Raw genomic sequence first — 72,089 nt, 5'->3', positions numbered from 1 at the left:
GAGTGCCCGATAAAAGACACTCGGCAAAGAGGGCTTTGCCGATCAATTTTTTTGCCATGTGTTCTTTACCGAGTGCTGCACTCGGCAAAGGCTTTGCCGAGTGCAATTTGGTCTTTGCCGAGTGCCTCAGGCACTCGGCAGAGAACCTGAATCCAGTAGTGTGTATCAATAATTTACCCCAAATGCTATGCTTGTGGTATGGTGGTGGAATTTTTTTTCCTATAAATGAAGTTTCTATTAATTTTGTTTTCAATATCCCTACACCAAATTGATCCACAATCCTGAAAGAATCCTTGACCTTTGTGTATCAAGATTCACACAGCCGCCTACAAAACATTTAGAGAACATAGGTACTCTAACAAGATATCAATCTGTAAACTAGCTAGATATATACGCTAACGGTGCAGAGAGTGCGGACGGCCTGACCGAGGCCGAAATCAAGGTCCCCGCCTTGACAACCTCCCCACCCGCCGCCGCCAACACAGCCATCCGCCACCCAGGTGTGGGCGCCCCCACCCACCCCTCCCTCCTCCTCCCCCTCCCCCTCCCCCTCCGGTGTCACGACCTCTTCCTCCTACCCCGCGGGATCCGGCGCGGTGGCACCTTTGCGACCCTCCCCGCACCCGCTGCCACCACCGAACCCGACCACGCCGCCGCCATCATTGGGCCCCGCCGCCACTTCCTCCGCCACCTACACCGTGAGATCCACATGCGGTGGCACCTACACGGCCCTCCCCGCCCACACCGACGCTGTCGACATTGACGGGCCCCACCAACGCGGCCACTGAGCCCAACCTCCAATACTACAGAAGACTTAACCGAGGCGGGCAAAAACGATTAACCGAGGCAGGCATCCCATCCGCCTCCGCGAAAAGGTCATGGTTAATCTGGCCTTAACGGAGGTGGTTAGTCACCTACCTCGGTTAATCAAATAAAAAAACAAAAAAATGACGAACCCAAACGCGAGCGCATTTAGGGCCTAGCGTCGAGCCCATCTGCTGCTGCCCTCATCGTGCCTGCACTGCCGCCAAGGCGTGGCCCCTGCCGCCGCGCACATGGAGCCCCGATCCGTCGGGGATCCACCACCATGGAGCTCAATCCATCGCAGATCTACCGCCATGGACCCAGATCCGCGACAGCGCCATGGGGCAGGGCGCCGCCACGCTAGATCCGCTACTTGCGGTGAGGAAGGGCGCCGGATCCACGGGGGAAGGAGCGACGGGGTGCGGTGCGACACCGCCGAGCGCCGGATCGGAGGAGGCTCGCCGCGCTCGGGGGTGAGGAGGGGTCGCGCTTGCTCAGGGGTGAGGAAGGGCACTGAATTTGAGGAGGCTCGCCGCGCGCGCCGCTGTTGCCGCCCCGCTCACGTGCGCCGCCGTTGCAGCTCCGTCCGCGCGCGCCGTCTCTACCCGCGCGTGCCGCTGCCTTTGCTGCCCCACTCGCCGGCCGCCGCCTCCATCCTGAGAGAGAGAGAGGTGTGAGAGAGAGGCTCGCCGGCCGCTCGCCCTAAGTGTTGAGAAAGAGAGAGGTGTGAGAGAGAGTTGGGCTGAGTGAGTGAAGACTCCCAAACCCTAAGTGTTGCTTATATACTGGCACATAAGTAACGGGCCTCCTAAGCCAGCTGGACTTTGGGCCTTTTTTGGAGGCGGGCCTCTTAAGAGTTCCTCCTCCAAAAATAGCCTTATTTTTTGGAGGTGGGCCTCTTATAAGGCCCGCCTCGGTTAATAGATTTTAGGAGACAGTTATTTTTAACTGCCTCCATAAATAGATTTTGCGAGGTGGTTAATTGTGACCACCTTGGTTAATAAAAACGACTGCCTCCGTTAATCCCAGGCATTAACTAAGGTGGTTCAAAAGTCTGCCTGCCTCCGAGCCCCTTTGCCAAACACCTCGGTTAATTTTTTTGTAGTAGTGCTCGTGGGAACCGGCGTAGGAGCTTTGTCAGTGGGCCCCTCCCTGTCCCCACCACCGCCGACGCCGGGCTCCACACTCTCCACCGCCCATCCCCGCCGCCAACAACACAGGGCCCCACTGCTGCAGTCACCACCAACGTCGAGCCTGCCCTAGTGGTACCCGGCACTAGAGCACCTTCGCAGATCCCCTCCCCTCCCCATCCCCGCCGCCAACGATGCTGGGATCTACACTCTCACCGACCTGGCTCCATTCTGCCCACCTTCGAGAGAGCGCACAAAGCGCCGTCGGTGGGTGGACAACTGGCGAGGAGTCTGACGATGACCACCCAATAACCTACCTAGATGTTGTCCATCGACCGGCGAAGCCAGTAATTGCGTCCCTGCCGCACGCCCAAATTCATTCAATCGTGGTTCTGGGCCATGGCAGGCTGGACGCTGGACAATAGGTACATGGGCAAAGACGGCGGCAACCCCAGCTAGTGTGCGGCATACCTGCTCGGCCAGTGGATGACCGCATCCCATCCCACCAACATCTCGGCCATCACGGAAGGGTCTCCACTCCGAACGTTGATGGATGGCAGGAGATCCTCCCATGGCCAGAGACGTGTCCTACGACCACCTTGGTTGAGCCTCGCCCAGAGCAACTCCCGCAAGCCTGAAGGATCCCCCTGGAGCTTCGTGACAGATGTTTCAACAACATCTCCTACTCGCACCGAGTAATGACTTGTCAGTTGCCACGGCGTTGCCTGCACTGCCACAGCTTCTGCCACCTTGCCAGGGATTGCAAGTGGCCTAGGTCTTTGCTACGACGAAGAAGGCAAAGAGTGGTGACATATCACGACACACTGCTCATGGTGACAAGCCACCGCCACCAAGCACACGGATCATGGCGGCCCACTGAGATCGATTTTTACTGTGCAGGGGCTGTGGGGGGCGCTGGTAGAATACGGCGACGACATTGGCGGTGCCGGAGTAAGCCGGTGAGGGACACCAACATGGACATGCCTGCCGACTTCACCGACAACGCTACTACCTCTACTGCCGCACATTACCTCCATGCGCTAGATCCGCTGGTGCTGGAGATGTGCGTGAGTGCGGGGCATCACAAGTGGGATGACCCAATGCTGGAGGAGTTGGCCGCTTTGCTCGTAGTGAGTCGACCAGCAGGGGCACCAATGCCTGGGTGCCTGCCCGCTACGGTGACTGCCCCTCCAGCCACGCTGCCGTGGGGGGACAGCCCAACGTCGTGGAGGCCGTGGCGTGCCCAGACTACAGTAACATCCCCTAGGTGTGGGTGTGGCCACCCCTACCCGGCCACCGCAAGGGGGATAGCCCCACGTCGTGGATGCTGAGGCACGCCCGCAAACCCCACCTGCGGACACGACCACCCCTCCCGGGCAAGCTGAATGTGGGAGCTCGGTCACCAAGCAGAAGCTAAAGCATTTCACCGACAAGATTTTGCGTAAGGCGCCACCGCCGCTGCTGCCATCGCTGACGCTGCCTCAGCTGGCTGTGGAGGCACCAAAGTTGCCAACCCGTAGTAGGAGGATCGTCGCTGAGGCGCTTTCATGCGTCCCGACTTCTAAGTAGGGAGAGGTGCTAGTGATGAGGTAGATGAGATTCTAAGTGGGGAGAGGTGCTGGTGATGAAGCGGATGGGATTCATCGACGGACAGACGAGGCATTCCACGATAGCCCAGAACGCCTACTACAGTATCTTCATCAACTACCTCAACCCCTTGCATGCTGAGGCAATGCGACGGCTCTTCTCAGACCCACAAGAAGAGTGACCGAGGCGCCGCACAAGCCAGCACGTTTGATCACATATGTTGGCTAGGTAGTAAGATTAGCGAGTAATAGCCCACCATAATCTCCTTATACTAGGAGGGTAGAACCGATTGTATTACAGTAACCCCATAGTGCGTCATGCTCGTGACGCGTCGTTGTAACTTTAACTATTTCTTAATCTTAATACAAAGATGCGCAAATCTTTTGTGTATTCGAGAAAATATGCTAAGGGTGACAGATCGCCCGAGTGCTCCATTGTCACTACTTATTGTTTAGTTAGTTTATTTGCTATCGAAGACACATAGCATGCTCTAGTATGACTACTTAGTTTTGTTAGTTTTTTTTTTTGTCAAAACATCTTGCCCTCTATTTGGCCATTGATATCCGCGCGTACTTGCTCTGTGCCAAGTGATTCCGTTAAAGTTTGATACTAATTTTGCTCGGATTAGTTGTCTGTATTAGTATATATCCAGATTTGTGTAGTGTAATTTTGCTCTTATTTGGTTGTATACATAGGATCATATGCAGACTTGTAGAGAATACTCAAAGCTGGTTCAAACTTCAAAGCAGCATTAGCTAGTACACTAGATTTGGTCGTATAATATAATACAGATTTGCACAAGATGATGGACACAAAATAAAATAACCGCAGGAGGCGTCGCGTGAACAAAAGAAAGAGAAAGAAAAAGAAAGGAGAAAAGGAGAGGAGAAAACAAAGAAAAAAAATAAGGATGTTATGAACCTTTCACATTCGTATCTACCGTGAGGACTTTTTTTTCATATATGAAGCAGAATTGTAGCAAACTGACCCTAGACACTCGAGAGAATGTTCATAAAGATAAGATAGGGTGTGTGCCTTTATGGTGATAATTGTGTTTAAAAAATAAATATATTAATTTTATTGATATCATGTCTGGGGATGACCCAACAGGTAATAAAGGACACCGCCTCGGATGCTGCACAGCACAGCTGTGTTGGCTTCTTATTAGCTAACGTGTTGGACATGCAAAAAGGATAATCCAACCGATCTAATAAAGAACAATATCTCTATGGATATCACGGTAGATAATAATAGTATATACGGATTATTATATGTAGCTTTAATAATTCTTTGTTGTTTATTATCCTTTTTCTTTCTTTAGACGATCAATTTCATATAGAGCGCCCTCACTACTCGAAACGCGAATTTCTCCGTCCATATAGCCTCCACCGACAGAAAAATATGTATTATTTTGTCGGTTGGGCGATAACCAACAGGAAAATTGTAAAGTCGACAGAAAAAATACGTGTGTTACACACCGACAGGAAAATTAGTTTATTTCTGTCGGTAAGATATTTTTTTCGGGTTTTAATTACACAGAGAAATTGCAGCAAAAACATAAACCCTGTCGCGGTCACGAAAACTCGAAACAGCAGGAAACCCCCTCCGGCGTGCTGACTCCTCCTTCGTGGCCCACACAACAGCAAGAAAACAGGCCGATAAAAAGAAAAAAACATCCCTCCACCTTAACCCTATCCCCAATTCCCGCACGCAGTCACGCACAAGCCCCAGCGTCGCTCGCCTCCCTTGCTCTGCGTCTGCGCCACCCTCCCCCGACCTCACTCTCACCCGATGCTCATAGCATCCTCCCCCGACGAGCACGACGCGGTGGCGCCTCCTCCGGTCTCCAGTCCTCCCATTCGAGGTGAGCGCCTCCTCCGGTTCTCAGTTGCATCAGTTTTGCTTGAAGTCCTCTGACCTTTTTGAAAAGGGGAAATTGTTTGGCAAACATCCAAAGTGATGATCGTTTGCTAGCGGACACCCAGTTTTGAGTAGTTTGCCAGAAGACACTCTGGTTCGTTGAAATTAGGCCACATGACACCGCGGCCCGGTTTCAGCTGGTTGAGGGGAAAGAAAATTTTGTTTTGGACATCCGGTGCCCCTGAGCCACACTTGGGTCTGCCCCCAACCTGGTCTGGTTGGACCCCAACAGAGGGGATGGCTGTGCGAGAGGGGAAGACAACGCGGGAGGCTACTGCTGGAGGGGAAGGCGCCGCCGGCCTTGCGCTGCACGTCCTGACGGCGCACGGCAGCCTGGAAGACGGCGAGGAAATCGCGGCCGTGGACGTCGAGGATTGTGTTGCGGTCCTTGAAGGGCCACTCGAGCGCGAGGATTTGCTTCCCCGTGGTGGCCTCCTCGGCGGCCACGGGGTCCTTGGGCGGCGGCGGGGGTGGGTGGAGGTGGGGCTCCTACGGCTGGAAGGCGGAGGGGAGTAGTGGGTCGGCGGAGGGAAGCGAGTTGTGGCCGAAACGGAGGAAGTCGAGGAAGGTCTTGCGGTCGGGGAGGGAGATGGGCGGGATGCATCGGAGGCACGTGGCCTAGATGAAGTCGGTGTGCTTGAGGTTGTGGTGCTGCACGAGGAAGACGGCGGCAGAGAGCAGGTAGGGGCGGCCTGTGACTGCTTGGAGGCGAAGGCAGTGGGGGTGGAAGCCGGGAAGGTGTAGTCAGAGCCAAAGTGGATCTCATCGCCAGAGAAGATGATCTTGTCCAGCTAGTTGCGTGTACGGGCTCCGCCAGCCATGGCTCCTCCAACCGTGGCTCCGCCGGGCGCAATGGAGGCGGTGGGTCAGCCTTGCCCATAGCTCCTCCGACCGGGCGCGATGAAGGCGACGGGGCGGCCTCACCCGCAGGCATTCCAGCAAGGCGCCGTGGAGGCAGCCTGGCCTCGCCCACCAGCATGCGCGGCCCGCTGGAGGCAGCGGGGAGCCCTTGCCTAGAGTCACGCCGACCAGCTCACGTCATGGAGGAGGCAGAGGACGAACTGGCCACGGGCGTCGCGAGTGCGAGGTCACCAATGGCGTGCAACAGCGTCATGGGCGGCCGGTGCGAGACCTGCTCCAGGATGACGCTGAGGCTGCCCTTGCGCCCATGTCTGGCGGAGCCACGGCTGGCGGAGCCTGCGTCTTCCCCTCCGGCAGCGGCCTCCCGCGCTGCCTTCCCCTCCCACGCCGCCATCCCCTTCGTTGGGGTCCAACCAGACCAGGTTGGGGCCGACCCAAGTGTGGCTCAGGAGCACCGGATGTCCAAAACGAAATTTTCTTTCCCCTCAACCAGCTGAAACCGGGCCGCGGTGTCCTGTGGCCTAATTTCAACGAACCAGAGTGTATTCTGGCAAACTGCTCAAAACTGGGTGTCCGTCAGCAAACGACCATCACTTTGATGTCCGCCAGACAATTTCCCCTTTTGAAAAATGAAATGTGCAGATTTTCCTATCCTCATTTTTTGCTTTTTGGTGCTCCGGCAATTGTTGGTGACATCACCCCTTCTGGTGTCCAAGGAAGAGAAGAGTCGCAGGGAGAAAGGAGCATTGGACCATATCTGCGAGTTGCTTAGTGAAGGTTCAAGAGGTGAATACCAAAACTTGCAATTGTAATACATTAACATTTTGTGCTGCAGGTATCTTAGGCTGTTACCACGAATGGTCTTTTCATGATAAGTAGTTATATGAAATGAATGCGATGCTATTGCAAACTGGCAACAGCTTTCTAAACTACAAAATAGTTTAGACTTAGTGGTTCCAGTATGTGTGCATAGTGCCATAGTTCCTAGTAGGAAAAAAGAATAATATGGGGATGTCAAGACATACTTAGTGGTTCCCGTATGTGTGCATATAGTGCCATAGTTCCTAGGAAAAAGAATAATATGGGGATGTCAACGATTTTTGTGAATAGATACTCACCTGCTATTATTAATTATTTCTTAGAATAGATACTCAAAGAATTACTTTTTTTCCTTGACTGAAGGGCTTGCTATATAGAAATTCAGTGGGCATCTTGTGTTCTCATTTTTTGATATACATAAAGAGAAACTGTTCTTTATACTCACTACAAAATGACACACCCTTTTGCAACGCAAATATGCGTTGCTAAAAGTCCATATATGTGTTGGTAGGGTCTATACCAATGCATCTAATATGCGTTGCTTAAAGTGGCGTTGCAAGGATCTATTGCAACACTTATTTGTTGGTAACACATACTAATAACCGATGCAAAGTTGCAATGCATAATGATGGGTTATGACAACACTTATATGTGTTTGTACAAACCATCGGCGAACTACTTCTATGGTTTGTTGCAACATATTGATTTACTTTGTTGCAACACTTATATGTGTTGCAAGGAATAAAAAACATTAAATCATTAATATCATAAATATATAATTTTTAGACAAATATAGGGATGATACTAGTACAATTTAATGAAAAATTCAAGACCATCTGACACAGAAAATAAGCACACTCAACCATTTAGTATGAAGAATTTATTTCATTACAAAGAGTGTCATGACACAATTTTTGTTCATAGTACAAGTTCCTATGGGAGTCAAAAATAAAACATAAAGGATCCCTCTTAGAATGCCAACCCTCCATTCTCCTTCCTTCAGTTTAATCTAGCATTTCACTGATGTGATCATCCATTTATCTTCTTGACCTACAGATAAATGTTGTATTACTCGAATATGACATCACAAATTTAAGATGGAGCTAAAATCTGGTGACTACACACTAATATAAAATCAAACTTTATGATGCCCATATAAAAATTTAGATAGGTCCTACCTCGTTAAATTGGCATGTCATCTCACCATATTAGTCCAAAGTGATGTGACTAGACAATCTGCAACAATACTAATGGTCCAGGTGCCAGGTAACTAATAAGATGTAATAGATCAAGCAAACACCTCTGGCAGGCGTCTGGAATTAATCTTGTTTAATCTGACAACATAAGTATGCGACTGCATATTTGAATTTGCTAACTGAAGTTGAGTCAATGTGATTACTACAATTGTGGCCAGAGATTAGTCATGTTTTTTGTATCTTGTATTTTTTTATGCCTAGATACAGCCAAAAAGAATACCTGATAAAAGATGTCAGACTCTATAGATATAAAATCTGTAGCAAGCTAAGTGATTGGAATTAATCCTGTCAATCAGAAACAAAATTTAAGAAATGTTTTGTTTTTGCGAAAGAAATTTAAGAAATATTGAAATACATGCTAAAGGAAGTTAAAATAGTTACATATGTACCTGCGACTTTGCAGTTGATATCCATGATTGCTTGCCAAAAGAGAAAAGAACATAAACTAAGCACCTACGTTTGTGAAATTAAAGTTCAACGCTTTAATGTCAAGTACAGCACAAAAGGAAATCCAGTCCACGACAATAGACTGTAGATGTTTATTCATTAAGTGTTGTAAGCATAGGGCCATATATAATCGGTTTCGATCATATGTCGAAGATAAACAATACTGAAACATTGAAGTTCACTTGGGATAATTCAAATTTTCTGTAACCAGGCCTACCCCTTTGTCAACTGTAAGTAAAATATTTTAGATACCCAGAGATATTTTGTCTTTGGAATTAAAGCAAAATTTAGAAATAATATTAAAGTAGACATCAGGTTCACAAAAAAAAATGAAGTTAGAATCAAACAATGCTAAAAATACAGACAACAAAACGTATATACCTGAAGCGGTAGCCTTACCCTGCCAGACCTTAGTTTCTTAATAATGATTTGTTTTTTTGCGGGGCTTAATAATGATTTGTTCTTCTGTCTCTTCATAGCTCGTACCTATATATCACACATTTATAGTATAAAATTCAGAAGATTTTCCTTTGTTTGCAAGTTCTAAAAAATAACTAAAACTCATAATAGTAATCACCATGATATATCAGAAACTGAATAAAAAATCAAGTACAAAAGATTATGGGAGAAGGAAAAAATATCGAATTGAGATAAATAACCTACCAAACGATCGGCCGCATCTCTCTAGAGTACCACTATACCATGCAGTGCTTCTCTAATCTGCTGCTGCTCATGCGACACCAGCCGTGATTATATGAGGCTGTTACAACAATTACCAGTTTACCACAATGCATGAACCGATTAATTAACTGGGCAAGTATTGAAACCGCAATTAGTGATTTGAGGGAGTACTCTTCGATGGGAAGATCATCGCACAGAGGGCACCATCATTAACTAGATCCTTCTGATCCAACCAGAAGTGTGTCACACGATGGATCTAGCATAATGCAGTAAGGCCTGGTTTAGTTTCCAAAAATTTTCATCCCAAATTATCACATCGAATCTTGCGGCACATGCATAGAGTATTAAATATAGACGAAAAAAAATTAATTACACAGTTTGGATGAAAATCGCGAGACCAATGTTTTAAGACTAATTAGTCCATGATTAGCCATAAGTGCTACAGTAAGGCTCCGTTTGGCAGGGCTTCTCCACCGGCTTCAGGAGCCGTTTGGAGCCGTTTTCTACCAAACGGGGTAAAGTAAAATAGCTTCACTTCTAAATCCTCTAAAAACATGCTCTCACAGTGATTTGGGGTGGGATGGAGTCAAAAAAAAAAGTGGCTTCTCCCGGCTCCTCCTCCAGGCCCCTAAAAACATGTTCTCACAGGGAAGCCATTTAGCCAAACGATTTACCAAAACCGCTTCAGCTCCACCGGTGGAACTGTTCGTGGAGCTGAAGCCAAAAAAACGGCTTCACTAGTGAAGTGAAGCCCTGCCAAACGGGGCCTAACTATCATGCGCTAATGACGGATTAATTAGGCTTAATAAATTCGTCTCGCAGTTTTTAGGCGAGCTATGCAATTAGTTTTTTTATTAGTATCCGAAAACCCCCTCCGACATCCCCGAAACATTCGATGTGACATCCAAAAATTTTCATTTCGCGAACTAAACATAGCCTAAGACACAAAGCCTCGAGGGGATCAGATCAGGACCTGTGTATTTGCAGAAGATCACATCGGGGCCAGTGTATTTGCAGATATGGTGGAGGCGGAGTGGATTGCCCTGCTGCTAGCCTGGGGGCCTGGGCAAATTGTTGCCGCCGTATCTCCCAATCACGGCCTGCCGACTGCCATGTAGATCAGGTCCGCTGCTGCGCGTATGTCCCATGACGGGGGTCGCGCCTAGCGCCACGCCTTATGGGCGGCTGTGTGCCCGAGTGGCTGCCGCTGCTTCGCACGACTCGAACGGCGGCGCCGGCAAGGAGAGGGGCAAACAACGCTGAGACCTGAGAGTCCCGAATAAAGGCTAGGAATAGGAATACGAACTGCCGCGGTGTGGAGCCGAGGATTAAGGAAGACATAATATAATTGCCGCTTGCTCGTGGGGCGGCGTTGGAAGTGGAGGTGGGAACACCTACAACGCATGGTGCTACCGTTAGAAGAGATATGTTGCAATACGGGGGTTGTGTTGTAGTGATGTCGATGTTTTACCACCGATAGCCTGCTACGGGGGTATTCGGGCAGTTTGTTCGGGCTTTAGCGTATGCAGAACTCGACGGTAAACGCAAGAGACAGTCGATTTATCCTGGTTCGGGCCCTCGATCGTGAAGTAATAGCCCTACGTCCAGTTCGGCGTTAGCCTTTGCGTTGGATTGATCGTCAAGTCTTGCGTTCTAGGAACTCCGTCCTCCTTTATATAGTCAGGAGGCCAGAGTCCTAGTCGGTTTACAATGAGGTTCCTAGTAGGATTACAGAATAATACTACTACTAAGATTACAGGGAAAGAAGTCCTAGTTAGACTAGATCTTCTCCCTTCCTTGTGGGGTATCCTATGGGTCCCGTATCGACAAGCCCCGAGCACTTCATGGTTGAGCTCTGAAAGCCTCATCTTGTTCCTTCAGGTCTTGCCGAGTAGGAACAAGCGTCGTCCTGAGTAGCTTTCCTGAGTGAAACCAGTGTAGCGCTTCTTGGGATCTTCGAGTGGTATGTGCTTTTTTGAAGAAAAAGTACATCCGTCTGGGTGTAGCCCCCGAGCCTCTTGCTATTTGGAACAAGGAGCTGGAGGGTCTTGTCTTGAAATTGTTCTGATTCTTCGTCGAAGGGCTCCCGAGCATATACCCTGGGTTATTTATAAAAAAGAACTCGAGTATAGCTCGGTCCGGGTTCTTTTTGTCGTGAGTCCTTGAAGTGGTTTATCTTGAAAAAGTCTTCTTGGTGATGTAAAGTCTTCTTGGTGATGTGCGTTTTTTTAAAGGAAAAAGGGCACTCACTGAGTGTAGCCCCCGAGCCTCTTGCTATTTGGAACAAAAAGTTGGAGGGTCTTGAATCTTATGTTGTTTGAAAACTGCTGTCTTGAAGAAGTCTTCTTGGTGACGTGCGCTTTTTCAAAGAAAAAAAGTGCACTCACTGAGTGTAGCCCTCGAGCCTCTTGCTATTTGGAACAAAGAGTTGGAGGGTCTTGAATCTGAGTTGTTCAAAGAACTGAAAACCTCTCCTGTTGCAGCCCCGAGTATATATCCGGGTTCTTTTATACAGAAAGAACTCGGATGCAGGGTCTTGGTATATTCTCTGGTAGTCTACTGTTGTCAGATGTAGTTGTATGGTGGTGGTTGAGTGTAAATGCTGTTTGTTCATGGGTTGTACAGTGTTGGTATATCCTTTCGAATATGCTCGTCCTTGAGTACTGTTCCTTCACGCCTGAGTCCTCTTTCATTGAATTATGTCTTTTCACTGTGTCCTTTGTTAGGTTTGTTCCGTTGGTGCTCTCGGTCCATGTGCACCGCTTCTTTGGTCTATAAATACCCTCCTAGGTGTGCTGTTTTGATTCATCGAGCATTTTGTTGCGTGGTCTGAGATCTCCAGTAGTCATGAATATGATAGTTTCTAAAGTAGAGCAGCCCCCGGGCGTATCTTGTAGTTCTTGTATATCTTGTCATAGCTGGAGGGAAGTCTTGTGATAGAGATTAGAGGTAGACTAATCTCGCAGCGGCATTGTACCAGGAGGTACGTGGCGGTAGTTGGAGGAAGTCTTGTGATGCGGGATACGTTCCTTCATCCAGCAGTTCTGGGTAGATCCCCCTTGCCTGCCCTGCGACTGTCCTAGTGCAGATCAACGCCTGATCCGGTGTCATCATCGGACTTGGGTAGACAGATGCCTGCTGGGCTTCCCTGGTCCATGTTGTCCCGCCATGCTGCTGACTTCCGCCTCGGATGTACTAGCGTTCGTCCTTTGAAGAAAACAGTGTAGCCGAGTGTAGGTTTGTTCTACCGAGTAGCAATTTGGAACACGTAGTCGTTCCAGAGCCTAGTTGTGTCCGGGTTCCTTTTTGCTATCTTGCTCGTCGTAGTACCGAGTTCGTTGGGTCTTGTAAGATGTGTAATCTTGTAATTTTTGAAGCCATTTATAATGGAAAGAATCTTGTCTTCTGGGTTGTCATTCTTTTTTCTGCTGATGTCCTGGTTGTTTGTGAGATTCCTGAGTTCTTTCTATAAGAACCGAGTTCTTGTGTTCCTTGTGAGGTAACCCTTCATTGCTTCATGGTTGATGAGTTCTTTTTGTAGCAATATGTTAACTCTGCCTTGGTGCTGGATGGATAAGTCTGAAATCTGCCCGTTGAACTGTACCTTTGTGTAGAAGTGTGCCGTCTGTCATTTCAGCTTTGTCAGTTGTGTTGGAAATGAACCGTTGCGTTCTCATGCCGTGTTTAAACGGGCCTAGTGGGCCGTATTTTTATTGCCTGTAAAAATCTATTAAAGGCCTTCTTTCTTCTTTTTCTTTGCTGCCCTGCTTTTGCCTTGAAACCCTAGTCCTCACTCCGCCGTCGCCAGTTGTCGCCGTCATCTGAGCGCTACCGCCTGACCGTCATCGTTTCTTAGTGCCTTATTGCTTTCGCTAGTATATGGGTAGGAAGAAATCAGCGAGCAAGTCCCAGGCAACCTTTGTAGACGAGGAGGCATCACTTTCTGTGATTGAAAATCAAGAATTCATGGCCATTGAGGGCTGCTCAGAAGGTTTGGTCGGCTCCGACTACGACTGAGGATCAGTTGCGCGAGCTTGTCAGTGATTGCCTGATCCAGGACAAGGAGATTGCTGAGTGGAGAGCTCCAGGCCAGCATCGGGTCCCAACTCTAGGCTCTGGTGAGATTGTTCTTTTTGTCTCCTTTATCCGTGCTGGACTCTGCCTTCCTACCTCTTCTTTTCTTCATCGCTTTCTCAATTATTTTGAGATTAGCTTGAACCATCTTACTCCCAATGATGTCCTTCATCTTTCTGTTTTTGTTCATCTTTGTGAAACTTTTCTTGGAATTCCTCCTTCTCTTTCTCTCTTTCGTTACTTCTTCCGTCTGAAGCCCCAACCCCGCAGCGATGACACCCATGTTCTTGGTGGCTGCGGGATTCAGTTTCATCAGGGTCGTAAGAGTAGATTCTTTGATTATGACTTGGTTGATTCTGTGAGGGATTGGCGTGCCGACTGGTTTTATGCCGCCAATATGATTCCTCCTCTTGCTGTTCATTCTGGTTCTGGTCCTGTGGTTAATGACCGATGGGAAAAGAATCCCCTGACGGTGGATGAGCTCTAGGCGATCAAGCCAGTTTCTTGAGAGGATATGTGCTCTGAAATAGCAAGGCTTGACCGGCTTCGGTATCGTTTCCAGTTTTCTTCGCCGCCGTGTTCAACCTCTGAAGGAGCGAGAGAACTACGGTTTTGAATACTCTGGAGCGAAGGACCCTTCTCGTATGGTCCCTGCCCTTGAGTTGACTGGTGAGGAGGTGCTCGAGCGCCTTCAGAAGATGTTGAAGGGAGTAAGCGTCGTCCCGCATACTGTCCCTGAGTATTGTGCTAACAACCCGCCTCCTGCTGTGAGTTGTTTTTTCTTATGCTGGTACTTTTCGTATTTCCTTTGCTGTCTCCACTTTTAGCTTAATCTTTCTCGTCTGGTTGTTTTACTCTTTTATAGGAATTGGGGCGTAACTTCGTTGATCCGATCCCCCTTGATGACTGCCCTGCCATTGTGGAGCTTGGGGAGAATCTTGCTGGGGCATCTTTAACCAGTAAGTTTCAAACCACCATGATGTTTCCTGGTGTTTCTTCCGTAGTTCTTGACACATATGTAGAGTATGTTCCTCGTCCAGTTCCTCGAGCTCCTCGCAGTGTCAGGAAAAAGGGGGCGAGCGGATTGTTCTTCTTCTGGTTTGCCTGCCACCAAGAAGTCTCACCAATCGAGTACTCGTCCAGGTACTCAAGTTATAGGTAGCGTGCTCCTAGGTGAGCATATTAATATGTTTTGTCTTTTTGTTGTTTGTTTTTGCCTCTAACTGAGTACTTTTCTTCTTTTTTCAGATGGCGCTGTGGTTGCCATGTTTGAGAGTGAGGAAGATGAGGATGATGATGCGGCCCTTGTTACGCGTCGGTGAGTTGTTTTCTTGTTTTTCTGATGTTGAACACTTCTTTTTGTTCTAACTTTGACCTTGTTCTCTTGTAGTAAGCGGTCGTCGACCTCGAGTTCTTCTGGAGCTCCGGTACCGACCACGCCACTCCTGTTGCAAGGTGGTGGTGATATTTTTGCTGCTATAGTTCCCCCTCTAAGGTCTTCTGTTGGTCTTGGGGGTTTTATGAAGAAGAAGATAGCTAAGTGAGTGAATCCTGGTTATGTTTCTTTGCTTCTGTTTTCCTCTTCTCTGATTCATATTCTTATCGTCGATTTTCCTTATCATCTTGCAGGCCCTCTCCTTCCCTTAACCCTCAGTCGACTTCTTGTCAGTCCTCTGGTGCGCCCCTGCGTTCTGAGTCTCGGGACTCAGAATGTGCGAGTCGACGAGGTGGCTGTGAGGGGGACAGGGTTCTCTGGTGATCCCGCAGCTGCTGATTTGCTGGCTCCGGAGGTGACCGTGGCCGTGGCGGTGGAGCCATCTGAGGAGGTAGCCAGGGGCTTCCCAGGGTACGGCCCTGGTCTTGTCTTCTTTGCCTCGGCCGGCTTCTCCCTCTGCTCCTCTTCCTAGTGGCGTTCAGCGTTTGGATGATGATGTGGTGCAACAATTCGATGCCACTCATTGGTTGTCAGAGCTGACCGCTGCCTGGGGAACCTTCGCGACTTCTTTTGGGGAAAAACTCCAGGTAAGTTTTTTCTGAAGTTCTTTCTTTGGATGTTCGTCTTTCTTCTATTCTTATGTCTTGTTTTCTCTCTCTCTTTTTCTCAGTCTTTTTCTCGGGATCATACCGGCTTCTTTTTCTCGTCTGAAACCGAGAAAAAGTTGTCTTCTGAGGTTAGTGCCCTAAAAACAGAGCTTGACCTCTATCGGGCTGAGATGGAGACCGAGCGTCAAACGCACCAAAAGGAGGAAAAAGCTCTCTATGCCTAGGTGGTTGAGGCAGAAAGGTGGAGGGATGCTGCTATCCAAGAGGCCTTGAAGAATGTGGAGGACATGAAGAATGAGTGCAATGGTATTGCGGGTTCTTTTTGTTTCCTTTTGTATTTAAATTTCCCTTTCTGCTGACTTGTTTTTTGGTGTCTGGTCTAGCTCTCTGAGTTGAAAAGCAGAAGCTCTCGGAGGGTATTGAGGAGATGAAGACACTTGCTCGCAATAGTCACAATAGGGCTAAAGAGGTAATTACTCATGCTGAAGAAGAACTCGCGCTTGCCAAGTTGATTAGGCGTGGAGCTGACAGGGATCTTGTGCAGGTCCAAAAAATGATTGAAGTCTTGAATGGTAAGTTGGCGATGGCTACTGAGAACTAGAATGCTTTGTGGAAATCATTTCGATCAGCAGCCGATCTTCTCCGGACTCCATCGGATGATGGTCAATCTTGGGCTTAGTTTATTCCCCAAGTTCTGACCCGTTTCTAGGAGTTCATGAAGAGGTGCGCCCAACTATGTACCAGAAATGTTCTTGCCCAGGTCTGGGTTCTTGCTCCGAAGATGCCTTTGTCCAAGATTGCAGAGGAAGCCGAGAGTCAAGAGTATCTGGATGCCGTTGAAAAGATGGAGCCTGAGGTCAAAGATTTGGCCAGGAGGATTGTATATAATCTTAATATTGATATTTCTTCTCCTAATGACGATGCTTGATGTATTTGACCTTTGTACTCCAGCCTCTGTAATAGGATATTATACTTCTTTTTGAATGAAGATCCTTTATTTTTCGTTGATGTCTTCTTTGCCTGGATGTCTTTGATTTTGTCAAGTGCTTGTCATGCTTTCGTCTACGCCGTGTAAACAACTCGGTATTTGTAGATCGTTGTCTTGACAAACTTTCTTGATTTGTCGAGTGCTTGTCTAGGCTTTCGTCTGCACTGTGTAAACAACTCGGTATTTGTAGATCGTTGTCTTGACAAACTTTCTTGATTTGTCGAGTGCTTGTCTAGCTTCGTCTGCGTCGTGTAAACAACTCGGGTAATTGTAGATCGTTGTCTTGTACAACCTTTCTATTCTTGTTAGTACTGAAAAGACTTAGGACCAACTGATCTCAAGCATCTTCAGCTTCTTCTTTTTAGCTTTTTGCTTAACTCGAGATGTGGCCAGGCATCTGGCTCTTTACCTGGTTGTAAAAACATCTTAGGATCGGTTCGAGTGTTAGCTTATTAGCTACCCTCATCGGCGGGCTCAAGCATCTTTTCAGCTCTTTTGCTCTCATGCCGGTATGCTCAGGCATAATTTCAGCCATTTTGCTTTTTGGTTCGGGATGTTAGCTTATTAGCTACCCTCATCGGCGGGCTCAAGCATCTTTTTAGCTTTTTGCTCTCAGCCGGTATGCTCAGGCGTAATTTCAGCCATTTTGCTTTTTGGTTCGGGTGTTAGCTTATTAGCTACCCTCATCGGCGGGCTCAAGCATCTTTTCAGCTCTTTTGCTCTCTGCCGGTATGCTCAGGCGTAATTTCAGCCATTTTGCTTTTTGGTTTGGGTGTTAGCTTATTTGCTACCCTCATCGGCGGGCTCAAGCATCTTTTCAGCTCTTTTGCTCTCTATCGGTATGCTCAGGCGTAATTTCAGCCATTTTTCTTTTTGGTTCGGGTGTTAGCTTATTAGCTACCCTCATCGGCGGGCTCAAGCATCTTTTCAGCTCTTTTGCTCTCTGCCGGTATGCTCAGGCATAATTTCAGCCATTTTGCTTTTTGGTTCGGGTGTTAGCTTATTAGTTACCCTCATCGGTGGGCTCAAGCATCTTTTCAGCTCTTTTGCTCTCAGCCGGTTTGCTTAGGCTTAATTTGAGCCATTTTGCTTTTTGGTTCGGGTGTTAGCCTATTAGCTACCCTCATCGGCGGGCTCAAGCATCTTTTCAGCTCTTTTGCTCTCAGCTAGTTTGTTTAGTGAAAAACAACTCGGGAAAAGTCATAATAAGACATATGTTTGTCGAGGAACACCATCTTTATTGATCATGAACGTTTACATGCTTAGTGAAAACAACTGGGGGAAAGCCATAATAAGACATATGTTGTCGAGGAACACTATCTTTATTGATCATGAACGTTGATCTCTTGTGGCTTGTATATATGTTCTTCCTTGTGTTGTTTTCATGCGTAGAATCTTCTTAGTTGGCTGATGTGCCATGTATTGTTGACTTCTTTTCCATCTTCAGTTATCAACTTGTACGTGCCTGGTCCGGTGACTTTTGTGACAATAAAAGGACCTTCCCATGGACTGAGTAGTTTATGGCGTCCGTCAGTTTTTTGTATTCTTCTTAGTACTAGATCTCTGATTTGGAGTGATCGAGGTTGGGTATTCTTGTTGTAGTGGCGTCTTAAACCTTGGAGGTATCTGGCTGATTGAAGGGTAGCATTTACTCTGACTTCTTCCGTACTGTCGAGTTCTAATCTCCGGGTGTGTTCTGCTTCTCCTTCGTCATATTGTTCTATCCTTGGTGACGTCCAGATCAAGTCGAGCAGGTAGTACTGCTTCTGATCCATAAACTAGGAAGAAAGGTGAGTATCCGGTGGCTCTGCTTATTTGAGTTCATAGCCCCCATACTACTTTGGGTAATTCTTCAATCCATTTGGATCCATAGTCCACTAGTTCTTCGTACAATCTTGGTTTTAATCCGGCTAGTATGAGTCCATTAGCCCTTTCTACCTGTCCGTTGGCTTCTGGATGTGCGACTGATGCGTAATCTATGCCGAAACCGCAATCCCGTGCCCAACTTTGGAATTCTATAGCTGTAAAGGGAGAACCCAAATCTGTGATGATTCGATTGGGCATGCCGAAGCGGTGCATAATGTCTTGGATGAACTCGACTGCTTTGGCTGCGCTGTATTTTGCGAGTGGTTTGTATTCAATCCACTTGGTGAACTTGTCAATTGCTACAAAGATGTACTCGAAACCGCCCTTTGCTTTCTTGAGAGGTCCTACTTGATCCAGCCCCCAGCAGGAGAAAGGCCAAGCGGGAGGGATGCAGATCAGATTGTGAGCTGGTACATGAGCTTGTCTTGCGAACATTTGACAACCTTTGCATTTTCTGACGAGTTCTTCTGCGTCTTTCAAAGCGGTTGGCCAGTAGAATCCAGGTTCGGAATGCTTTGCCGACTAGTGTTCTTGAAGCGGCATGATTTCCACAGCAACCTGAGTGTATTTCTTCTAAGATCTCTTTGCCTTTTTTCGAACGAGACACATTTTAGGAGTACTCCTGATGATGCGGCTCTTCTGTACAGCTTGTCCCCTACTAGGACGTAGTTCTTGCTTCTGCGAACAACTCGGGTAGCCTCTGCTTTATCTGCTGGCAACTTATTCTCTTTGATGTAATCGATAAAAACCTAGGGTCCATGAGGTGGTGATTACCAAAATCTGGGTGCCTTTAGCTAGGAGTTCAGGGGTTATCTCACCGGGTTGTTTGATAGAGGGAGCTGATAACTCTTCTATGAATACGCCGGGTGGTACCTTCGCCCTGTCAGACCCGAGCTTGGCGAGGACGTCTGCCGCAATATTAGAGTCGCGCAGGACATGTAGAATTTCCAATCCTTGAAAATGTTTTTCGAGTTTTCGTATTTCAGCACAGTAAGCGCCCATGTTTTCTTTGGTGCAGTCCCAATCTTTGTTGACTTGGTTGACTGACTACCGCCGAATCGCCATATACGAGTAATCGCTTGATTCCAAGGGTAATTGCCACTCGGAGTCCGTGGATGAGGGCTTCGTATTCTGCTTCATTGTTTGTAGCTTGCCATAATATCTGAAGGACATACTTGAGTTGCTTTCCGTCTAGAGAGATGAAGAGAACGCCTACACCGGCTCCGCCTAGCTTGAGTGATCCATCAAAGTACATCTTCCAATGGTCAAGGATGGTATTTGACATAGGTTGTTGAATTTCTGTCCACTCGGCAACAAAATCGGCAAGGGCTTGAGATTTAATTGCCTTCCGTGGGGTGAAATCGATATTGAGAGCACCAAGTTCAACTGCCCACTTAGATATGCGCCCTGTTGCGTCTCTATTGTGTAGGATGTCTCGAGTGGGAAATCTGTCACCACGGTAATCTTGTGGCTTTCAAAATAGTGGCGAAGCTTGCGTGAAGTGATCAGGAGGGCGTAGAGTAGTTTTTGCACATGCAGGGTACCGGATTTTTGATTCTGACAGTACTTCGCTGATGTAGTATACAGGGCATTGTACTTTATATACGCGCCCTTCTTCTTCTCTTTCTACGACTATTGCTTGTGCTGATCACAGTAGAAGTTGCCGCAATGTACAGCATCATGTCTTCGTTTTTCTTTGGAGGTGTGAGAACGGGCGAGGAGGTGAGGTATGCCTTGAGTCTTTTGAAAGCTTCGTTGGCTTCTTCTGTCCACTCGAACTTGTCTATCTTCTTTAGTAGTTTAAAGAAAGGTAACCCTTTTTCGCCGAGTCTTGATATGAAACGATTGAGGGCCGCCATGCAGCCTGTTAGTTTCTGCACATCTTTGACACTTCGAGGAGGGCCCATTTCTGTTATGGCTCGAATTTGCTTGGCGCTGGCTTCGATTCCACGATGACTGACCAAGAATCCGAGTAGTTGTCCTGAAGGAACTCCGAATACACACTTGTTTGGGTTCAATTTCCACCTCCACCTTTTTAGGTTTTCGAAGGTTTGCTTTAAGTCTTCAATTAGTGTGTCCTGGGTTCTTTGTTTTTACTACTACGTCATCCACGTATGCCTCTACGTTTTCGCCGATCTGATCACCAAGGCACGTTTGGATAGCTCTTTGGTATGTGGCACCAGCATTCTTGAGTCCAAACGACATGGTCTTGTAGCAATAGGCACCGAACGGAGTGATGAAAGATGTCTTGCTCTGGTCTTGTTCCTTTAATGCGATCTGGTGATATCCTGAATAGCAATCAAGAAAGGATAATAGGGCAGATCCTGCTATTGAATCAACTATCTGATCAATGCGTGGTAGCCGAATGGATCTTTCGGGCAGTGTTTGTTGAGATCTGTATAGTCGACGCACATGCGCCACTCGTCTGTATTCTTCTTTTGTACTAGAACTGGGTTTGCTAGCCTAATCTGGATGAAGGATTTCTCTAATGAATCTGACTGCCATTAGCTTTGTGATTTCTTTTTTAATTGCTGCTTTCTTGTCGGGTGAGAATCGTCGTAGCCATTGCTTCACAGGCTTGGAGCCCTCATTGATATCAATTCTGTGCTCAGCCAACTCTCTTGGGACACCTGGCATGTCGGCTGGCTTCCAAGAGAAGATATCTTTGTTGTCCCAAAGAAAGTTGGTGAGCGCGAGTTCCTATTTTGCCGAGAGGTGGGCGCTGATGGTTGTCGTCTTGGTAGGGATCACTGGTGCCCAAGGTCGATTTGCTTGACATCGTCTTCTTTTGGTGGTGCGAGGATGCTTGGGCTTTTTAGCCGGTATCTCTAGTTCTTCTGGGCTCGTTTCTATGGCAATAGTGGCTATTTCTTTTCTACCATTGGCGGTTTGTGCTTTGGCTGCAATTTGAATTGCCTGAACGTCGCAGTCAAAAGCAGCGCTTCAAATCACTTCGAAGGGAAAGTACACCATTAGGCCCTGGCATCTTAAGCAATAGGTACGGGTAATGCGGTATCGCCATGAATTTTGCTAGTAGCTGGGCGCCCGAGGATTGCGTGATATGATGAAGTCGAAGTCTGCAACTTCAAACTTGATGAACTCTGTTCGGTAGTTTGAGGGAGTTCCAAAAGTAACCTGGTAGAGTGATTTGTCCAAGTGGCATGGCTGCCTTGCCGGGTACTATCCCATAAAAAGGGGTGCTCGTTGGTGTAATCATCCCGGCGAGTTGTAGTCCCATCTTCCTTAGCTGTTTCTGAAAAAATGATGTTGAGTCCGGCTCCCCCATCGATTAGTACTTTTGTGACAGTCATACCAGGATAGTTGGATCTAGAACCAGTGGGTAATGGCCTGCGTTTCCTACGCTAGTCCATTGGTCTTCTCTTGAAAACTGGATTGGATACTGTGACCAATTGAGATATCTTGGAGTAGCCGGCTCCTGCTGCCATGATAGTTCATAGAGCTAGCTTTTCTTGATGTTTGCTTCTGGAAGTCTGAGGCCCCAGCGAAGATCACTGCTACTGTCCCCCTGGATTTTTGGAATCCCTTGTATTCGTGGTTGTCTTCATCTTTTTTCTAATTGTCTTCTTTAGTGTTTACCTTATTATCTTTTCTTGTGTATCGCTCGTTGAAGGTGTAGCAATTTTCGGTGGTGTGATTTCCTTTAGGATGCAAGATGCAACGCATGTTTTCAATGTCGTCATACCCTCTGGGTTTGGAAAACTTCCTTGATTTATCAGCCATCGCTACGGTGTTGTCTGGTCCACGTTTTCTTTCCTGATGTCTGATGTTTCGATGATTTCGCTTGTCCAGGTTGTCTTGGTTGTTTCTATCCGGGAACCTTTCTCGTGTCTTCTCCTCTGCAGTAATCATCTTTTCTACTGTGCGTCTGAATTCTTCATTGTTTCTCAGGGTTTTCTTTGCAGAAGTCTTGAAATTGCCACCTAGCCATAGTTCCGTGAGAGAAAGCTTCGATTACTTCTCGTTCGGTGATGTCATGTACTTGAGCGCGTAGTTCGCCAAATCGTCGATAGTAATTTCTAAGAGTTTCGCCTCCTTTCTGCTTGAGTCCTTTTAATTCTGCGTGGGTGATGGGATGCGTAACGATGCCCACGAAATTTCCACAGAAAAATCTTTGCAAGTCCTCCCATTTTCTGATTGACCCTGGATTTAATTTGTCGAACCATTGGAGGGGCATGGTTTCCAGTGCCATAGGAAAAATAAGGTCTTGATATCGTCGTCTCCTCCGGCTAGTTCAATCGACTGTGAGTAAATCCTGAGCCACTGCCTTGGTTTGGTCTTGCCATCATACTTAGAGTGGTTGGAAGGCTTGAACTTGTGAGGTAGTCGTATTGAAGCAAGTCTGTTCGCAAAATAGGGGAATCTATCGTGCGTTACGGCTTCTATGTATTCTGATTCAGCACCTCCTTCTAGCCAACTATTGTCTTGGTGAGAGTAGTTCTGCGGGGCTGTCTGAATTGGTACTTTGCTTTTGGTCTTTCTTGGTTGTTCAACTCGTGTAGTTTTGACTATGGTCCTCTTCTACTTTCTCTGTTGTGACTTCCACTTGGTCCGAGTCTCTCGAAAGCAGACTTCCTTTGATTTTGATCCTCCTATCTATGAGACGTTGACCTAGCAGGCAGTCTTGAGCGGGTCTCTCCGTCGTGTACCCTTAGGGCTATTGACCGGAGAAGGTCCTGGAGCTGTCCCTATTTTTCACCGGGAAGTGAGGTTGCTCCGAGTTCTTCTAGCGCTTCTCGGATCCTATTGTAGGGTGTATTCGCCGCACGTCTTTCTTTGACTTCTTGTTCTGATTTTCTTCTATTGTACTCGGCCAGATCTGACTCATATTTGATCCAAGCTTCCTTGCGCTGCCTAGCACGGCGTTGGCGTCCTTGTTTCAATTTGTTTCTTCTTTCTCTGGCTTGCTTCTGATTCTCGATCTCACCATCGTGCCCCTGGATAAAGGGTGATATGTTGGACTCAGATTCATCCGATGACTTGATGTCGGGTGCTTCTAGGGGGGACCAATGGTGATCGAGGACGGCAAACCATGAATACTTCTCGTGCGTGAATTGTTCTGTTATCGGCGTTGGTTTCCATACTGTCGGAGTTGCTGACAACTTTAGTAGAGGCTTCAAGGTCGCAGATCGAGTCTCCTTCTTGGTAGGGTAGAATCGCTGTCGTCGTCGTACCGACTAGTCGGGTTCCGCTATCCTTAGGAACAGAACCTGGCCAGTGGACGATGCAGTTTTGAGATGTTATAGTTAATACCAGGCCTTCCTGAGCTCCTTTCAGTGGCATTCTAAGCACCAGATCGAGGGATCCTTCAGGCCTGTGCCTGATAAGATTTTGCCATTTTGTGGAGTTCGAACGGAAAAGGACTCGACTTCTTGAAAAGATTCTGAGTGTACTCCGAGTTGTATTCTTGATAGGCCGAAACCGCGTTCTGGAACCCTGTCGGAAAAGAACTTGGCCTCTCGAAAGAACTCGTGTAGGGCTCCGTCTCGGATGCGGAGCCTGAGTTTGAGTTGGACGCGCAAAGCCGCGAAATCTGAGTTGGATCGGTCATCACGAGCTGCGCAAATCTTCCGACGAGTTGATCTATCGTAGTCGCCGAAATAGAAATGTCTTTATGGTGATCCGAATCCTCAAGGAGACGGCTTTGGAGCTTGCCATCGTCATCTGCCTCGCAGATCCATGAACCGAAGATGAAGGTTGATCCCGTCGAGAAGATCATGTTGTCGAGGTCCGTCGAGCTCTCGGATGCAGTTTTGCCGAAAGCCCCTACCTGGCGTGCCAGCTGTCGATGTTTTACCACCGATAGCCTGCCACGGGGGTACCCGGGGCTGTTTGTTCGGGCTTCAGCGTATGCAGAACTCGACGGTAAACGCAAGAGACAGTCGATTTATCCTGGTTCGGGCCCTCGACCGTGATCGAGTAATTGCCCTATGTCCAGTTCGGCGTTAGCCTTTGCGTTGGATTGATTGTCAAGTCTTGCGTTCAGGGACTCCGTCCTTCTTTATATAGTCAGGAGGTCAGAGTCCTAGTCGGTTTACAATGAGGTTCCTAGTAGGATTACAGAACAATTCTACTACTAAGATTACAGGGAAAGAAGTCCTAGTTAGACTAGATCTTCTCCCTTCCTTGTGGGGTATCCTGTGAGTCCCGTATCGACAAGTGACTTCTGCAAGTTTTGTACTTTTGTTCAACAATGATGAACCCTAGCTTGCTGATTCAAGTTTTGTTTATAATTCTACAGGCTTTGTTCAAACAAGAATGAACCTTGCAAAGACGTGCCGTGCAAGTTAGGCTAAATCAGTGGCGTGAAGATTCAGTCATTTTTACACATTAGAGTAGATTATTACCGGTTTAAGGAAAAATTGGTTTGTGGCAATTTACTTATGACATTTCTAACTGTTGGTGCCATTTTTGAACTTGATGATTTATCAACATGGATTGATTGTCAACATGGATTGATTGTTTTACTCTGTGCATTTAATTTAAATGAACTGATATAAATGGAAGGTCTATTTTTTGACAATTTATTTATATTTTCTGTCGGTTACATGGGATTCTAAACTTGGTGGCTTAGAGTTTTTCGGTCGGTGGCTTAGAATTTTCCTGTCGATAGTAGTACAGATAGGGGAAACGGTGTACCGACAGAGAAATTGGTTGACCGATAGGAAAATTTTATTTTTCTGTTGACGTTTTCTGTTGGTACACTGACAAGGAAATTAAATTTCCAGTTTTTCTCTCGGGTTTTGCTATTTCCCTGTCGGTTTTGCCCGACAGGAAAATTTGAGTCTCCAGTAGTGCCTGTACCAAACTGTCACAGGCTAATGCTGGTACGTACACACCGTTACACATTCACAATCCTCTTTCTTGAACACGATTATTGTGCAGATTTCAATGTTCCGAATAGAATAAAAAATAATGGAACGGATGCATAATAACTTTATGTGATTGGTTGAATTTCTTTTCTTTTCTTTCCTGTCCAATATGAATATATAATGTTACAGTTTGGAGCATTTGTGGCAAAGTTTTGGCCATCTGAGACATCAGAAAAGTTTGATGCCATTGAAAACTTGCCAAGTTGAACTAGTTATAAATAACTATCTGTTTTGACTACTCAATTGTTCTCGAACAAAAAAAAAAGTAAAAAAATTCGAAAAATAAGTAATTACTTCACGGTGGTTCCTTGTAGTGGAACATGCTCACCAAGATTTAAGTCTCTGACTTGATATGTGTGCTCATATTTTTCTAGATTATATAAAGTGCTCATATAGATATTTTTCTGGATTTATATAAAGTCGCTATTATAATTAGTCTACATCGATGACTCCTATAAAAAAGTTCAGGTGACTCTGAGACAACACAAGTGTCATGTAATGGTGTAACCACATGATACTTGATCCTATTTGGTATAAATATGCAGATAAGCGCTTCTTTATAAGCTACATGAACGGAGAAAAAGCACGACCAAAATAATAAGTTCGTATGACCCAATTTCTATGTTTTTAGTACAAATAGGGGCTATATGATGAGAGAAGCGTGGCAGAAAAAGCTACAAAAGATGTGCCGTTCGGCTTCTAGTTTCAGCTTATATTTGCTATACGACTAAACAAGGCCTTAGTATGAACATAAGTGTCATTTGATTCTATCTATGACTATGTAAGTGTAGAAAGCATGGAGTGCTGCTGTCAAAATGTGGATGGCATGACTCACATGAATAACTCCACAAACACACGAGAAATAATACAAGAAATTTATATACAAAAACAAAAAGATTGATAATAGACAACAAGAGTATCTACCAGTGACAGTAGTCTGTGTCACTTAATCCTTCTATGTAGTTTGGTCGGTCAATATCGACTAATTATAATAATTAGAGAAAAATAAACATATAAAGGATCGAGTCGACAGAATCAAGATAGAGCATGATTTTACAGTATTATTTGAACTCTAGATGAGATGTCCCGCTGTTTTTAATGAAAGAAATTGAAAACAAACAACTCATCCCTCTTTCACATATTCATTCGTGCAAGGATGAACGACATTCTGATACATTTATTTATGCATGCAAGTTCGATGCCATTATTTAGTGATTGTTTATAGTGGGAAAGAAACACACGTATACATCCATTATTCGGCAGATGCACTGACATGCATACATGGCATGTCCGCGTTATTCGTCATATTTTTTATATTCAAGTTCCGGAGCAAGGAAGAAGGAAGCCAGCACCAGCGAGGTTATCAGCCGACATGTGGCGTCTGGGCGACGGTGTCGACGAAGATGCGGACACGGTTGGTGCGGTAATCCATGGTCACCGGCGAGCCGACTGGCAAGACGACGATGTCGGCGTCGGGCTTGTCCTTGAGGATCACCTTCTTGGCTTCCTCCACGCTGAGGCCGACCACCTCCGGCCACTACGTCTTGGCGCCGCCGCACTCCGTTGCCGCCGTCGCCGTGGAGCTCATGGTCGTCGTCGGTTGTCGGTCGCGAATTGAAACTGCAAATCAATTGATGACGATATATAATGCTGGTGCTCTGGCCTGTGAATTAAAAGGAAATTAACAAACTACTGATAGCTACTATATTATTGCACAAAGCTAGCCAAAAGCGTAAGGTATAGAAAGGCACACTCACGGGCAATTGGGGCTTGTTATTGTGCTTCTTGTGCTGCTGCTTAAGCGAGTCTGCACCGGTGAGGTATTTATAGAGGCTGCTGCAACCAACAGGGGCAGATGTGTGTGTGTTCTTCATCAGAATTATTGGTCTAAAGCTAGGCAGATATAATTAAACAGAAAAGAAAAAGATAATGTTGATGGTGCCCAGAAATCGTAGCTGCTCCACCGCTCACCAATAATGCATCCATTATATACGCACGTGGCACACGAGGTGGCTCCTGCAGCCAGTAAAAAACAAGAAAAGAAAAAGATAGCAACGCTACAGAAACATGCATCCATGGTTTCTCCTCCCCTGCAACCAAATAGCTAGTCAGGCAGTCAGCAGCTTCAGTAGTACGCGCAGCAGACACTGACAGAAACTTGACAATTAGTGAATTAATTAATGGTCCCTGTTGGGGGGGAGGCGCCCCCGGCACCGCTCCTCCCCTGGCCCTTGACCCCTGCAGCCAACCAAGCTAACCTCCCCCGTTGCGAATACTAACCCTCGCAGCGGGGGTTTCTTGTCCATTGTGCCTTCCCCTCGTGTTCAGGTGGCGCGCTGGGGGTCAGCTAAGTCAAGGAAGCGCGATTAGAAGCTAGCGAAGGATGGCCGCGGAGGGCGGACCCTTGCTGCAGGTGCGTGAAGGATGCCGCCCACCACGGGAGGAGTCCATCCTGAGAGCGGTGTCTGTCTCACCGGGGCGATGGAGCTCGGGAGTTGTTGGCCATGGGGAGAAGATTACCGCCGTAGCCTTGGATTGTGCACGGTGCCTAGCCTCCAAAGTCTAACCCTAATGTAATTCCACCTTGCCTCCGTGTATGATCTATAAAAACCCGGTGCGCTCCTGTAAGAAGGTGGTTGAATCTTTTCTGGACAAATTAATGGGTAATTAATCTGCATTTTTCCGCCACCTCGCTCCACGATACCCTGGCTTGCTCGTTCCTTCGGTACCGCTCTGCCCCTTCCCTGTGGGAAACCCTCGGCCTCTCCCCCCCCCCCCCCCCCCCCCGTGTTTCCCAGCGAGGGCGAGAGGCCAGGAGTGGCCCCAAAGTTCGCGCCGTCCGTGGGGATCCCATCTACCACAAATATCTCACCCGATGGCTGCCAGCACTAGGAGAACCACCAGCAACAACAGGGATCCTCCACCTTCGCGCGGGGGAGAAGCGGTCGCAGGAACCTCCGCAGAAGGAGGAAGGGGTGCCACCCTACCCCGACCCACCGTGCAGCTGGCGAAGGTCACTGCCAATCTAGAGAGACCCCCTCCCGCCGGGACCAAAGCCAATCCACAACCCAGCCCGCCTAGAGTCGACGAGGCTGGCGTAGTACATCAAGACGACGACTAAGACGACGAGGAAAGGGGCCTCGAGGCACTAAGCCAAATGCATGAAGAAATCCAAGAAAAAAGACGTAGAGTCGAGGCACATCAAAGACAGGCACGCTTGCGTGTCATCAGGCAAAAGGTTGATGAAGCTAGGGAGGAGCTCAGGAGAATGGATGAATACTTGGCAGCCCTCGAAGAGAATCTAGACCACGGGCCTGAGCTCAACAACAACCCACCCCCGCTCCATCCAAACCCACCCCTGCTCCATCCAAACCCACCCCCTCGCCTTCACCAGATATACCCAGAATACATTCCCCCAGCCATACAACAACTTCAGAGAAACCAACCCCCGTCAATGCCATATGACCCAAAATCCCCGCTAACCCAGATACTGCAAACCAAAAGCTGGCCGCTTGAATACAAACCACAAAACCAACCAAGGTACAATGGGAGTGTGGACCCCCGCCAATTCGTAATGAGTTACGAAGCTAGCAGTGGCAGTAGCAGGAGGAGATGAGTACACCATGGCAATGTCCTTCGTGATCATAGCATGGGACATCGCTCAAAGCTGGTACAACAATCTCCCGCCAGGCTCGATAGACTCCTGGGCAAGCCTCCGCGAAAAAATTGTGCAACAACTTCAAGTGTATCAGGCCTTTCATCCAACAACCCCATGGAACTGTTCACTTGCACCCAATCCAAAAGAGAACCCCTACGAGACTTCTGGCGAAGGTTCGTTCAGCTCAGAGCCAGAACTCCTAGACATAACAGACGACGCAATAATACTAGCAGTAGTCAATGGAGTAAGACCATGGCCATGTTCCTCGAGGCTCGCAAGAAAGCCACTCAAAACCATCGTAGATCTGCACGAAGTCATGGAAAAATACAGTAGAATAGACACTGTTTTTCGTACTAAAACCGAAGCTCAGAGGTCACAGACACGCCTGCCCCCAAGGCCGCAACAGCGCAACCAGTACCCTCGCAATGACCCTAATCAACGTGAACGCCATAGAGGCCACACCCCCAGCAACGACAAAGACAAGCCATCAAACCAAAGACATCAGCAAACCCCCACCAACAACCAAAATGATAACAGGGATCATACTCAAAATAGACCCAACCCAAGAGACACAATCGAAGCTTTATTGCCATTTCTGTGGCCCAGGAAAGGGGCACACGACAAAGCAGTGCACTTGTTTCGCGAAGGGAAAAGAATACCAAGAAGCACAACAAGCCGCCACCTCCAGGCCACTAAAACCTGTCAACTACACAAGGAGACTTGCCCACCCCCGCAACCACCCCTTACAATTACACGCTAGTAAACTATGGCATCCCTTCACAACACCAGCCTCAGCAATACCCAACCTTCGCTAGCTATAATCTCTCCTATCATCATTACAATACTTACGACAGCACTCAATCTTCATTCAGTTCCAACAATCGTCCCAACAAGCCAACCATACACAGTCCCACTCCACCACAAATGCAAAACCAACATCCAGCCTTACCACCACCACCACCACCGCCGCCGTCAACCCAACCACCACAACAACAAGTAAAACCAGAGCCCGCGAGCCAACCCAATCAAACAATAATCAACAACCAACCTCAACCTTCGGTGTCATACTCGCAATCACTGAAGGGTCTAATGAGGATCACGGCAACAAGAGACGACGAAAGGAGCACCTGAGGCAGGTGCACCATCTCACTACCGAAGGACCCCACAAGAATTCGTAGTTGTCTCACATCCCAATAACCTTCGACAGCACCGATCTCAAACTGAGAGATTACCCCCAAACTGACACGATGGTCATCGAGACAAACCTGGCCGGTTGGGCAGTAACAAGAATCTTGGTCGACATAGGCATCTCCGCTGATATCTTAATCACATCAACCTTCGACAACATGAAATTGGATAGAAACCTTCTCCAACCGGTAGGACGCCCGTTATATGGATTTGGCGACAAGCAAGTGAAGGACGATAGGAAAAATCACACTCCTAGTAACATTTCGGGGATCAGAAACAATAGCAGGACAGAGCACATAACCTTCGAATGTGGTCGATATGCTATACAACTACAATGCAATCTTCGGCCGAGGGGTCACTAACATTTTCAGCGCTGTTCTCCACCCGGGTTATCTCTGCATGAAGGTACCCTCCGCTAAGGGAGTCATCGCCGTTTACAGGCAATCAAGACCTCACACGAATAGCAGAGGAAATAGCCTCCCCACGATAGAAAAATGTACACAACCTACAATAGAGAGAAGCCAAAAGTCAAGTAATCTTCGCTCGAGGAACCAGAACAGCAAACCTGGCTAGGCCAGCAACAGAAACCAAGAAAGTACTCTTGTTCGAAGGTAACACTAGCAAGCAAGTCATCATCTCTGCTATGTTGGATGAGAAAACTGAGAGCCAGCTCATACATTTCCTGCATGATAATAATGAAATCTTCGTCCTAGTCCACCGAAGACCTTCGAGGAGTAGACAGATCCATTATTGAGCACATCCTCGAAGTAAACCAAAATCTCCCCCTAGTTAAGCAAAAGCTTCGCAAAATGTCCTAAGAAAGAAAGCAAGTGGCCAATTAAGGTGAAGGTCCAATGCCTGCTAGACGCGGGGGTTATCCGACCAGTGAAATACCCAACCTGGCTATCAAATGTTGTTCTCATCAAAAAGGAAAACAACAAGTGGAGAATGTGCAGTCGATTTCATGAGCCTTAACAAAAGCCTGCCCCAAAGACTGATTTCCCATTGCCAAGAATAAGAACCCTCAGTCGACTCAAGCAGCAGGATGTGAACTTCTATCACTCCTCGACTGCTTCTTAGGTTACCATCAGATCTGGATGAACCAGGAAGATGAGGAAAAGACAAGCTTCATCACCCCCTTTGGCACATACTGTTTCAGTAGAATGGTAGAAGGATTGCGAAACGTAGGGTCAACCTTAGCTCGCATGGCAGCGAAGGTATTCAAAGAGGACAAGGCAATTTTAGCCTATCTGGATGACATTGTCATACAAAGCAAGCTCAAACAAGATCATATCAAAGACTTACGGAGGGTCTTTAACAACCTCCGCAGCGCAGGACTCAAGCTGAATCCTGAGAAATGCATATTTGGCGTGAGCAAGGGAACGCTGCTCGGCTGCCTCATCTCAGCGAGGGAAATCAAGGCCAACCCAGAAAAAAATCAATGCAATCCTAAACATGGAACCTCCGACCTCAAGAAAGCTAGCACAGAGGTTCACAGGAAGGCTCGCTGCTCTAAACAGATTCATTTCAAGGTCCGCAAAACAAGGGCTACCTGTCGGGTACCTTAGAACGGGGTACCCCAAGCAAACATCAAATGGATCGCTAAAGTCCCATCTAAAAAATAAAAGCTAGAAGGTAAGTCGTGGGCCCCTCACCCGCCACGACCGAGCCCACTGGGTCCTCCTCCTCCTCACCTCGGGCCTCGAGCACGAGGTCTCGTCATCCTGGCGCAAACTCCGCTTCGCGCGAGGCTCCCCAGGAAAGGCCTCGGTAGGGAACGCTGTCTCCGCCTCGCCCGAGGCTCTCCACGGAAGGCCTTGGCAGGAGGAACATTCTCCGTATCGCGCGAGGCCTCCCGCGCAAGGCCTCAGCAAGGGGCCTCATTCTTCGTCTCACGCGAGGCCTCATTCTCCATGTCACCCGAGGCCGAGTCGTCCGTGGCCCATCACCCCCCGCCTCGGTCGACCCTCCCGACAGCGCGTCACGTCTCATTAATACTTCAACCACTCCCGCAATCTTAGCCGGACGGTGGCTCAATGCCACAGAATGGCCGACGCGACCCGAGGTTGCATCAGCGCCATACCGGTCGGGACAGGGTACGACGGGGATTACCGGCCACTGTGTTCTAACACTGTGTCCACGATCAGCACCATACCAGCTGGGATAGGGTACGACGGGGATTACCGGCCACTGTGTCCTAATGCTGTACCCACGATCAGCCGCCCGCTCAAGGCCTCGGCACTGTACACCAGGGCCTCGGTGATCTTGGGGTTTGTGCCTGCCGAGACCCCCCACCGCAGTGCAAGCCTCGGCACCGACCAAGCCTCGGCCTCGCGCACAGTCCGTCCATAGGGGCTTGCACGTTCGCCGCCGCGCCCACTTCGAGGCATTCCCGGGGCTCCCACGACGCACAGGATCCGATGGGACAACCACGCCGCCCCAGTACTCCAAGGACGGACCACTCCTACGACCACGCCGCCACAGGAACAGGCCACAGGGCTCGGACGTGTCACCCCTATTGGCACGATGCCGCATAGTAATACATGTACTGTCCTTGTCCTCCCTTCAACTATAAAAGGAGAGGACTTGGGCCACTTAGGGGGAAACGAAGAAGAACACCCGGTAATGCACACATTCCAGCCGCTTGAGAGCAACGTCTCAGACGGCCCACACGACACCCTGCCGAGACCTGGGACCGGTTACCTCTCTCCCTTAGCTTGTAACCCCCTACTACGAGCACTGCGGTGCAAGGAATACAAGATCGACCTCTCAGACTGGACGTAGGGCTTCGATTGCCTGAACTAGTATAAACCTTGTGTCTCTTTGCATCACCATCCGGAATAGGGAGCACGCAGAATAAATTCACTGGTTGGTTGAGGACCCCCCGGTCCGAAACACCGACACTACCTTTCTTTGAAGTCTTGAAAAACACAGATTCATTCGGCTAGGGACCCACATAGCAAAAGGCCTTCGAGGACCTAAAGTTTACTTGCACAACCTCACAACCCTCGCCAGCCCTCAACCCGGCGAACCACTCCTCCTGTTTGTAGCCGCTTCGCCCCACACCGTCAGCACGGTGCTAGTAAGAGAGAAGCAAGAAGAGCACCAGAAGAAGCAACTACCAGTATACTATGTATCCGAGACCCTCGACGGCGTGAAAAAATTCTATATTGAAATGGAGAAGGTAGCATACGCAATCGTCATGGCCTCTAGAAAACTCAAGCACTATTTCTAGGTGCACAAGATCATCATACCCTCGAGTTATCCACTCTACAACATCTTCAAGAACCCGGAAGCCATAGGGCGAATTGGAAAGTGGGCCACTGAAATCAACGACTTCGTCATAGAGTTCATCAGAAGAAGTGCAATCAAATCCCTCGCTTTACCATCTAATATGATTTTTATTCCCCCAAAATTAAACTTCCCCCCAAAACGGGTGGCCCAAGGCCAACCCACCCTCATCGACGCAAAATACAAGCAAAGATTTGAACCGAACAGGGTTTCTTCCTCTAACCCTTGCTCAATACAAAACATTCGGTGAGCACAAAAAAAGTGTGCATCCTCGCAAAGACGCGAGGGGCTCACAAAGGAAACCCCACCCATCCTTAAGACAAAGGGCGGGCGCGGTGGTCTCAAAAAGTGCGCACCCTCGCAAAGACGCCAAGGGCTCACAAAGCAAACCACACCCATCCTTAAGACAAAGGGTGGGCGCGGTAGTCTCAAAAAGTGCGCACCCTCACAAAAACGCCAGGGACTCACAAAGCAAACCCCTCCCGTCCTTAAGACAAAGGGCAGGCACGGAGGTCCCAAAAAGTGTGCACCCTTGCAAAGACACCAGGGGCTCACAAAGCAAACCCCACCCATCCTTAAGACAAAGGGCGAGCGCGGTGGTCTCAAAAAGTGTGCACCCTCACAAAAACGTCAGGGGCTCACAAAGCAAACCTCTCCCATCCTTAAGACAAAGGGCAGGCGTGGAGGTCCCAAAATGTGTGCACCCTCGCAAAGACGCCAGGGGCTCACAAAGCAAACCCACCCATCCTTAAGACAAATGGTGGGCGTAGTGGTCTCAAAAAGTGTGCACCCTCACAAAAACGCCAGGGGCTCACAAAGCAAACCCCTCCCATCCTTAAGACAAAGGGTAGGCACGGAGGTCCCAAAAAGTGCGCACCCTCGCAAAGACGCCAGGGGCTCACAAAGCAAACCCTTCCCGTCCTTAAGACAAAGGGTAGGTGCGGAGGCCCCAAAAACTGCGCACCCTCGCAATGATGCCAGCGGCTCACAAACCAAACCCCACCCATCCTTAAGACAAAGGGCGGGCGCGGTGGTCTCAAAAAGTGCGCACCATCACAAAAATGCCAGGGGATCACAAAGAAAACCCTCCCGTCCTTAAGACAAAGGGCAGGCACAGAGGTCCCAAAAAGTGCGCACCCTCATAAAGACGCCAGGGGCTCATAAAGCAAACTCCACCCATCCTTAAGACAAAGGGCAGGCATGGAGGTCTCAATAAGGGCGCACCCAAACCTCACCTATCCTTAAAACAAAGGGCGGACGTGGAGGTCCCAAAAAGTGTGCACTCTCGCAAAAATGCCATGGGCTCACAAACCAAAACTCACCCGCCAAAGCGCGAGCGTGGGAGATCCAAACAAATAAGCACCCTCGGAAAAGTAGCTAGGGGCTCGCTAAGCAAAACCCACCTATCCCAAAGACATAGGGCGAACACGGAGGTCTAAACTGGTGCGCACCCATGCAAATGGTGCTAGGGACTCGCTAAAGCCAAAAAAAATAGGCACCCTCGCCAAGCACATTGGTTTGGACCATCAAAAACAAAGAAAAACTCCATCACCATCAAGAATAAAAAACCGCATTTAATCCACACACCGACTCCATCAACGATACAAGCATACATTAATGAGTAGCCGCCCTTATCAAAATCCAAGAAAATGAATCGACCAAAATAAATGTGCAATCAATGGCCCAACCACTCTCCTAGGCATTAAAAATGCTTCATCACGCTCACCAAGGCCACAACCAAACCACCCTATAAATACCACCCCAACCCTCTCAAAACAATCTTCAGGAACACTAGACACAAGCTACAACTCTTATACTCCTCATGGTACGGGCAAATATGCCTCGCCAACCACAAAACCCTTGCAAAAGAAAGCCCTCGCCCAAAAAGCCTCCAGACCCTACCCCCTGGCCAAGAGGTCGAGGGTACCACAAGAACATACGTAATGTTAGGGACAGCTAGAGCAACCTAATCCATGAAACCAACCAGCGTAGTCCCAAATCAAAAGGCACTAGGGGGTACCGCAAGAAAAACGTAACATCCCCCCGGATGCCCCCTCGCCTCCGCTCTCGAGCCTCGACATGAAGGGACCATCAACACTAGCCACTAGAAGCTAGTCAGCGTCAAACAGCACCTTCGAGCAACAACAAGAGTGACTGGAGCTCACATATGTCTAGCAACACTCGATCGAGGCTCAGGATAGGCCAACATCGACAAGAGCTTCGGCGCCAGGCAAGCACACCTCAAGGGGAGGGGTCTCAACCCCACCCAACGGCAAGTGGGCAATCAGCTGCACGCCAATGAAGCTTCTCTAAGAACCAGAACATGAAGGTGCTCGAGGAGAAAGTCATGCTCGGAGCCTCGCACAACCGTGGCAGGTCCAAACTCCACAAGAAGGAACCATGTGACCTCCGTGGCCTACCAAGACAAGCATCAACTAGGGACCTCCTTCGCTAAAATAAACCTGAAGATGATCAAATCCCACCAAGGTTCATCATCAATCGGCAAGAAGTTATAAGAAGCCCACATCATCTTGCACTGGGACTAGCGGCCAAGCACTCAAGAGTAGCAACCCTCGTCGATGATACTCTAGTCTTTATTAGCAATCAGTTCGTTAAAGATATCATAAGCCTTGTAACCTCTGTCATCAGAAATAAAGTAATTATTATATCCCCAAGCGCCTACCTTAAAACTCCTACGTCGATGCGTGCTAAGTTCTAAAAACAAGATCAGTGAGCCTCACCGAAAGAAAGGGGGGCGTCGCTGCGTGCTAAGTTATAAAAACAAGATTAGGGAGCCTCGACAAAAGAAAGGGGGGCGTCGCTACATGGTAAGTTATAAAAACGAGATCAGCGAGCCTCGCCAAAAGAAAGGGGGCGTCGCTGCGCGCTATGTTTTAAAAAAATGAGATAAGTGAGCCTCGCTAAAAGAAAGGGGGGCATCGCTGCATGCTAAGTTATAAAAACAAGATCAGTGAACCTCGCCCAAAGAAAGGGGGGGCGTCGCTACGCACCAGGTTTAAAAAGAACAAGATCAATGAGCCTCACCAAAAGAAAGGGGGCGTCGCTGCATGCTAAGTTATAAAAACGAGATCAACGAGCCTCACCAAAAGAAAGAGGGGTGTCGCTGCGCGCTAGGTTTTGAAACAAAAGCAATGAGCCTCACCAAAGCCGGGAGGGGGGCGTCGCTACACGCCGCAAATTCAAAACAAAATCGCCACGTACCAAAACATTGAACGAAGGTCGGCCAAAAATTGCATCATGCCTCGACACAACAACTAAGTAGAGATAAAAATAAGTCATAATTACAACAATAGAAACCCTCGATGGGGTCTTCAGCAAAATGTCATGCTTACAACAGACCCAGCAACAATAGAACAAACAAAAACAAACTTTAAGCCGCCCCTCGGTGGCGGTACTCCCAGGTGTTGGGAGCATCTTCTTCGAAACATACCTCACACACAACCTCTTCCTGCCATCTCCATGACTACATCTTCAAGTACACTATCCACCAATTCAACCGCCACACTCTCCACAAATTCGGCTACATCATCCACAACAACCTACAAACCCTCTCCTCCCTCAAGCCCTCGATTCTCCACAATTGGCCCCCAAAGAATAGGCCCCACGGGAACCATAGGTAAATCACCCTCCAGAAGCCTCGCACGATACATCTGCCAAAAATCACTGTTCGCCGAGCTCCAATGGCTCTGGCTTCGGAACTCTCAAATTACACTCAGTCGTCAAGGCCCAAATTCCCACACCCATAAATATAGTCTACGACATCTTGGTCGCTAATATCGTCAAGCACCCCCAAAATAGACCCCGAACCAAAAAGCATCCACTCAGACTGGTGATCCGTGAGATCAACATTTAGCCAAAAACTAAGCGCCTCGTGATTCTTCTTGTCATACAAACCTACCTTCGTCCACCAAAAATGATCGAAGGACAACAATGGAAACTTGGATTTAGCGTGCATCCAAGATGCACCAGAAATAAATGCATCCTAACGATTCATCCTCAGGGGCAAAACATCTAGCACTTCACGCGCAGGTCCTGCAGGAACCTGCACATTGAAGGCAACACTTAAACACCAATCAAAAGTTTACCCCCACAAGGGGTGAACCAAATGTATCCCAAAAGTATCACCGTCTTAACTACGACGCACCCACTCATCAAACCTGCCCCGTCGTATCAACATCCAAGGCAACAACTATGGACACACCACTGACTTGTCCTTCCTCGGTTCCTTGGCTAGATTCAACATCCTCATGGGCCGCCCCAGCTCTAGCCTCACTGGCAGTTCCCTCACCAGCGGCAGACACCAGAACCCTCGCGCTGGTCAAAGAAGTCCCCGCTTTGCTGGTACCAGTAGCAAAGCTCGTAGGATCCCAAGGCTGGGTCAGCTAACAAAACAAACAAAAACCAAAAGTAACAAATTAAAAACTAACCAACAAAAAGGGGAGAAAGCAATAAAATAAAAGCCCTATCATACCTTGTGGATACCAGACGCTGCCTCATCAAAAGCAAGAGCTCGACCCCTGCCTTCCATCTAGAACTTCGTCAAGAACAGGGCCGACAACATTTTTGCAAAGGCGGTCCCCTAGAAGCACCTCGCACATCGTCGAGGCTGGGAAAGTTATGGTTGACACGCCCCAGCCTCTTTAGATGATCACATCTGCAGCTTGAAAAGACCATGCAACGGCGAGGGTAGCCCCATAAGCTCCAAAATCAGAAACTGTTATTAAGCAGTTGAGCAAACTGGCCAAGCTTCGCCTGAAGCCATGCTGAAAATGTTGCACAGGATTCAGCATCGGGCAACACCACGCTCTGCTCCATGCCACCCTTAGAAAAAAACAGCATCTAAGGCAACCTTCACCTCCTACATATAGACAAGCAAGCCGGCACATGAATCCTCCAGCCTCTTGGCATTCTTCTTCACCAATTCCTCAGCCTCCTTATGAGCTACCTCGGCCCTTCTGCGAGAATCAGTCAGACTCATTCAGGTCCTCATCTCTCTTCTTCAAATCCACACGAAGGTCAAGATTGCGGCCCAACAGCGCTTGTGCGTCATCCAACAAAGCTTTATTTTTCTCAATGGTCGCTTCTAGCGACTCAACCTGCCTCTTCAACCCCTTGTTTTCGGTCTACAAATCAACCTTTGCCTTTTCGAGCACTGACACCTGCTCCTGGAGCTCAGTCTCGACGTGACCATGGCGCCAACGCATAGCGTGGGTGAGCATAATGGCTCTAACGCCAGCCATCTCTAGGTCCTCTATCAAATGGTCCATAGTCTCATTCGATAATAAAAACTCCTCCTCCGGCATGCAAATCCAGCGATACGTGCTGGCCATGAATCGACGCTCCTCCTCGGTCCCAACCAAGTGACAATCGCAGAGGTCCAGACTGGTGAATAGATCAATCTTCGACTCATTAGCGCCGTAGGCGACGACAAAATGCCTTAAGCCACTGCGGCTGGCCTCGCCAAGAGCATGCTTTCCAAAACCGGCACCTGGCTCATCCTCATCTGTAGCGACCTCATGACCCTCTCTTATCATATACACGCGGCGACGTCGAGGCATCAATCTAGCTCTAGCCGGGCATGATTCAATCTCCCGCTCTTCATCAGCTTCACCACCCTGCAACCCAAGCTCCATAGACTCGACAGGTTGAGGGTTCTTCGACTCATCGTGCCCATCATCATTCTCCACATCATCATCCTCGCCACCATCAGACCCACTACTACTGCTAGAAGAGATGGACCCATCAACTTTGACCTCTTCAGAGCCCTCGCTCCCCTCTTTCTCCTCATCTTCCTCATCATCATCGTCATCATAAATCACTTGCAAAATAGGTAGGCTGGAAATGCTAGGCATCTTACAGCCAAGAAGAAACCCCCCAACCGCACTCTACCACACCGCCAGCAAAGTCACGGATACCGTCTTCGCTACCATGACTGGTGAGCCAACCATTGAGGCAAGAATCTTCGCTGCTATAACTCTATCAACCTTAGGTCTGCCAGCGTGCCCACAGTCGCGCCCACCCCGCTTGGACATGATAATAAGCTTATCACTTGCTTTGGCCCTCTTCCTCTTCTTGCCATCCTCGGCCTCTTTCAAATCAACCTACAGCCAATCAAGGTATGTCAACCCAAGTAAATCGAAGGATCGATTAACACGATGACGATCAGCCAAGGCGATCCTTATCGCCTTAGTCTCAGTATTCCCTAAGAGACCCAATGAGCTCCTCAACCGCCTCAGAAACCCTCTTGAACACAGCCTTGACCCCAGCCGTGGAAGAGTTACTCTTTTGAAGCACCTTCACCCAAGCTAGCTTAGCATTCACACCGAGCCCCTTCAAACCACGTTCCCGATACCTTTCATCATCCTTAACCACAAACCAAGCTTGATTGGCCCTCAAAGGCAAAACCTTTGTGCAAACAAATTCTTCAACCAAGTCGTGCGCACACTGATGATGCCACAAAATCCTGAGCACATCCACAGCGGCGGCACAACCATCAGTCATGACACCATCAGCAGTCACGGTATCAAGCCTCATCAACTTCCCACAAAGACTGGGCTCACCCTCCAACCTAACATAGAACCAGTTTCCCGTCCAAGGCGAAGCCCACTTGTTCTTCTGAGCTTGAACAGGAACCTTTGCTTCATGACGGTAGACGAAGGTATAAACCCCAAACTGCAAATGCACGGTTTTACCCTCAACAGTTATCTTCTAGGGCTATGGATGAACCTGGTCAAGTCAAATGAAGCCCTCAAGATCTGGCTCAACACCTTGGAACTTACAGCCCCAAACGTAGACACTGAGCTTCACAAAACTAGAGGGGTTCAACTGGTGAAACTTAAGGTTGAACCTCTTCAACACTCCAACAATAAGAGGATGCGATGAAAACCTCAGCCCAGCCAAGAAGAACTCCTTGTAAACAACAACCTCATCTTCATGAGGGTCGGGAACAACCTCTCCTGGCCTTGCAAGATCACGACTGAACCAACCAGCCTTCGCGAACTCGTCCAAATCACTCGAGGTAACCCTCGAAAGACCAAACTCAAAGCTCACTGCAGCATCCGAGGCAGAATCAGCGACTTCCAAGTTGTCAACAGGCTTCGCGGTTTTCTTCACACGAGCCATCGAACTACAAAAACAAGTAGCCAACAAACTCATTAGTAAAGACAAGACCAAAAAGGACTCCAAGCACAAGAAATCAATAAGTACCTTAACAAGCACGGAGAGACAGAGGAAGCTAGCAAAGCACAAACCCTCACACAAAAGCAACCCTCGCAAAAAATCAACCATCGCTAAGCAATCACAGTAACAACAAGTAGCCAACAAACAAACGGTGCAGCAATGAGAAACCCTAAACCTACCACAACTATTTATAGGCACCCAACCCTCTCATCTAAGGAATGCGGGTATCCCATATCCTGAGAAAACAGGAACCAAGAGACAGCATCACATCTCGCGAAAAAGGGACGGCGAACACAGCCCCCGACAAATCGCACAACAGATTAAACCACAAACTAAGCCCAGCTAAACCAAAAAAGTAACAAAAGCCCAGTAGCAGTCGAGCACAAACGGGGCGTCGCTGGGCCAGGCCGTAGACTAAGTACCTTTGCCTGCCCCTTCCCTAGATATTTACGTTGCTCCAACCCATCACGCTGGGCCCAATCCTCGAGGGGCTACTGTTGGGGGGGAGGTGCCCCCGGCACCGCTCCTCCCCTAGCCCTCGACTAGCAGCCAACCAAGCTAACCTCCCACGTTGCGAATACTAACCCTCGCAGCGGGGGTTTCTTGTCCATTGTGCCTTCCCCTCGTGTTTAGGTGGCGCCCTCGGGGGTCAACTAAGTCAAGGAAGCATGACCAGAGTCTAGCGAAGGATGGCGGCGGAGGGCGGACCCTCGCTGCAGGCGGCGAAGGTTGCCACCCACCATGGGAGGAGGCCATCCCGAGAGCGGTGTCGGTCCCACTGGGGCGATGGAGTTCGGGAGTTGTTGGCCATAGGGAGAAGATTACCGCCGTACCCTTGGATTGTGTACGGCGCCTAGCCTCCGAAGTCTAACCCTAATGTAATTCCACCTTGCCTCCGGTATGATCTATAAATACCCAGGGCGCTCCTGTAAGAAGGTGGTTGAATCTTTTCCGAACAAATTAATGGGCAATTAATCCGCATTTTTCCGCCACCTCTCTCCCTGATACCCTCGCTTGATCGTTCCTTCGGTACCGCTCTGCCCCTTCCCAGTGGGAAACCCTCGGTCTCTCCCCCCGTGTTTACCAGCGAGGGCTAGAGGCTAGGAGTGACCCACAGTCCCTCCATGTTTTTCTCGTTATATTCTTCTCCTCGTCGACAACTAGCTAGTCTAGGATCAGCTCATCTTTAGCTACATATAGTTGCTCCTGCTAAATTATTACAAGATCTATCCTAGCTAGAGAGAGATTATTCAGTTAACCTGCATATGGAGAAACCAAGTAACCGACCGCGAATCTATCGACCGACCACTTAAACTGTCTTGCTAATTGACCCCAAATGCTATGCTTTGTGGCACGGTGGCAGAATTTTTCTTCCATAAATGTAGTTTTTGTTTTTGTTTTTTGAGCAAAAATGTAGTTTTTGTTAACTTTCAATATCACTGTCATGGACCTGCTCATGGGTTATCCTTTGGGCCGTTCAACACGTGATGGAGTTTGCACTGGGCTTGATTTGGCCGGTTGGCCCATAGAACTATAGTAGCAACTTGTTGTACAGAAGGACAGTGAGCATCAACGCGGAGCAGCGGCGGATCCAGAAAATATTTTAGGGGGGACTGAACAACATTACAGCTCGATCTTAAGTCTCAGCCCCCCTACACTTGGAACTTTGCCTAAAAATTCATAGAGGCTCTACAGTAATTTGCACTGCTTCGGTATGGGTAAGGGGGGCTTGAGCCCCCCCCCCCCCCCCCCCCCCCTGCTGGATCCGCCCATGACGCGGAGGGTACGTGTCGGATGACCAGAGAATCTAAATTCGGCGGTGGCAGCAAGAGCTCCAGGCGAGCATATGCTCGATCTATCCCTTTCTCCTTTTCCTTGTTCTATACTTCATGTGTATGCGTTTCCTTGTATCTAGAACCTTCCAGAACCCATTGTGTGTGTGCTACTCAGTGTCCAATCGTTGAGTAATACTTGTTGGTTCGTGACAATCACCAGCTACTTCAAGTTGATATACCATCATGAAAACCCTTGCCCTGTGCGTATCAAAAAAATTCGCACAGCCTACAAAACTTTTAGAGAACGTACAGACAAAAGTCTGTTTGGATTTCCCATGGTCTAAAGTTTATTCACTAAATTTCAGATCACTTTAGCTCTTGAGACAACCAGGATTCAAATATGTTGAACAGCTGTTTTTTTAATGAAAGAAAGTGAAAACAAACAACCAATCCCCTTTCATATATTCATTCGTGCAAGGATGGACGGCTGCAAGAACGATGACATTATTTAGTAATAATTTATAGGAAAGAAACACGTACACATACCACATTCATTATTCGGCAGATACACGGACAGGAATACATAGCATGTCCGAGTTATTCATTTTTATAGAATATTCACTTCTGTAGGAAGGAAGGAACCGAAGCTAGCTATGCATCATCAGCCAGCCTCTTTATCAGCTGACATGGGGCGTCTGGGCGACGGTATCGACGAAGATGCGGACGCGGTCAGGGCGATAATCCGTGGTCACCGGCGAGCCGACGGGCAGCACGACGATGTCGGCGTCGGGCTTGTCCTTGAGGATCACCTTCTTGGCTTCCTCCACGCTCAGCCCGACCACCTCCGTCCACGACGTCTTGGAGCCGCTCGCCGCTGCCGCAGCCGTGGAGCTCATGGTGGTCGTCGTCGGTCGAGAGCTGCAAATCAATTGATGATGATGCTCTGGCCTGTGTGATCTGAAAGGAAATTTACGAACTACTACTAGTACTGTATTATTGCAAAAACGTAAGGTATAGAAAGGCACACTCACGGGCAAGTGCTGTTTGTTATCGTGCTTTCTTGTACTGCTGCTGGTTATATGAAGCGAGTATGCACCGGCCGGTGAGGTATTTATAGAGAGCTGCTAGCTGCAGGCAGGATGTGTGTTCATCAGGATTATTAGCCTTTAGCTAGCTAGCTCGCTAAGCACAAGCAAAAAAGAAAAAGAAAATGTTAATGGATGGTACCAAAAATCGTAGCTGCTCCACACCGCTCAACAATGTATTTACGCACGAGGCACAAGAGGAGGTGGGCCCTGCATTGGCCCCAACAGCCAGAAAAAAAAACAAGGAAAGGAAAGATAGCAACGCTGCAGAAACATCTCGCTTGCAGCCAAATAGTCAGCAGCTTCAGTACGCGTAGCTGGCACTGTTATTGACACTCAGTGAGCAGTGCAATAATTAACCTCCGGCCACCACGTCTTCTTCAGAACATGTATTCTTCTCCTCTCGTCGACAACTATAGCTAGTATCGGTTAATAAGCTCATCTCTTTTTTTATGAAACTAGAGGGGCAGAAAGCCCCTACAGGAATTTTATTGAAAAAACACAGGTACAGGGTGCCCAAAAAGCAGAAAGAAAGTAAAACTAACAGAGTTAAGAAACAAAGAAAAACTACATATGTTATTTGTAACAACCCGGGTTTTTTCTAGAACAAAAAATCTGAATTTAAAATTTTTTTCTAACAAAACCCATACACGGTGAGTGTGCATAATAGGAAACCACCCTTATAATTGCACAAGTAGATCCCAAGTTAGCATGATTGAGCATTTGCACATTAAACAACTTGTGAGTTGTTTCTTCATGATTTTATATGATGAAATAAAATCAAGTAAACAATTTAACAAACTTGTTGTGTGTGTTGCCAACCCTGCATTGACCCTAATACCCTAGTTGACCCCTAGTGGACCCCATAAAGATGTGTACATGCTTGGCAACACATGTATACATGCATAGGAGCCCAAGGTATAGCATAGAATGGAAATACGAAATAGAAAAGGGTTTGGAAAAAGGAGACAATGGAAAAAGGCCAAAGCAGCCCAACTCGCCGCCACCGGCCCAGCAGACGCGGCCCAGCACCCTGCCCGTGCCCGCACGGGCGCGCGCAGCCGCACGGCCCTGCAACGGCCCGCGCCACGTGGCGACACGGACACCGTCGCCTTCCACATGCTGCTGACGGGCGGGACCCGCCTGTCATCCCCCACCTTTTCCCCTCCTCTGCTTTTTCCCCGCCGAGGCAGAGCACCTCACCGGCGAGCATCCGAGGCCTTGCCTCGCATCCCCGCTGCCCGTTTCCAAGCCGTTGGACGAGGGCGCACGGATGGACGCCACGTCCATGATCCGCGGCACTCCCACACCTCCCCAAACCGCGTCGCGCCATGCTGATGTTGCCACCGCGGCCCCGCACTGCTGACGCCGCCTTGTTCACCTTTTTGACCGTCGGGGTTTCGAATTCGTTGCGCCAGCGGGCGCGCAACCACACCGCGTACCCCAAAACCCTAGCCTAGGGGGCTTGATCACACTACACGTGGCCTTCCACCTCTCCCCGCCATCCGCCGAGCGCCATGGCCACCGCCCGACTATAAGAACCCCTCCTCCATTGCCCTAGCGCTCTCCCATCGCCCACCGCCACTCTGTGGCTACCCACCTACCACGCCCAAGTCCAGAGAAGGGAGGAGAAGGAGAGAGAAGGGGAAAGGAGGAGGACTGAGCCGTCGGAGTCGCCGAAGCAGAGGACACCGCCCCAATCGACTACACCAACATCATGGTTCTTCCTACACTGCCCCGACTCGCCACGACCTTAACTCACCACCGCATCACCATCCTACCTACCCCCACCACCACGGTGAGCTCCTACGTCGCTAGCCCGTGCTTGCCGTGGACACGCCATGGTTGTGCCGCTGTGTTCTCCCCCTTGGTAGGGCCAAAGGCCAGTCTTTTCACCGTTGTGATGCACTACACACACGCACACATGCACACGATCCAAGGACTGGCCTTACCGAGCCACTAGTGCTCGAGAACGCCGCACCTACATGTCGCACCCGCCGCGGTTGCCATGGACGGAGTCCACCATGCCACCACCCCATTCCAGCCACGTCGAGCCGGCAGAGGTAGAAAGACCACCACGGCAAGCTTTGCCTCACCAAGGAACACGACGTGCGCTAGGTTGAAGGAGGAGAGGACCCTCGGGAGCTGTTGGCCTCGTTCCGCCTCGTCGGAGCTTCCACCTCCCATGTCGCCATCGTGTTCCTGCCGATCCCAACCACCTCGAAGATCGGGGATAGGCCAATGACGACCGTCGTGATCTCATGAGCCTAGCTGCCTAGGTGGCTGACCTATTACAACCATAGAGCTGCTGGTCGTCTTTGCTCCATCGGAGTCACCGCACCCCCAAGCCACCGCCGTGCCGCCTGCGTTCCCGTCGCTTCTGGCCGCCTCGCGACGCGAGGAGGGGCCAATGATGTCCGCCGTCACCCCACGCATGTAGCCATGTTGATGGATGAGCCTAGGACCTACCCTACCCCTAAGTTCCTCTGAGCCAAGAGATTGCCAGAGCTCCGTCGTGACCGCCACCACGGGGCGGACTCCGTTGCATGAATTGGTCACCAGCGCCGCCTTCCTTGGCTTGCCCGTGACTCTAATCTTAGGAAAGGCGCCTCTTTTGGCCCCAATCGGGTGCGCAACCACCTCGCCGTGGCTCGCCGTCGCCGCCGAGCAGCCGCCGCCATGACTAGCCCCGGTCGAGCCCCTTAGCCGCACCTAGCGTCGTAGTTGAGCTCGCCGAAGCACAAGGAGGCCAACGAAGTTCGCCGAAGCTTTGCTGACGCCATGAGAGACTTCGTCGTTGATCCCGCGCCACCGCCGCCCGCCATAGAGCCATTGCCGGGCGGCAGAAGCCCCAAGGTGCCACCTTTGACCCCTCGGTGGGCTCGTTTTGAGCCCACGATCACAACGAGCCCCTTAACTTCCTTGCCAAGCCACCGTAGCATGCTGGCACGTGAGCTCACCGCCGGTGAGAACGCCACCACGTCGGGAGAAGGAGTCGCCACACCCCCGTTGCCACTCGATGCACTCAGTGCACCCTAAGCCAAAGAAGGAGGAAGGAGGGTGGACACGGTCAACCATGGACCGTGCCTATGGTCCATAGACCCGCATCGCGTAGACCACCGTGAGCCACGCCCGTGGGCGTGAACCCGTTGGCAGCCTGCCAGTGCCATGTGGCTGACCTGGGAAGAAGACACGTGTCTGGGCCGGGCCGACCCAAATCTAGCCCGCTAGGCCCAGTCTGAGCCCAGTCAACACTGACCGTTGACCAACCCCACCTGTCAGTGACTCAGCCGCCTCGTTCGATCACCGCATGCCACATGTCAGCCCCTGATTTTATCTAATTCTTTTTCTTTTTCAAAATATGATTTAAACTTAGAAAATTCATACGACTTCAGAAAAATATGAAACTAGAGTCCAAATTTTTCTAAAAATAAGCTCTACGTCATAGGCTTATGTTTGAGTGCTTTTGGATCTTTTGAATTTCCTTTGCTTCTTTATGATCATCTATAGGAGTCTCTTATCATGGCTATATGTCTCGTTTGATAAACCCGGAGGAGCCGCGGAATGAGGAGTACGACCCTGACTACACTGAGGAGCTTGGAGACGACCTGCTAGGTGCCATGTCCCACCCAACCTCATAGAATCCTAGTAGGCATGCTATAATGTAGATGCTAGTGCTTTACTTTTCGGCAATGATCTGTGATAGGTTGCATGGTAGAATTGCTTGTAAGCCATTACCTTGTCGCAACCCATACCCTTGCACACCCACTGTTAGGCTAGACGCTCGCTTACTTACTTGCTACTGCTTCTACTACGCATTATATCTGTGATGTGATGCTTGGTGGAGGGTTGTTTGTGAGTGGTTAAGGCACTTGGTGCCGATAATGTGGTAACAACCGGGGAGATCTTGGCATGCGTCTTGGGTGTGTGGTGAGGGTTGAGTCGATCGGGCAGGATCTTACGATGAGTCGTTGGACAAGTCTTGCTGGGGGGTGTGACTTGGGCATTCTCTACGAGAGGTACCTGTGGCGGGTGCATGTGAGATGAGGAGATCCCGGGGCGGAGTATCTTTATGGGATGAACCCCTAGGATGGAGGTGCCATCGAGGCACGGGGTGTTGGTTATCCCCTTTGAGAAGATATCATGTCCGGTCCCCCTAAGGACTGGTATGTCGAGAGAACCGGATCATAGGACCCTACGTACACACCACTCGCTCCTGAATGGGCGGGGGATGGTTACCCGACCAACTAGGATGATGCCACTACTGCTAGGTTGGAAGTGGATAGTGTAGGGAGGTACGGGTATATGGCCCACACCCTCCTAAGACAGTGCAGTGACCTTTGGGGGCCCGGTACTACGTCTCATAGTCTCAGCGTTTTGGTGGACTCCGGGGTGGCCCAGGGCTAAGTGGAAGGGTGGCACCATACCGGTTGGGAGGCAGTCGGTATCAGCCTAGGCGGGGCACTGCCGATGATGGTGATCTTGTGGTTCTAGGTGTACACGCTCTGCAGAGTTGATCGATCTATACGTATAGCTGCGTCCTCGGATATGGATATTCATATGACCTACGCTTCCCTTGATTAGTGAGTGGAGTCCTTTCTTCTGTCCCCCCTAGGTTCTTGTGTTGGATTTCGGCTTTGGCTGATGAGGCAAGGCATGAGAGGGAGTCATCCTTGTCGCCTAGAGAGTGTGAGAGTGGTGAGATGTGTGTGATGGGATGGGAGAACATGTGGATGAGATGGGTTAAAACTTGATGAATTGTTATTAAAACTTGACATACTCGCATAGGAAACTATAGCTAAATAGGTCTTTTGCTCTACCCTTGCATTCCACTACCACAAAGCAAACACATAGGGTGGGAGCCAGTGGCCAGTACAAATCATACTGATAATTGTTTGGCAGGTTCTGAGTCTGAGTACGACTACCAGGGAGATGGTTGAGTGTATTAGAGGTCTTGTTCCTACTCTCAAGTTCAGTTCGTGAAGATGGAGTCGACGCCCACTGCCGTTCTACTTGATGTTGTTCTAGTTGTTGCATGCTCTGAGTGATTCCGCCAAGTGGCGATATAATAATGAGTAAACCTTGCTATTTGTACTCTATTTAAGACAGGTATTCGATGTATGACTGTGATATCAAGTGTTATTTGATAATGTGATGGGATGATCACCTGGGACAATCACGTTATCGCGTTATACTTCGAATCTGTGGATTTCCCTTTGTGGAAATCGGGATCGTTTCATTATTGCTCCTGCTTAATTATTGTTAGAGAATCGTAGAGAGATTATTCAGTTGATATAACCTGCATATGGAGAGGTCAAGTGATCGATTGGTGCGAGGTAGATCCATCAATCGATCAGTTAACCTGTTTTGTTCATTAATTATTACCTGCAAGCCAACCGTTGAGCGTCTCCGGTTCTTGTTTGCTTGTAAAATTAGCCCAAATTAATGCTATGCTTGAGGCACGTTGGCAGATTTATTTATTTTTTGCATATATAAATGATGTTTTTTATAGTTTTCAATATCATCTAATTATACGTCCATCTTGAAAGAACTCTTGGCCCTTCCGTATTCACACAGCCTACAAAACTTTCAGAGTCCGTACGTCCATCCAGAGGCTCCTGCTGGTGAGCCACGACTCCAGCCTAATAACCTCCTCCTATCCTATATCCTATCCGCTCGTCCACTCGTTTCTCAGAAGACTCTCCAGTCATACAATTTCTCAAAAAAATCACCGCAGCGCCACAACTGTGCTCCGTTATGCCGCCTCGGCATTCAATTCTCCACGGCGTCCGAGCGCCCACCGGCTAGCATCTCCACCGTGCCCAAGCACGGCCGCTCGCCTTCCTCCCTCTCCATCATGCCTCCTGTCTGTCGTGGCCACCCATCTTCCTCCGGGCCCTTGCGTCATCCTCGCCTTGCTCTTGTACCTGATGTGGCTGCCTCTTCGACCGCTTCCTCCGCCGCCCCATAGCACAGCCCTCCAGCAGGCGGCACGTAGTAGATGAACTCCTCAACCACAAGCGTACGCAGTCGCGCGGCCCTCCTATTTGTTATGCATCGTTCTGTGCTGGCTGCCTTAATGCGCCTCCTACCCCTCCTCGCATAGATGTCCTATGCGCTACCCATGCTAATGGTTGGCCTACTCGTGGATGATCTTGGACGACAACTGCATGGTGGCTTGGCGCATCCGGGGCGCGTGCATAGCTGTGCTCCCTCCATGCGCGGCAAGCAGCAAGGAGATGTTGCACTAAAAGCGCTTGTTGCAAGTGTATGTTTTAAATATTTCAGAGTTATGTTGCGAGTGTTTCACATGGATGTTGCAAAAATAGATTGGGATCTTATATATGTTGCAATGGCTATACACACATGTTGCAAGCGCCTGTTCCAAATGTTTCATTTATTTGACATATGTTGCAAGCGTTTGATCGAGATGTTGCATATGTGTTTCACGCATATGTTGCAAGTGTTTTATTTGTATATTGCATATGCTTGCACCGACTTTCAAGTGTTTTCAGGCGTTTTGCAAGTGTTTTAGGCGTATATTGCACGTGTTTTAGCTGTTTCAGACGTATATTGTAAGTGTTTTATCTGGATGTTGCGTATGTTTTGCAATAGTTTTCAAGTGTTTTTGCTAGTGTTTCAGACACATGTTTTAAGTGTTTCAGCTGTCTTTTTTTTGTATGTTACAATTATTGCATCTAGATGTTTCAATAGTAAATCAGGTGTTGTACATGTGATTCGCGTGGGAAGCGGGAGGGGGCACAAGTGGTCGCCCCGCGGGCGACGTCCGGGCCACACGGGCACCCACATGGACGCGCGGAAATGGAGACATGGGCGTCCCGACGCAGCTTCCATCGAGACGTACGGGCGCTAGCAGCTATCAATCCTTGAACTAGATATGGTAACAGTGAAAAATGTTTTATTATAATTACTTATTATAGGTTAGCTAGTATCTTAGTCATAATACCTTCCCTTCTTCCAGGTGGGGGATTCTCTCCCCCTCCGTTGACCATCAACAAAAAAACCTTCCCTTCCTGCGGTTGGGCATGACACGTGTTGCATTGGCTAACTCATCTCCTGTTGGATGGGTTATTGTAATAAATGTGTTGATATTTATTTGTACTAATTGGGGTTACAGTGGACTTGTGTTATAATTAACAATATAGGGTTAGGTGAGCTAGCTTAGGTGTTGGCTCCTGTAACCCGACTCCTCTATAAAAGGAGGAGGGAGCTCTACAGCCTAAGCTCTTGTAACCTGGCTTCTCCCGGCTCCTCTATAAAAGGAGGAGGGAGCTCTCCATCCTAAGCTCTTGTAAACCGCCTCCTCGCCCTAAGCTCTACAGCCTCGACCCAAGGTGCCACCCGGAGAAAGGCTCCTTTATCTCTAGTTCAGACTAGATGCAACCTTAAGAGTGACCTCTTGGAGCATCTGTTTATTGGCCACCCTTTGCCCTCAGATGGTTATATTTAGTAGTTTGACCCTATTCTCTCGTCTAGGACAAAACCTGACCTTCAAATTGAGGAAACCTACCCATCCCAAGAAGTTCAACAGCTCGCAAGTCTGAGTTGCAAGGAAGCAGAGCCTTACCATAAGGCGTTAATGACCTCAGAGCAGGATCAAGTGGTGTGCTTTTTTTTAAGGAGAACAGGAGGGGTTTCCCCCTACTAGAACTTTATTGAAACAAAACATAAAAGGTTCATACACTGAGATTATGAAACAAAGAAGGTGACAAAAGAAAATCATCAAGATTACACAATACATAAGACAATTGTTTGGAGAAACCAACAAGGACCACTTTTTCTCTAAATAAGCAGAAATCCTTTGGTGCGGCATGAACCCAGGGTCACCCCAGCACCGAAGGACCGCACCAACAACCAAGTCAAGAAGCCTAGGAATCAGTGCCCCTTGATGCTCTTACAGACTGTCCGTCAGCCTTCAAGTCAACAAGTTGATCAATCAGCCTGTCAGAGTCTAGGAGGGCCCGATGGACTATCTGTCATGTCTCGGTTGACTATCCGTTAGGACACCAGCGGCAGTGGCACAACAACATGCAAATGTTGTGCTATCCGCTTCCTGACCCTCTTGAAGCCCTCACATGACGATTGACGCCCGTGGAGAAGCCCAAATCACCGGACCAGCCACTCTTCCACTCGTATCTCTCACCACTCTCATCCCTGCCTCTCTGTCTCCAGGACCAAGAACAAGGGAACAAGGAACATTAGCAAGGAGAGAAAAATGGAAGAAGAATTGGAGGATGAGCAAGGAGTGAGAATAAATTGGTTAATTATATATTCTAACATATTTAATTTGGTACTCTGTTTTAAAGGTTGGATTTCTCTTGACCCGTCTTTCCTTTTATCATAGCACAAAATGATGATTTAAATAAATAAAGTGCATAGCACGACTGTGAAGCAGCAAAACACTAGTAAAATAATACTTGAAATAGAGCACCAGCAAAATAAATCAAAATGAGCAAATCTCAAAATTTATGGGAATTTTAGAGAGAGAGAGAGAGAGAGATCGAGTTCCGCCAGGTAGAGGTCGGCTTGGGGAAGAAGATGTTATGTGTGTTCGAGTTCAAAATTGTAACATTTCCCTTCCACACTCTTACTTATCTGCCTCTCTCTTGGGCCTGCCTATGGGAACATGCGTTACACGACCACTCTGGGCCAGCCAATCTCACGGTCTTGCTCCCCTGACCCCTCCTGGGCCTGGATACGGCCTCCGGGTCTCCTGGGTGCGGTGTGCTGTGCTAACACCTCGTTCATATATTCTCACTCGTGCGAGGATGGACACGTTTTGATATGGCACACATTTGTTTATGCAAGAACAATCACATTAGTCAATTATTTAGTAATAATTTGTAGGAAAGCAACACGTACATAGGTCCATTATTCGGCAGATACAGGGACATGAATACATGTCATGTCCGAGTTATATTTATTCATTTTATTATTTACATTTTCTAGAGCAGGGATGGAATTGGTATTGAAGCTTGGCAGCAGCTATGCCTCCATCTTTCAGCCGACGCGGGGCGTCTCGGCGACGGTGTCGACGAAGATGCGGACGCGGTCGGGGCGATAATCCGCGGTCACAATCGAGCCGACGGGCAGCACGACGATGTCGGCGTCGGGCTTGTCCTTGAGGATCACCTTCTTGGCTTCCTCTATGCTGTGGCCAACCACCTCCGGCCACGACGTCTTGGCGCTGCCGCACTCCGGTGCCGTCGCCGTGGAGCTCATGGTCGTCGTCGTGGGTCGACGTAACTGCGAATCAGTTGATCGATGACGATGCCCTGGCATGTGAATGAATAACTAAAAGGAAACAAACGACTACTACTACATTATTATTGCAAAAAAACGTAAGGTATAGAAAGGCAGGCACACTCACGGGCAAGTGTTGCTTGTTATCGTGCTTCTTTGTACTGCGCTACTGCTGCTGGTTATATGAAGTGATCGAGTATGCACCGGTGAGGTATTTATAGAGCTGGTACTGCAGCCTGCAGGATATATGTACGATGGAGATGAATGGATCGGATGACCTGTTCTCTGCTTTGAACGAAGACATCCCAATCCACAAGCAATCTTGTTGACAATTAGTCATAAGCCACGCAAGCTTAACGTGCAATCTATCTATCTTTTGATCTTTCTACTGAACACATGGCTGGTATATATGCTACTAGTCGTACGTTCCAGCTAGCTGTGGTACGGCAAAAATGCATCCGCATGTCATATGTACTATAGTTTATTCACATCATTGATAGAGACAAAACACCAAGATGCTGCACAGCCGTTGGCTTCTTATTAGCTAACGTGTTGGACATGCAAACGGGATAATCCACCGATATAATTAAAGAACAATATCTGCAACGAATATCGATCGTGGAAGATGAAGGACGCACCAAATTCGTCAAAGCTGGATGCGTGTAATGCGGCCACGAATTCCGAATCCTCTTTTGTCAACACGGTTGTGCAGATTTCAAAGTTAAATAAAGGACTCTGTCTACTAACTTGTAGTGATTGAAATTGTTTTCTTTCCAGTTCAACGTTACCTTACAGTTTAGGCGATTGAGACATATGAAAGTTTGATGCCATTAAAAATGTACAAAGTAGCCAGAGCTCTGCATGCTGTTACATATATTATATAGTATATATGATCGAACAGAGGTAGTGTCTGTGGTACTTTTCATTTTACTTGAAAAAAAGAACATGCAGTCATCAGCGAGATTATCCCAACGAATTAAGAAAGACGATGGTAACCTTTTGTGAATTTAACCATTTTTGTTAGCCCAGTGGCATGAGGTTGTCACCATTTTTTGGCCTTCATGTTAAAGTTGTTACTTAGACCGTACTCCTTTGGAACGGAAAATTTCACAGGAATCGTACCAAAAATTTATAAAAATGATTAAAATTTACAAAAATTGCAGGTGGTTTACAAAAAATGACTCGCACATCTATGTCTTCTCATCCCTCACATAGGATTTCATTCAGACAAATATAGAGACAACCTTTACAAGGTTTACAATAATATTGCAAGCTAAGAGCTCTAAATCATTCAGCTCATAGTTTTTTTTTTTTTTTTGGCAAGGATTCAGCTCATAGTTTAGCTAAACAAGCTCATACATCTCTGTCTTCTCATCCTTCACACAGGATTTCATTCAGACAAATTAAATATAGATACAACCTCAACAAGCTATACAAGATTGCAAGAGCTCTAAATCATCCAGCTCATAGTTTAGCCAAACAAGCTCATACATCTTTGTCTTCTCATCCCTCTCAAACTACTATATCTTGCACACATGTTGCTCATGTTAATCAGTACCTGGTGGTTAATGAAGCACTCACCTCCGTAAATTGGGAGCCTTTTATTGGCGCTACTCTCTGTACTCTGTTCTTAAGTGCAAGGAAGTTTCTTATAAAAAAATGCAATCGGCACATCTGTGGTCAGCTGCACTTTTCATTGGGGCACATTTGTGTCTGAATGATTTGCCCATCATCACTTCCGTACGTATGTACGTTCATCCATGTAAGGATTGGAACGTGCTTTAGACATAAATAACAGTGGTAACACATTAATTCTCCATATGCAGAAAGACGATATGCCGGGAAAAGGAGCGTTGTTATTTTGTAGCATAATATGGTACCATTCATAGAAAGTAAAACACACATCAAATCCGGATCCATTCAGAAGATGCATGAACAGGGTACATACGATAGATCATGGCATCTTCTGAGTTATTCTTTTTACTATACATATATATGTTTTATTATGTTGTGGACGGAGTAAAAGGCAGCTGGGCAACTAGCCAACATGGGGCGTTTCGGCAACGGTGTCGACGAAGATGCGGACCCGGTCAGGGCGGAAATCCATGGGAGCCAGCGTGCCGACGGGCAGCATGATGATGTCGGCGTCAGGCTTGTCTTTGAGGATGATCTTCTTGGCCTCCTCCACTTTCAGCCCGACCACCTCCGGCCATGACGTCTTTTCGCCAGCCGTCGATGAGCTCATGCTAGCACTGCTAGCTCCGCATGTGGTAGCAACTGTTGCGCCTGCCCGCCCACCCCCGCATGCTGTTGTGGGCCCGTGCCTGCTGCTGCGCATGCAGGTGGGGCCACCCACCTGTTTCGCCCACCCCTTCGCTTGTGCCCGCTTTCTGCGCCTATTAATATTGTATCATGAAGCACTTCTGCAACATATAGTTGAAACAGGTGAAATATTTATAACATACACTTCAAACATATGTGTATAGCCATAACAACATATGCAACATCTAAATAAAACAATTGCAACATATGTCTCAAATAGATGAAACATTTTGAATATACTTTGCAACATATGTGTATAGCCACTGAAACATATAAACACTTGCAACATACGTCTGAAATAGATGAAACATTTTGAATAAACGCTTACAACATATCTCTGAAAACACTTTCAATATACCTCTAAAACACTTGCAACCATGTGAAACATCCCGATCTACTTTTGCAACATCCATATAAAACACTTGCAACATACCTCTGAAATATCTGAAACACTTGAAACGTGCATTTGTAACATATGGGTCCTCCTGTCGTGGTGTCTTTGACCGACCACAGGAGACGATGCCCTGGCCAGCGATGACCTTCTCTCGGTGGCGCCAGGGTGGTGTGGTGGCACGGTGCACGCCGTGGCCACGATGGGCGAGCGCGGATGGGGGCACGAAGGTGGATGACCGCGACGACGAGGCAGAGTGGGACGGGGCAGCGCTACGCGACACAGAATGGGGTGCGCGAGGGGGGATGGCGGAGTGTGACGGCTAGGCGCAGGATGGGGGCATGCGCGGTGGCGAAGTGAGGTGCCCGGGCGCAGGATGGGGGCGCGCGTGTGGGGGTGGCCGCGGCGGCGAGGCGATGTGGAATGAGCGGGAGATACTATTTAGTATATATATATATATATATATATATATATATATATACACACACACACACACACACACACACACACACGCCTTCAAGAGTAGTGCAACACTTAATTTCGTCATTAGTTCCATTGCATTACACTACTATAAAAAAATGATTTTAGGTGTCCCTAGCAAAGATCTACATCTGGAATTAGTCAAAGGGCCCAATGGCATTGGCTAGCCTATAGATCGAAACCGTCTCCGGAAATGGTGTTATTTCAGAGGCAGGCTCCTTAAGTGTAACACCCGAGAATACATGGCATAGATACAAATGTTAATATGGATCAAGTGTTTTATTTAGCGAAGGTTGACCGGCTATAAAGGAAGATTCAAAATTTTACTTTTTGATCCATTGCTCGGATGGATGAATGGAGACCACGGATGCGTAGAGCTCGTCTTTCCGTTTGACTACTTATTCACATTAATCGGAGTTAGGATCATAGAGTTATATTCTTAGCAAGGTGTAGAAAGGGAAAAAAAAAAGGATACACTGCCACATGAGCTACAGTGACCATCAGCCAGATACAGTACCCGAGTTGGAGTTCATGCCATGGCGTGGTTTTCTTTCTCTCCATATTTTTTTTCTACCGAACCCTTCCCTTGGACAACCCTACAGCCATAGCACCCCTATACACACAAAGGAGGAAAAGAAAGAACAGAGAATAAGGAAGAAGAGAGGGACTAGGGCTACCATCGCCGACATGGCCATTCTTCTCTGAGAAAATCCATCAAACCGATGACCCCATCGTAGCGACGAGGATCACCGTATGGTGAAATGAAAAAAAGGGAGTAGATCGCCGGAAATTTGACATCGTGCTCACTGTTGTTGCCCTAGGTGAAATGCCAAATCTTAATCCACAACTCTTAATCAGTTTTTTGGATGAAATCATCGAATTAGAAGGGGTTTATTAGTTGGAGTAATTCTCGAAATTCCCAAGTAACCCAAGGATTGGGTATAGTGACCCCACACTATATGTATGTAACTACTCTCACCTATATGTGATCCTAGTAACCCAAGGGATGAGATGAGCATTGAGTGTGTGATCCTACTACCTCTCTTGGACAGTACATAGAAAGAGTATGTGAGTATACGTAGACTATTTGGACATATACCTATATTTATGAATTATGCACCAGTATGTAAGTATAACAACATACTAAATAATAGGACATGCTTTAAACTATTCTTGTATTTCACTTTGAAGTTTATGACAATGTGTAAATAGAGAAATAAGAAAAATGGTAAATGAGTATGCTGTCATATATACACATGTATAGTGGTACATTGACGATGCGAGTAGCTACAAGTTTGTGTAGAAAAAACCATCATACTATACTGTACCATAACAGTTTATTTGCTGGTTGCCAATGGCAAAATACTAAACTGGAATGAGAAATGGTTCCGTCAATAACGAATGGATAGTATCCTTTAGGTTGCAGCAATTTGTGAAATTATCCTCTTGATTGTACATGAACTCCATTGTCCTTGTCAAGTTGAATATCCGCTCCAATAGTGGCTTTGGATAGGAATTATCTGGATTCAGCCACTCGCTGTTAAAATCTTTCCATGATTCCTCTTTTAGTTTGTGTATCTGCTCACGTGCAACTTCAATCGAAACATTGTGCTCCTTCATATAGCTATCGATTGTCGAAGCAACATGAGGGATCAGTTGCTCTCGCTGCATGAAGTTAAATATTCAAAGATATTGGTAAGAAAATAAGGTAGAACTCATGCAAAGAAATATCCATATCAGGTTGTCAAGAAAAGTCCCTCAGCAGTGCTAGATGGGAACACAACTATGTTATGTACTTATGTGAGTAATACCAAGGTCAAAGTGCAAACTAAAAATGCCAGTTATCAGTCTGCTCTCAGACTTCAAAATTATCATTTAAGCTAAAGATTGAGAGATATTACCTCATATGACTGGAGGTCATCTCCTAGTCTGAAAATTACGGAAAGTGCCTGGACCATTTTATTAGGAACACTAGAAACCCAATCCAAGCAATCCTCTGTTGCTACATCATCATGCATCCCAATGAATGAAGAACATGACAAAAGGGAACATGCGCTAGTTCTTGATGAAACCTTAAGATGCTCCTCAACAGACTCTGGAATGTATCCTTCTTCAAGCATTTTGACCTCCATCTGGTAGGCTCTAACAAGGTCTTTTGTCTGTAAATTTATGATAGTAAATATATTGCCAATTTTCAAATATTTAAAAGCTAGTTTGAGTGTGTGTTTACAAAACATGTTTGCACTGATAGCAACATCAAGTTATTATGCAAGGCTAGTAGCTAACTACATATAACATACGCTTTTGCAGATAATTATTCAGAGTGAGACCTGAAAATGAATTATGTACATAAGGAAGGAAAAAGTCATTACTAAGTATCTTAGGTATGGGATACGATAACTCTCATCCTGGTGAAGCATATTTGTAATGGTTTCATAGCTATCCAATATTTTCCCCAAAGCGAATTCATGCACTCCGGGAGATCATTTGCACCCTTTGTATCCCACCTGCACATGAAAATCCAGGAAAACAAATGAATTCTCTATATTATCATAATGATAGAAAAATAATATATATGCTTAAACTTTTTAGTGCAATGTGATTATCTAATTATTCCTTTATTTGTTATTGGTTTGCTCCAAAGCTAGCTGGAACATTTGATGCTGACCACATGTTGGAGCTAACAAAGATTGACCAAAAAGACATAACTTATGACCATCGCAATATATTTATCTCAAGGAAACAATAAACTCTCTAGTTTTCTATCTTCATATATATAGAACTTTGATAATTCTATTTGTTTTACTGAACATATATATAACTTATTCGCTAGATAAAAGTAGCACATATTTTTCTGTGTTGTTATTCTTTGCAAGTTCCAATGTAAAGATATATGTAACTTCATTCTGTGAACCTAACGTAAGATATTTGTAAGTAAGAAAGCAATACGAACCTTTCAAAGCACTTGGTAAATAATATACATTCTTTTGGAGTTGCATAAGAATCATAAATATCGTCCAAGATAGGCACAATGGCAAAAATCATTGTCAATATTATTCTCCCTCGTGAATAACATGATTCATAGTATACTCCTAAGGCCCACAAATAGCACTCCACAAGTCTATCTCGAACAAATGGAAGCCTCGATTCAACTTGTACACCCTTGCACCACCTTTAAATACATTAGAGGCAATAATATTGTCAATCATGGGACTAGTTTGTAATTTGAGAAATAATTATTTAATATTTTCTAATGAAAATAATTGCTTCACCTTGTAATGATACCCAACTCATGTTGATGATGGAGCTGCATAATATTTGAGTTCAACTTTGCAAGTTTCAACACCTTCTCAGGCATCATGGTGTCTTTCTCATATGCTGAGATGTAATACTTCAACTCGTAAATTCTAACCCTTCTAGGGAGGGGGATCTCAAGTGCAGATTTTATTTCACCTGCTAATATGAATCCTCCATGTAGGGACTCATTGTTTCTAAGTGCTTTTGGCTGAATAGTATGGCCTGGTCAAGTATTATCTCTCCATGGGTCCTCAGATGCGCAGCATTGTAAAGGTTCAGTAGGTTTTTAGGACTGTCTGCAATAAAACTTCCCTCTTCATCTTTGAACCTCACAAACACATCTGGAATATGACATAGAATTTGTCAAAATATCAGCTGCTTTTTAGAACTAGAAGAAAGTATAGCATGCTTTCAAAAACAATTTTCATATTTGAGCTATAAAGATTAGGCATAACGTTGCCACAGTCCATGCGCCGTAGCACCACATGCCCAGCATATCTTCTTGTTATTTTATCACATTTGAGACATGCCTGTCTGCTTCATCAGTTCTGACAAATAATGCTACTCTCGTCGGTCCAGTCTTATAGTCTCACGTGGCACGGTCTCCGAAATTAGATTTTGACCATTTTTTATTTTATATATAGTTTATGATTATAAACTTATGATTATTGATATTACGTACATTTTAATTTATTACACTAGATATATGCCCGAGCGTTGCACCGATGTCACAATTTTTTAAATTGAACGTTACTAATCGGACACAGAGACATGAGCTACGAGGACTTTGTATTGGACGCGGACAAGTGGATCTGGTCTTCGTATCATAACTAGGTAGGACGCGGACATGTGAACTCCGAGTGTAGTACGATTCGTATTGGACAGGGATGTGCCCGTGCATTGCAACGGTAAAAAATAATACCACTAAGTGTGAATGACTCGGTCACATACCTGCACTGTGCTCGTCCTATCCATGCACCACTCCAACAATGTTTTTCCATTAAAAAATCTTAACACAAGAGATTATCTGTAAACACATGCTTGGCTTGGTAAGAATTTTAACACAATATAAGACATCTCGTACATATTTTTGTGCTCCCGTTTAACATTAGGAGAATCATCTAGTTTTATAAAAAGATCATATAGGCATAGACGTCCTCCTCTTCCGACCGTATGCTAGAGGACTCCTCATGAAGGGCAATATAATCATTCAAGGTCCATCTGTACGCTCGCAATGAAGGCTAGTTGGTGACAATGGCAACACACGGCGGCCAGTAGGATAGCAGGGTACAAGGCGAGGAGGCCTGGCAGTGGCACGGGTGCGTGACTTCGTCGGACTTCTGGCGCGGTTCGACTTGGGACTTCTGACGCAGGACATGGCTGGTAGACCGGGTGTTATACAGATAGTCGTGATTCGGTATCATTGGGTAGATGATTACTTTAAAGTCATTTTAGGTGTGAGAAATACAATAGTATCAAGGTTGTATTACGATAGTTAAAAATTATTGGCCGAACTATTGGTCAAAGATTATAAAGGTTGACCATTGACATAAGCGAAATGTCTTACAAACTAGACCGGTGGGAGTATTATTAACATAGATTATGAAACATAAATCACCTTGTATCTAATTAATATGCTAACAATGCACAAATTGTTCATTAATTGCTACCTGATGAGACCTTGTATCGATGTTTTCGCAGTAGAAAAAACCATAGAGCTACTGTCCCAAGATCATAGCCACTGACATCAGCATTCTCAATCTGTGCAAGTGCAGCACTGATCTCTTCTTCGAACAGGTGATCCAAGCATAGATGCTCCAATGCATCGATGAGGTGCAGCCTCTCTTGCAGGCTACTACTATCACTTCTCTTCTCTTGATGAGATGCATCAGTAGTAGAAGTGGTCATCATTTCTGCCACTTCTTCCTTCAGTCTGTCGACTTGTTTTGCCATCTGGTCATGAGTCTGCTGAAAACACTACATAGTTAAACTCATCATAATAATGAAATGCAACTGAAATCTAACTACCACTTCTTCAGTTCATTAATTAGTTTCAAGAATTTGGTAACTACATGTGTATACAAAGGAATGAAGGAGAGTTATATATCGGTGAACTAATAAACCTCCTGTTGTGATGAAGCTGCAGGGTTGGTGGAGCTGCCAAGGAAGAAATCTCCCCAGATGGATGGGTGGAAGATGCCGGTGTTTTGGCGCAGGCGGTAGTCACCCTCATCTTGTTGCCGTTGGTGGCATTGCAACATGATGGCATGCTGCCGCCGCGGCTGCTGCCACCTCCATGAAATGCTTGGGCATCGCCTGAGCAGCTGTGATGCAGCAGCAGGAGCTGGAGCAATATGGCATCTCCTGCTTTTGCTGCTGCACGGTTGTGGTTTCAAGTAGAAGGTGTCCATGACAGTACATTTGTGTTTTGGGAAATGTAAGGGGGTGTTTGGTTACTACAATAAAATTTTAGTCCCTGTCCTATCGAATGTTTGAACACGTGTATAAAGTATTAAATATAGACGAAAAAAATAATTAATTATACAGATTGTGGCTAATTTGCGAGACGAATTTTTTAAGCCTAATTAGTCTATGATTTGATAATGTTGTGCTACAGTAAATATGTGCTAATGGTGGACTAATTAGGCTTAATAAATTCGTCTCGAAAATTAGTCTCCATCTGTGTAATTAGTTTTATAATTAACTCATATTTAGTTCTCCTAAATAGCATCCGAACGTCCGATGTGATATGGACTAAAATTTAGTCCAGGAAACCAAACACCCCTAAGGCTCACTTTTGTCTCGTTCTCCGTACGGCAATGGTTCACATATAGGCTAGCAGCAGTGGCATCGTACAAGAGACTAGTCAGCGAATCATTTTCGTTTCACAATCAATAAACTTTGTATGTACTCCCTCCGTCTTATGCAATTCTAGAACAATATCATGTTTTAGTATATTAAGTTTGACTAATTATAAATAAAAAATATAAATATTTATAATATCAAAAAATATCATTAGATTAATTATGAAATATATTTTTATAATAAATTAATTTTAAGTTATAAATGTGAATACTATTTACTATAAACTTAAGTTATATCCTTCTCAGGACAGAGGTAGTACGTTACTTCCTCTAGATAGTAATCATTTTTAGTCCGGAAAACATTTGCAGGTATGTATTAAAAAATAATTGATTCCTCGCTCCGATCCAAACCCCAAATCATGTGGCGAATAGTTTTTTTTTATCATTGCGCCGAATAGTATATACTATTGCACAATGCATGCAGGCGTGTTTGTTTGAGATGGGTCCACTTTTCAATCACTATGAGAGATACTGAACTACTGAAGATTAATTTAAGCTTAATATATACGTGTGACTATTACAGCCACGCATTCGCAGGAGTTGCATTATGCATCGATGGTGACAGGCGAACAAACTAGCTTAATTTTCGTGTATGTCTATCTACAACAGTGCACACGTACAGTGAGTTGTTACAAATTTCTTTTGAGAGCAATGTAGTATACACAGATGAACAAAACTTCAGATGAAGCTTTAATGAACATGCATGATACTACGTATGATCGAGATCTTGATCACTGCTCATGAACATGGCCTACTACCAAGCAGTCCTGGATTATATACTCTTGAGTTATTTTCTTTTTCCTTCTCTTTCTTAATTTATTTTGAGGTAACCAATTAGAAGAAAATGAGACTATGTTACAGCAACAGGAAAACACAGCCATAAAATTAATTTGAATAGCAGAGTGACATGCATTATTCATTCATCTTCTTTAGTGTTTTCATACTACTACAAATCTTCATTGCCGAGGACATCACTGCCGGAATTGTTTAAGTCAAAATTGGGGATACAACCTGTCTTTGAAGTAGCTTGTGATGTCAGGGAAATCCTCATTTGAGGGGATGTCGAAGTCGATAAGATCACAACACTGCTTTGCAAACTGACATTGAAGGAACAGGTGCTACAGAGTTTCCTCTCGGTATCCTGATTACACAGGACACAGTTGTAAGATGGTAAACCCATGTTTTTCATTTCAGGATATTCCTCGTGCTTAGCCTATCCATGATGAACAACCAAAAAAAAAAAACCTTATGCTTTGGCTGACAAAATCAATACCATAGCCACCGGTAAGACTCATGTGTCAGGGGGTTTGTAAGCGCTTGATTGTACAAAATTGGAGCCCCAGATGTACTTCGAGGTGTCACTATCATTATTCAGCTGCAATTCTTCCCACCTTATGTAAGATGATTTGTAGCTGTGTGAAAGCTATTTTAGAGACTGGCATATGGAGAATCTAACTGAGATCATCTCGGTTACTGGCTTTTTCATCAGAGATATGCTTTTTTTTTTTTTTTTTTTTTTTTTTTTGCAAAGGAGAACAGTTATGGTGAGCTGATTCTCATAACTTGGTTACACCAGCTGTAACACCTAAAATATTTCATTCTTTGAAAATAGGTAAAATTGATTTAATTATGCATTCTTGTGAGCATTCAAACTTAGGGAAATAATAATTTTTATATAATTAAAATCCATCATAAGGCTAGATTCATGTTGATGCATACATGCTTCTGCATTCTTATTTTTTTATTGACCGGTTTTGACCAAAACTCAAAAGGATTTAAAATTTCTATTTGAAAATGCTCTTGAAAACTCGGGATTAAAAAGAAAAAGAAATTTTCTTTTCCCTCCTCCCTCTCTCGGCCTTCGGCTCGCTCAACCTGCCTCGCTCCCTCCCTGCGCAGCCCGTTTTCTCAGCACACTACCGGAAACCGGCGATTTGCCGAGTGCCGAGGCTTTGCCGAGTGTATTTTATTGGGCACTCGGCAAATACCGTGTTTGCCGAGTGCCAAATAAAATACACTCGGCAAACAAAAACACACGGCAAAATACGTCTTTGCCGAGTGTTTTTTTCTGGCACTCGGCAAAGAAGCTTTTTGCCGTGTGCATTTTTTTTGCCCTCGGCAAATTATTTTTTCGAAGCAATTTTTGAGGCCCTAAATGAATTCAAATGAAAAACTTTTCAACTACAAAGTTGTATAACTTCTCAAGATCTACAAAGTTTATTTTGGTCATTTCTTCATTTGACAAAGCGACAATAACGTTGTTCATAAAATCTACATATCTCATATCTCTCATATTAATTTCATGAAAGTAGAAGATACATATATAAGATTTGTGAACAATGTTACTACCACTACGTCGGATGAACAAATGACCAAAATAAACTTTATAGATCTTGATAAGTTATGAAATTTTGTAGTTGGCAACATTTTGATTTGAAATCATCTGGTCATGCAAAAACGACGTTTGAATTTGAAAATTTTAAAATTTGAATTTTTCAAACGACCTCGGATGAAAAAACTTCCTAAATGAAAATTGTAGATCTCCAAAAGTTATGAAACTATGTAGTTGACAACTTTTTGATTTGAAATCATCTTATCATGCAAAACTATGTTTGAATCTCTCAAATTTAAAATTCAAATTTTTCAAACGACCTCGGATGGAAAAACTTACTAAATGAAAATTGTAGATCTCAAAAAGTTATGAAACTTTGTAGTTGACCACTTTTTGATTTGAATTCATTTAGGGCCTCAAACAAGCAATTTACTCTCAGTTTGCCGAGTGCCTTTTTTCTAGCACTCGGCAAAGCCGTATTTTGCCGAGTGCCTATATTTTGGCACTCGGCAAAGAGGTATTTTGCCGTGTGTATTTTTTTGGCCCTCGGCAAATCAGTTTTTCGAATCAATTTTGCCGAGTGCCTATATTTTAGCACTCGGCAAAGCCTGCTCCCTTTCTCCCTCTTGGGCCGGCCCAACCGCCCATCAAGCCCGCGCAGGCGTGCGCCTCACCTCTCTCTCGCTTTGGCTCACTGGCAGCCCAGTCCCGCGCCCTGTGTGTAACAACCCGGGTTTTCGTGCAACAAAAAATATGAGTGCACAAATCCGTAGCAAGATCTTCTCAAATCCTTTTTGAATTCATCTCCAATCTCATTTGAATCCCTTCTCGATTCCCCTTGAAATTCACTCCTCAAGTTCCTTTTCGGATTTCCCTTAAATCATCTTGGCAAAATGGGGAAAAAAACTCTAACTCTTTTCTCCAAAAAGGAATTGGAAAATCCTTTCCTTCTCCCCTTGAACTCTTCTCAATCCCTTTTGATTTCATCTCAAATTTCCTTTTGAATCTCTCCCAAGTCCTTGAAATGAAAAAGCAAAAAATCCTTTTTCCCATCTCCTACTCATCTAGCCCAACCAGCCCACCATTCTCTCCCTCCTTCCCTTCCCCGTGGCCCAGCACCTCCTCCTGGCCCGCCCGGCCTCCTCCTCCTCGCTCTGTCCCAAGCCATCGCGTGGCCCAGCTCGCCTCCCTCCCCTCCATGCCGATCAAGCCAGCCTGCCCCACGCCTTTGGCCCAGCTGTGTAGTCAGCAGCTCCGCAGCCTGCAAAGCCCACCTTCGGCCCCTACAAGCCCGAGCTGCCGCGCCAACCCTAGGGGCGACACGCCCCTACTCACCCAGCCGTGCACCACCACTCCCCAGACGCCACCGCTGCCGCCTGGTGTCCCATCCTTCCTCCCCGCTCCTCCCTATTTGCAACACCGTGCGCCACTGGTCTCCTTCACCGCGCGAACGCCCCCGAGCAGCCGAGCCGCCCTCGCCTTGCAGTGGCCGCCTTGCTCTGTCGACCACACCACCAACACCACTTCGCTGTGACACGTCCGCTCCACCACGATGCACCACCGAGCCACCATGGCCGCATCCTCGCCTCGCCGTGCCGCGCCACCGCAACCCCGACTCCACCGCCGCGCTCTCCACCTCGGCATTGGCACCCTTCTTTGTTAAGCCGCATGATGCCACCACCCAGCGACGAAGCCAGGAATCGACGAAGCCAGGGCTGGCTTCCTCTTCTTCTTCCTCCAGCCCCTCCTTGCCTTCTTCTTCCTCCTCATGGCGGTAGCCCGGGCTAAGCCCGGGCTCCATGTAAATCATGGCCGTAGGGGGGGCTGGAGCACGGGTATCCCCCCCGCTGGCTTCGTCGCTGCCACCACCACCTCTGCTTCACCATCTTCACCAAGCAGAGCACCGCCGCGAGCTCATCCTCTAGCCCCACGGCGTCCACCACACCACCGGTTTGTTCCTCGACCAACCAACGTTGGAGCCACACCACAGCACCACCATCTCCTCTTCATTGAGCTACGACCCCTCGCCACTGCGATGTCGTCCGCTCGGCTGCACCTCGCCTTCCTCTTCCCTGAGCATAGAACCCCATCGCGTTCTACCTTGTCCTCGTCGTGAACGTGCTGAGCCGTCTCCACAGCGCCAGACTCCTTCACCAGCGCCGTTCCACAGCACTACCCCACTGTCGGCAACCTCCTTTGCTTCGACCAAACCACACAACGCACGAGCCCTTCCTACATCGCCGGTGAGCCCCAAGGCCCAAGCTTTTGCCTTTTCTATTCTCGTCGCTGCTCCTAACCATCTTACTCATCAAGTGCTGCCTTTCCCCAACTCGCCGGAGACAGCAACCGTCGTCGGGAGCTGAACCCGCAGCACTCCTCCACCTTGAGAGCCCACCAGGGGTAATAGCTATTAGACACTGACGCCCAGGAGCACCTCCTCGTCATCTGCCCACGCCTGACACTGCCATGCCCTCCTCCACTACCACCGGGGAGCCACCAGCAGCCAAAGGCCCACCCTTTTTACCTTCTCATTGTGTTCTCGCCTGAGACCGGCCTTCGTGCCATCGTCTTCACTGTCGTAGGGGAGCTGCGACCATGCTGCGCCATTGCTGAGGAGCTAGACGACGTTGTCGGACTGTTAGATAATCTACTACTATCTTGTGTGAACACAGCAAGGGGAAGGCAGTGCCAAAATGGCCCCCTACTGTGATACTATAGCCGCTATAGGTGCAGGCACCGATCTGCTCACCTGCAGCACTATAGGCACATGCAGTGGCCGGCACAGAGTCAGCCTTGTATGTTATCTAGTCACTATTGCAGCAGGGTAGCTGTACTGGGACTAGATGGATAGAGTAGTGGCATTGTTGTGGCTGTCCAGCCACGACCGGAGGTCGTTGTTCGCACGGTGTGGGAGGTCAGCAGCACCAGTTGGCCGATGCTGACTCGCACCAACTATGCAGCACCAGTCAGGAAGACAAAGTCGAACCTCACCAAACTGGAGGACTGGAGCACACCGATGGTGTTCCTGGGCTACACAGAGGATACCAAGGCGTACTAGCTCTACGACCCACATGGAGACAAGGTGCTTATCTCACGCAACGTCGTGTTCGACAAGGAGGCGGCTTAGGACTGGAGCAGTCCGAGCACGGGGGAAGCTGGCGGCTTCACCAGAACCTTCATCGTCGAGCACTTGGTCATCCATGGTGGTGGAGACACTAGGGAAGAGGTGCCGAGCACTCCGAGAGGAGCATCAAGCACTCTGGCGGTGGAGCCGAGCACTCCTAGGGCAGTGTCGAGCACTTCGGGAGGGATGCCGAGCACTCCAAGAGGAGGGTCAAGCACTCCTGGAGGGATGCCGAGCACGCCAGGAGTGGTGCTGGGAGGTTCTGCATTGGTGGCTACCACTCTAGGATGGGTGCCGAGCACTCCCATGGCGGAGCCAAGATGTCCTACAGTGGTGCCAACCACTCCTAGACTAAGGCTAGGCACTCCTACAGTGTGGCTGAACACTGCCGGAGTTATGATGAGTTGTCTAGAAGTAGTGACGAGCACAGCAACCAGGGTGCCGATCACTCCAGGTGATGTGCCAAGCACTCTGGTAGAACAGGGAACTCCATCGACGTCGATCGAGTTCGCCTCACCTCCAAGTGACATCACAGAGTTTGTGGATGCCTTCCACAAAGGTGAGGAGGTGCGGTTCCATAGGCTAGACGACATCATCGGTGGCACAGGTCCCTCAGGTCTAGCGGGCAGGCTGCTCAATGACGCAGAGCTGCTACTCGTCAGTGCAGAGGAACCACCCACATTCGCGCTAGCTGAGCACGATGGAAACTGGCGATGGGCAATGCTGGAGGAGATGAAGGCGATCGAGGAAAACGAGACTTGGCAGCTCGTCGATCCACCTCTAGGATGCCGTCCGATCTGCCTGAAGTGGGTGTACAAAGTCAAGCTAGACGAGCTCAACGCCATTGTCAAGCACAAGGCATGCCTCGTCGCCCGAGGCTTTGTTCTGCACGAGGGCATAGACTTCGATGAGGTCTTTATGCCAATAGCACGCATGGAGTCGGTCCATTTGCTACTTGCTTTGGCAGCAGCAAAGGACTGGCATGTCCATCACTTGGACGTTAAATCGGCCTTCCTCAACGGCGAGCTGGCAGAAATAGTCTTTGTCAGGCAACCTCTAGGTTTCGCTGTCAAGGGAGAGGAGCACAGGGTGCTCCAACTGCGCAAGATGCTCTACAGGCTACGATAGGACCCTCGAGCATGGAACGCCAAGCTTGACGCCGCGCTAGGCGAGCTTGGGTTTCAACGGTGCGCAACCAAGGACGTGCTCTACACGCAGCGATGGGGGAAGGAGGAACTCGTCATCAGCATGTATGTGGATGACTTAATCGTCATTAGCGTGCGCATGGAGGACATCTACAGCTTCAAGCATGAGATGGCTGCTCATTTTTGAATGAGCGATCTCGGCGCACTCTCCTACTACCTCAGCATCGAGTTGAGACAGGGGAAGAAGGAACTCATGCTTGGTCAGAGCGCATATGCCTCCAAGCTGTTGGAGAGGAGCAGCATGGCAGAGTACGTGCAAGCCATGCATGACTCCGATGGAGGAGCGGCTAAAGCTGACGAAGGCCAGCACCACGGCAAAAGTGGATGCGACACTCTACCAGAGCATCATCGACGGTCTATGCTACCTAGTCCACATGAGGCCAGACATTGCGTTCGCCGTGGGCTACATCAGTCGCTTCATGGAGGATCCCAGAGAGGATCACTAGGCTACGGTGAAGCGGCTACTGCGCTACATCAACAGGATGGTGGATCATGGGATCATTTTCCCCAAGATCGGTAGGAGTAGGCTGCCGCTCACTGTGTTTAGCGATGCAGACATGGCGGGGGACATCGACAGGCGACGGAGCACCTTTAGCATGCTCATCTTCCTCGAGGCGGCCCTAATTTCATGGTTGTCGCTGAAATAGAAGGTGGTGGCGCTATCTACGTGTGAGGCAGAGTACATAGCGGCAGCCATAGCAGTGTGCCAAGTTGTGTGGCTGCGTAGGCTGCTGGGCGAGCTGACCGATGTGGAAGCTCACCCACCAGCACTGATGGTGGACAACCAGCCCGCCATCGCCCTCGCGAAGAATCTGGTTCTGCACAACCGGAGTAAACACATCAACGTGAAGTTCCACTTCCTCAGGGACTGTGTCGATGGAGGGCAAATCGTCATCGAGTTTATCAAAACTGGTCGGCAACTCGCGGATGTCCTCACCAAGCCGCTCAGACGTCTTCGACTTATGGAACTGAAGGAGATGATCGGCATGGAGGGGGTACAAGGGTTAGCAATAGGATTAGGGGAAGATTGTTAGATAATCTACTGCTACCTTATTTGAACATAGCAAGGGGAAGGCGGCGCCGAAAAGGCCCCCTACTATGATACTATAGCCACTGTAGGTGCAGGCGCCGATCTGCTCACCTGCAGCACTGTAGGCACATGCAGTGGCCGCCGCAGAGTCAGCCCTGTATGTTATCTTGTCACTGTTGCAGCAGGGCAGCTGTACTAGGACTAGATGGATAGAGTTTAGATTTGCCATCTCACAGACAGGGCTTTAGCCAACGCTGGTGTCTTGTATTGTGTGTTTGCTCTGTTCTCCCTTCTTCTTTTAGCTCTAGCCATAGTGTGTGGGGATGGACAACGCCTGTTCATGATCGGCACGGCTAGTGGGTGCTCGGCAACACTAGCGGGTGCTCGGCAAGACTGGTGAGTGGTTCACTCACCTAAGCCGGTGATCCTATGGGCCAACACGGACCTCGCCGACCCATCCCGAACAACAGCAGACACAGCCTGGTCATCCACTGCCACCTTGAGCTGGTAGCAGCTAGCTTCTATCCGCCTGCTGCTCATCCACCTGGCCTCCATCCAATAGCAAGCAGTTGCCGGTCGATGGTGGCTACAACAGGCTAGCAGCTAGCTGCAGGTTGCTCGAATGGGCCACAACGGCCCTTCATCGTCAAGGTCAAACTTTTGAACCCCATCGACGCCAACTTCAACATTGACAAAGCCCTTGCTTTTCATTTATTTTCATTCCTTACTTGCTCCTATACATGATTATCTATCTATACCTATGCCTGTGCCATGCCTTCGCGTCGGTCTATCTCCCTCTTTTTCGCATCTATATCTCTGACTGTGCCGTGCCTTCGCTGCCGGTCTATCTCATGATGCTATGGATATGTGCAACTCTGTCTAGTCATTAACGTGTCGGTTTAGCTCTTGTTCTTGTGTTGTTTGTGTTGTCGGTTCTTTTTGCGTGGTTTTGTCTGTCTATGGACCGAGCCTTCAAGCCGGTCGAGGGTTCGTGCCCTGTTTGAATGTTTCTATCATGGGTTCGTCCCACCGTGGACGTGATGTCGAGCATAACCTGAACCCTTGCTCTTAGTTGACTTTCTAGTACCATGATCATCAGCCCCTTCTACTACTCTAGGACGTGGCCACCATGGGCTTGACATCGGTGCGCTTCCTACCCGCACATGATGAGCCCATCATGGCCTAGTCTATAGAAGACGAACCAGGGGACGACCATCGTGGAACTTATGGAAGCCAACTCATGTAGGTATACCTTGTGGCCATGAGTTTGCCTCGCCATGACCATCGGGCTTTACCTCTTTTGCTCGCTTATTTATCCTAACCACCTCGTATGCTTGTACCACTTTAACAATGGAGTTCCTTTGGATCTAGCAGTGACAACCGCATCGCTATGGACCTTAGGGATAGCCTTGTGTTGATTTAGTTGCACGGTCGTGGTGCCCTACGAGTCAGTTCGGATCATGGGATCATGTCTCCTTTCTTCCAACCTTCGTCCATTCCATGACGAGTTGGTCAAAAGAGTGCGGATTCCATCCTTCTCTCTTCTCTTGTTCTCAATCCTCATCGATCCAGTAAGATGTGGATTGAGCCCTTCGCTTGTTTGGTGTTTATTGCTCTCTTGATTCCATTCTTTTCTATTCCTATTGTTGCTATGGCGAGTGGATCAAAGGAAGGTGAATCCCATGTTCCGCCTCTTTGGGTTCTGTTGTGCTTAGGCCCTTGTATGCTTGTACCTATTTAGACCGTAGCATTTCTTTAGTTCTTGCGGTGACAATCGCACCACTAAGAACCCTAGTGATGTCTTAGTGCATTTAGCGCACCTAGGTCGTGGTACCCTACAAGTAGTTGGGCACTCATGTTCTCTTGTGTGTCGCTCCTTTTGATGCCTCGTCTCTTGCCATGGTGTGTGGATTGGAAGAAGTAGACCACCTCCCTTCTCTTCTCTCCCCCATTCCACATTCTCCCGGTTCTCGTTAATTATAATGGCGGATGGATTGAGAGAGACCGGAACTGCTTCCTTTCCCCCTTAGCCGCTCTTTTCAATTCTCAACAATCTCCATGACGCCCGAATTAGAAGACCACGAGCAGTGGTGTTCGCTTAAGATGAGCTAGGGTCTATGCCATTTTTATAGAAGCCGTACAGGTCGGCACGATCGACCCAGGAAGTACTGGCTAGGCTAAGACTTAAGCTTGTGCTTAGCGAACAGCCACTTCTGT

At 47.6% G+C, this 72,089-nt stretch overlaps 2 long non-coding RNA genes and 1 pseudogene across 2 annotated transcripts; all 3 read right to left on the bottom strand.

The window, feature by feature from the left end:
- Positions 1-8,934: 8,934 nt before the first annotated feature.
- LOC136516238 (uncharacterized) lies at positions 8,935-10,702 on the bottom strand. Its single transcript, XR_010773974.1, has 3 exons — positions 10,479-10,702; positions 9,488-9,761; positions 8,935-9,310 (listed from the first exon to the last, which is right to left on the bottom strand). It is a non-coding gene; the product is annotated as an uncharacterized lncRNA (long non-coding RNA).
- Positions 10,703-26,474: 15,772 nt separating this feature from the next.
- On the bottom strand, positions 26,475-27,198 carry LOC136518696 (uncharacterized). Its single transcript, XR_010774595.1, has 2 exons — positions 27,124-27,198; positions 26,475-26,986 (listed from the first exon to the last, which is right to left on the bottom strand). It is a non-coding gene; the product is annotated as an uncharacterized lncRNA (long non-coding RNA).
- A 30,187-nt stretch (positions 27,199-57,385) lies between these two features.
- LOC136515175 (alpha-terpineol synthase, chloroplastic-like) lies at positions 57,386-61,728 on the bottom strand (annotated as a pseudogene).
- Positions 61,729-72,089: the final 10,361 nt, after the last annotated feature.

Source organism: Miscanthus floridulus, chromosome 17, assembly GCF_019320115.1.
Source record: "Miscanthus floridulus cultivar M001 chromosome 17, ASM1932011v1, whole genome shotgun sequence".
Lineage (NCBI taxonomy): Eukaryota > Viridiplantae > Streptophyta > Magnoliopsida > Poales > Poaceae > Miscanthus > Miscanthus floridulus.
The sequence above is the reverse complement of the archived record's forward strand: the minus strand, read 5'-3'. Positions and strand labels throughout refer to the sequence as shown.